The sequence below is a fragment of the Somniosus microcephalus genome, chromosome 3 (assembly GCF_052327205.1).
Source record: "Somniosus microcephalus isolate GS21.2 chromosome 3, FLI_Smic_1.0, whole genome shotgun sequence".
Taxonomy (NCBI): Eukaryota; Metazoa; Chordata; class Chondrichthyes; order Squaliformes; family Somniosidae; genus Somniosus; species Somniosus microcephalus.
Genome location: NC_140989.1, coordinates 333,580,503 through 333,652,591, shown reverse-complemented (window position 1 = coordinate 333,652,591; position 72,089 = coordinate 333,580,503). Strand labels below are relative to the sequence as shown.

General features: G+C 44.4%; 1 protein-coding gene across 2 annotated transcripts; it reads left to right on the top strand.

The window, feature by feature from the left end:
- The first annotated feature begins 25,061 nt into the window (after positions 1–25,061).
- Positions 25,062–71,433, top strand: pif1 (PIF1 5'-to-3' DNA helicase homolog (S. cerevisiae)). Of its 2 annotated transcripts, XM_085983184.1 has the most exons (13): positions 25,062–25,432; positions 27,179–27,752; positions 37,500–37,629; positions 38,462–38,587; positions 40,419–40,572; positions 41,115–41,229; positions 45,510–45,616; positions 50,192–50,331; positions 55,336–55,442; positions 55,824–55,911; positions 64,506–64,651; positions 67,021–67,212; positions 70,457–71,432. In XM_085983184.1, the coding sequence occupies exons 2-13, from the start codon at positions 27,186–27,188 to the stop codon at positions 70,499–70,501; spliced, it is 1,917 nt and encodes a 638-aa protein (XP_085839310.1). In that variant the 5' UTR covers positions 25,062–25,432; positions 27,179–27,185; the 3' UTR covers positions 70,502–71,432. The 2 variants fall into 2 exon arrangements, with proteins under 2 accessions (XP_085839310.1, XP_085839311.1); XM_085983185.1 differs by lacking the exons at positions 55,336–55,442; positions 55,824–55,911 and having other exon boundaries at positions 70,457–71,433.
- The last annotated feature ends 656 nt before the right edge of the window (positions 71,434–72,089 follow it).

Here is a 72,089-nt window from a genome sequence, read left to right as displayed (position 1 = left end):
TTTCCTGCACTCTGTTGAACACCGTTTTAAATGTTTCCCATTGCTGTTCTACATTGTCGTTTGCCAATATTGTTGCCCATTTCAGCCCCTCAAAAATCAGCTTTTCTGCAATCTATTAACTTGGTTTTCATCATACTTATGTCCTTCTCAATTATCATCTTAAAGTATATTATATTATGGTCACTATTGCCTATATATTCCCCTACTTTTACTTCTCTTATATGCTCTGGTTCATTCCCCATTACTAGGTCCAATAGCGAATCCTCCCTTGTTGGGCTTTTTACATATTGGGTTAGAAAGGAGTCCTATACACATTGTAGGAAATCCATTCCCTTATCTCCTTTACCCATCTCTTCTGTCCAATTAATATCGGGGTAGTTGAAATCCCCCATGATTATTATTCTATGTTTTTTTAATTATTTCCCTAATTTGCCTGCATATTTCTTCCCCCACCTCCCTTCCACTATTAGGTGGTCCGTAGACTATGGCTATTAGTGTGATTGATCCTTTATTACCTTTTATCTCTATCCACATGGATTCTATTTTTGTCTTGCTTTTTTTTTGTACTGCCGTTGTTATCCCTAATAAGTACAGCTACTCCACCTCCCCTTTTTCCCCTCCATATCTTTTCTAAATATGTTATACCCTGCAATATTTAATTCCTAGTCCTAATTTATCTGTAGCCATGTCTCAATAATTCCTACTATGTCTGGTTCCTCTCAACGCATGATTGCCTCCAGCTCCCCTGTTTTATTACGGACACTGTGTGCATTGCTGTGCAGAGAGTGAGTTTAACTCATTTTTAATAAGATTTCCTCTCACTTTATGTTTAACCATCTTTTTAGACTCCTGTTCCATAACTCTATTTATATCCTTGCCATCAATGTCCTCCCTTACTTTATTCTTTCCCACGCTCTCTTTTCCTGTTTTGTTTATATTTAATGTAGGCAAGGCACTCAGTGCAAACAATGAGTCAGCTTTGTCTCAGTGGTAGCACTCTCACCCATGAGCTATATGGTTGTGAGTTCAAGTTGCACTCAAGAGACTTGAGCATGTAACCTAGGCTGGCACTTCAGCACAGTATTGTGGGAGTGCTGCACTGTCGGAAGTGCTGTCTTTCAGATGAGACATTAATAAGTCTTTCCTCTCAGGTTGACGTAAATGATCCCAGGGCACTATTTGAAGAAGAGCAGGGGAGTTATCCCCGGTCAATATTTATCCATCAACCAACATCACTAAAACAGATTATCTCATTGCTGTTTGTGGAACCTTGCTGTGGGTAAATTGGCTGCCGCGTTTCCCTATTTTACAACAGTAACTTCAAAAGTACCTTAAATAACAACAGAAAATGCTGGAAATACTCAGCAGGCCAGGCAGCATCTGTGGAGAGAGAAACAGAGTTAATGTTTCAGGTCTGGGACCCTTCATCAGAACTGGGAAAAGCTGGAGATGTAACAGATATTAAGCAGGTGCAGAGACAGGGGGTGGGGGGAGGTTAGGAGGGGAGGAAGAAATAGAAAGAACATCCTGTACTTTTGTAAAAGGCAGGAAAGATAAAATGTTGCAAATGGGAATGGCAAAAATCATACTGCATGAAAAATGAGGGCAGGGATAATTATCTGAAATTGTTGAACTCGATGTTGAGTCCGGCAGGCTGTAAAGTGCCCAATCGAAAGAGGAGGTACTGTTCCTCGAGCTTCATTGGAACAATGCAATAGCCCGAGACCAAACGCAGATTGGGCGACCGCTTTGCGGAACACCTCCGTTCAGTCCGTAAGGCTGACCCTGAGCTTCCGGTCGCCTGTCACTTTAATTCACCGCTTCACTCCCACTCTGATCTCTCTGTCCTCGGGCTATTGCACTGTTCCAATGAAGCTCAACGTAAGCTCGAGGAACAGCACCTCATCTTTCGATTGGGCACTTTGCAGTCTGCCAGACTCAACATTGAGTTCAACAATTTCAGATAATTATCCCTGCCCCCACTTTTCATGCAGTATGATTTTTGCCATTCCCATTTGCAACATTTTATCTTTCCTGCCTCTTACAAAAGTACAGGGTGTTCTTTCTATTCCTTCCCCCCCCCCCCCGCCCCCCTGTCTCTGCACCTGCTTAATATCTGTTACATCTCCAGCTTTTTCCAGTTCTGATGAAGGGTCCCAGACCTGAAACGTTAACTCTGTTTCTCTCTCCACGGATGCTGCCTGGCCTGCTGAGTATTTCCAGCATTTTCTGTTGTTATTTCAGATTTCCAGCATCCGCAGTATTTTGCAATTATATTCAAAAGTACCTTGTTGGCTGTAAAGTGCTTTGGGATGTCCTGAAGTTGTGAAAGGTGCAATATAAATGCAAATTCTTTCTTTTCTTTCTTAAAGGCATTCAGGGTGAAAACTACAAAAAAAGGCAGGTCCATGAGGAGTCCCATCTAGACTTTCAAGCTTGCAAGTGATCTTATTCAAGATAAGATAGAAGGAAACTTGTTTTTGTATTCATGTGTGTTACAATCCAGGCTTATCCCAACACCCTTTATTCATACACTCAACGATAAGGCAATTTCCACAGCAAGTCAACACCTCCAAGGAACATAAGAGCATAAGAAATAGGAGCAGGAGTCGGCCATTTGGCCCTTCAAACCTACTCCACCATTCAATAAGATCATGGCTGCTCTTCTACCTCACCTCCACATTCCTGCACTATCCCCATATCCCTTGATTCCCTTAATATTCAAAAGTCTATCGCTCTCTGTCTTGAATATGCAGAACAACTGATCCTCCACAGCCCTCTGGGGTAGAGAATTCCAAAGATTCACCACCCTCCGAGTGAAGAAATTCCTCCTCATCTCAGTTCTAAATGGCCAACCCCTTATTCTGAGACTGTGACCCCTGGTTCTAGATGCCACAGCCAGGAGAAGCATCCTCCCTGCATCTACCCTGTCAAGCCCTGTAAGAACTGCATACAGTTTTGGTGTCCATACTTAAGAAAAGACATACTTGCTCTCGAGTCAGTACAAAGAAGGTTCGCTCGGTTAATCCCGGGGATGAGGGGATGGACATATGAGGAGAGGTTGAGTAGATTGGGACTCTACTCAATGGAGTTCAGAAGAATGAGAGGCGATCTTATTGAAACATATAAGATTGTGAAGGGGTTGGATCGGGTGGATGCGGGGAGGATGTTCCCGATGATGGGTGAAACTAGAACTAGGGGGCATAGTCTTAGAATAAGGGTCTGCTCTTTCAAAACTGAGATGGGGAGGAACTACTTCACTCAGAGGGTGGTAGGTCCATGGAATATGCTGCCCCAAAAAGCTGTAGAAGCTACATCATTACATAAATTTAAAACAGAAATAGACAGTTTCCTAGAAGTAAAGGGAATAAAGGGTTATGGGGAGCGGGCAGGAATTTGGACATGAGTCTAGGTTCGGATCGGTCATGGCCCTGTGGGTAGCGGAGCGGGCCCAGGGGCCGTGTAGCCTGATCCTGCTCCTATTTCATGTGTCTAATTCTGTTAGATTCAGGAGATGGTTCTGTGATAGTAGATTGGCGGTTAGGATCAGATCAGCCATGATCTTATTGAATGGCGGAGCAGGCTCGAGGGGCCGATTGGCCTACTCCTGCTCCTATTTCTTATGTTCTTATTGTGTATGTTTCAATGAGATCACCTCGCATTCTTCTAAACTCTAGAGAATATAGGCCCAGTTCTACTTAATCTCTCCTCATGGGACAGGGAACCAGTCTGATGAACCTTTGTTGCACTCTCTCTATGGCAAGTATATCCTTCCTTGGGTAAGGAGACCAAAACTGTCCACAATATTCCAAGTGTGGTCTCACCAGGGCCCTATATAATTGCAGTAAGACGTCTTTACACTTATATACTACGTGGGAGGGAAGGCAAACCGCAAGCTGGGGCCAGTTACAAGCAGCATTGCAGGAGGTATATAGCTATGCCGGAGAAGATGAAGCAGCAGGGCACTATTTTTTAATTAAAATTTAGTGGGCTGCTATTTTATATCTATTAATTAAAATTAAAAATACATTTACAAAGGGCAGCCATTTTGCAGCGGTAGTGCCCAGAGATCCCAGGAGCAGGTGAAGAGGTGGCTAATGTCAGCATGAGTGGGAGCAGGCAGGAACCCGTATTAATTTAATATTTTAGAGGGGAGGCAGAAAACTGGGAGGCAGCAAGAGCCTACATGGAAAAGGATGTAAATTTAAATATATGGGGGGAGAAATTCGGCATCGCCCCGTTTGGGGCGCAATTATCGGCCGGGCGCAAAGTTTAGCGCCTGCTGCTAATTATCGCCTCCAACTGCAAACTTGGCTTCTATCGCCCCTGGAGGTGATTGGAGCGCTAAATCAGGCGCTTCACACCTCTCTTAAGGCGCTAATGCCGAGGAGCGAGGCGGTACCTCAGAGCGCAGGCGAAGCTCATGTGATGTCAGTCAGCAATGGAACACAGACACACTGGCGCCGGCCAGTTCTTAAAGGGGAGGGCCGATCTTGCTCTCCATCCACACCTTGCTCATTGCAGCCTTGAATCTCGGCCTGGAGAGACCTGTACATCAAATCTGCTGGAAAGAACAATGGAGAGGCCCAGGGAAAGAGCTCAGAGTGCAGCCCCCACAGTCTCTTCTAAATTGATGCAAGGAAGATCACATCAAAATGAACCTGCAAAGTGCTGCTCAGTACCCAAAACTCCTCAACACAGCTTTGAATAGCTCCAGAAGTCTCTCCCTCTCACTCAGAATGCGTGGTGCAAAAATGTCGCCAAAAAAAAGGCAGGAACCAGTCGCCTTTAAATAGCGCTCTCCCAGTCCCTTCCTGACTGCAAAATGCTCTCCTCAACCTGTCGTTGCTAGCGGCAGGCGGTAAGGCAGGGGGCGCCATGCAATATCCGGCCTGGAGTGCATTGCGCACTCGACTGACGTCACGATCTGCAGGCGCAGGAGATTGTGGTGGTAGTGATTAGTGCCACCACAAAATGTCTGGTCAATTTCGTGAGCGTCGCAAACTTCGCCGCACCCGGGCACTAGTTGCTTTGCGCCCCATTAACGCCCTCTTAAGGCGCTAGCGGGATGCACAATCCAACCAAATTTTTCCCCCAAGTGTATAAAATTTAAAAATAAGTTAGTTGGAAGAATAAGGAGGCGACATACTCCATGGAAAGTAAGTGTCTAAATGGCGTAGAAGAGCAGAGGGATCTGGGGGGACAGATACAAATTATTAACAGCGTGATAAGTGATAATTACTGCCAAATCACCTCTCTGGCCCTGAGAATTAAATTTTACAAGTGTGGAGTCTCATTCCTTCCGAAGTTAATTAGTGTTGGAGATTTTTTTTAATTTAAAAATTAACATAACATTTTTGTTGTTTTACTTTTTCTGTCTGTCTCTTTTATCTCTCTTTCTTAATCCCATCTTTATTTTGCTTTCTGTACATGGTTTAAATCTAATTTACATTTCCTGCTTTATACCACCTGGTTTAACCTTTGCATGTCTCAGTGAGGATTCTTTAATCTGATTGGTTGAAGAGCCTCGCTGTTTCTTGACCTACTCACAGACGCCATAGATCCCCCTTACAGGGGGCTGGATCAGATGCCGGATCAGAGGAAATCTCCATTGAGAAGCTCATGGAAAGTCTATGGGTAGCTGTCAGCGAGGTGAACGGTGAGCGCACAGCAAAATCCGGGCCAATGCAATACTATGAAAGTTACCTGAAGAAAAATCAAGTCTGAAAATTTTCAAAAACAGCACAGAGCCACTCAGTGGCCAAATCATGCAACTGCAAATCCTGCTTCATTGACATAGGGCTTTTCCATTATATACACAGGAATTAATAATGGGAAAAGTCTGAACAAAAATGCAACAAAAAACATTGCAGGAAGTGTGCACAGTTTGAACAAAAATGCAACAAAAAACGTTGCAGGAAATGTGCACAGGCATGAGGTTTTTAATAAGATATATTGCATGGAGCAGCACTTCCTGTAAATGTCATACTTACTTCTTGTACCACTTTTTCTATCATGCAACAGGAGGGGAATGTACAGGACCAGAAAAAAGTCACTGGTGTCCTCCTAACTGGCCCTTAGGAAAGGGAATATCTTATCTACAATACCTCTCACAACCCTCTTATTTTTTTTCCTTCAGGTAATTATCCAATTCTCCCTTGAAATGACTGATACAATCAGGCCTCACTGCCTCCCTGACTGAGGCCAAACATTTACCACCTGCTTTGTAAAGTAGTTCAATCTAAACTGTTTTTTCACTCTCTTCTACGTTTGAGGCTATACCTCTTCTTGTAATATGAGTATTTTAAACATACTGGCATTTATCTATTTATACCCTTTAGGATCTTGAAATCTTCAATAAGGCCACACTTTTCCCCAATCACACTTTATTGACAGCCTCTATATTGCTATAGCTGTATCATCTAACTCGCCATAAGCAATGCCATGTGTGATTACAGTTTTGGAAATGTTTTAGTTTTATGATAGATTGTGGATCTGTCAGTGTTGCTCATGGGAAGTTAGGCAAAATTTTTGAGAGGATTATATGTTGTGACAGAGAATGCATTATATTGATGGTACCTTTTAGGTGTTGGGAATAAAGGAAATGTGAGTTAAAATAAATTAAATTGTACAGAAAAATTATGTAGAAGTTGATCCCGACTGGGAAGGAAAAAATAAGGACAACATTTTTTTTCTTAGGTTAGGTTTTATGACCTCTTACTGATGAGCACCAAATTAACTAAAAAGTAGTTTTTTATTTTAAATTGTGTCGTCATTGTTTTTTTAATATTCATCTGGGGAAGGCCAGCATTTATTGCCCATTCCTTAGTTGTCCTTGAAAAGGTGGTGGTGAGCCTTTTTCTTGAACTGCTGCAGTTCGCAAGGTGAAGGTACTCCCACAGTATTGCTAGGTAGGGACTTCCAGGATTTTGACCCAGCAGCGATGAAGAAATGTGATATATGTCCAAGTTGGGATGGCGTGTGACTTGGAGGTGATAGTGTTCCCATATTTATCCCTCAACCAACATAAAAACAGATAATCTGGTCATTATCACATTGCTGTTTGTGGGAACTTGCCGAGTGCAAATTGACTGCTGCGTTTCCCACATTACAACAGTGACTCCACTTCAAAAAAAGTATTTCATTGAGAGTAAAGCGCTTTGAGACGTTCGGTGGTCGTGAAAGGCACTATATAAATGCAAGTCTTTCTTTCTTTCTTTCATGCACCCGCTCCTCTTATCTTCCTAGGTGGGGGGGAGGTCACAGGTTTGGGAGGTGCTGTTATAGAGGCCTTGGTGAGTTACTGCAGGGCATGCTGTAGATAGTACACACTGCAACCATGGTGCGCCGGAAGTAGAAGGAGTTTATGTGTAAGGTTGTGGATGGGCTGACAATCAAGCAGATTGCTTTGCGGTGGATGGTGTCAAGCTTCTTGAGTGATGTTGCAGCTGTACCCATACAGGCAAGTGTTAGCAGAGTTATGTGCTCGCTGACCTACATGGACTCCCAGTCCAACAATGCCTTAATTTTAAAATTCTCATCCTTGTTTACAAATCCCTCAATGGCCTCGGCCGTCCCTACCTCGAACATCCTCCACTGCTACAACACTCTGAGACCACTGCGTTTTTCAAATTCTGGCCTCTTGCGCGTCCCAAATTTTAATTGCTCCATTAGTGGCCGTGACTTCAGCTGCCTAGGTCCCAAGCACTGGAATTCCCTCCCTAAACCTTTCTGCATCTCTACCTCCTTTATGACGTTCCTTAAAACATACCTTATCTGTCCCAATAGCTCCTTATGTGGCTTGAAGTCAAATTTTGTTTGATCACGCTCCTGTGAAGTGCCCTGGGATGTTTTTCTGTGTTAAAGGCCCTATATAAATGCAAGTTATTGTTATGTGGTAGACTGGGTTCCTAGATCTGCAAACTCCGCTTCAGAGGCACCTTATTGAACACCAGGGAACATTCCATTTGCATCACCACAAATTGTATGCCTGAAGTGCAAACTACAGCAATGTTATTGTCCCAAGCTTGTCGTACTTTTCAAGTTATGATCCTGTAACGTCTTTAGCATCAGCCATGGCTCAGTTGGTAAAACTCTCACCTGTGAGTCAGTAAAGGTTGTGGATTCAAGTCCCACTCCAGAGACTTGAGAACCAAAATCGCAGCTGACACTCCAGCGCAGTACTGAGGGAGGGCTGCACTGTTCGAGGTGCCGGCTTTCGGATGAAATGACCAGAGCGGACCTGCGTGGGGAACACTGAGCAGCGGCGACTTCAAAACCGGCAGCGAGCAGTGAACGAGGCCCGACCAGAGTGGACCAGCGTGGGGAACACTGAGCAGCGGCAACTTCAAAACCGGCAGCGAGTAGTGAACGAGGCCCGACCAGAGCGGACCTGCGTGGGGAACACTGAGCAGCGGCGACTTCAAAACTAGCAGCGAGCAGTGAACGAGGCCCGACCAGAGCGGACCTGCGTGGGGAACACTGAGCAGCGGCGACTTCAAAACCGGCAGCGAGCAGTGAACGAGGCCCGACCAATTCAACAGCAGGGGAGAGAGGTAAAAAGTAATCAAAGTGTGACATCACCAGGAAGCAGGTAAGTGATTGGTTGATGAGTATTTTCTTTCTAAATTTTTCTAAACTTAAATTTTGTGGTTTCTAAGGTCTCTGTTGTGTAGCGGGGACTACTATTAAGCAAGGGCCTTTGAGTATATCATTTAATTGAAGTGAAATTGGTGAGATTCATTTAATTTTAATTAATTAATTAAAGGGTAAGTCATGGCAGGACAGCCCAGCCCCGTAGTGTGCTCCTCCTGCTCTATGTGGGAAATCAGGGACGCTTCCTGCGTCCCTGACGACCATGTGTGCGGGAAGGGTGTCCAGTTGCAGCTACTGACAGACCACATTGCGGCACTGGAGCTGCGGATGGATTCATTTTGGAGCATTCGCGATGCTGAGGACGTCGTGAATATCACATTTAGCGAGTTGGTCACACCGCAGGTAAACGGTGTACAGGCAGGAAGGGAATGGGTGACCAGCAGGCAGAGTAAGAGGCACAGGCAGGTAGTGCAGGAATCCCCTGTGGCCATCCCCCTCTCAAACAGATATACCACTTTAAATACTGTTGGGGGTGGATGACTCATCATGGGAAGGCAGCAGCAGCCAACTTCCTGGCACCATGGGTGGCTCTGCTGCACAGGCTGGGAGGAAAAAGAGTGGAAGAGCTATAGTGATAGGGGACTCAATTGTAAGGGGAATAGATAGGCGTTTTTGCAGCCGTAATCGAGACTCCAGGATGGTGTGTTGCCTCCCTGGTGCAAGGGTCAAGGACGTCTCGAAGCGGCTGCAGAACATTTTGGAGGGGGAGGGCGAACAGCCAGTTGTCGTGGTGCACATAGGCACCAACGATATAGGTAAAAAACGGGATGAGGTCCTAAAAGCAGAATATAGGGAGTTAGGAGGTAAATTAAAAAATAGGACCTCAAAAGGTTGTAATCTTAGGATTGCTACCAGTGCCACGTGCTAGTCAGAGTAGAAATAGGAGGATATTTCAAATGAATACGTGGCTAGAGGAATGGTGCAAGGGGGAGGGATTCAAATTCCTTGGACATTGGAACCGGTTCTGGGGGAGGTGGGACCAGTACAAATGGGACAGTTTGCACCTGGGCAGGGCCAGGACCGATGTCCTAGGGGGAGTGTTTGCTAGTGCTGTTGGGGAGGGTTTAAACTAAAGTGGCAGGGGGTTGGGAACCTGAGCAGGGAGACAGAGGAAAGGGAAACAAGGAAAAAAGCAAAAGACAGGAAGGAGAAAAACAAAATTAGAAGGCAAAGAACTCAACGGTTTAAATCAAACATGGTCACAATAAATAATAATTCATATAGGTCTGAGAGCGTTAAAAAAACAAGCCTGAAGGCTTTGTGTCTTAATGCAAGGAGCATTCGGAACAAGGTGGATGAATTAGCTGCGCAAATAGAGGTAAAAGAATATGATTTGATTGGGATTACAGAAACATGGCTCCAGGGTGGCCAAGGCTGGGAACTCAACATCCAGGGGTATTCAATATTTAGGAAGGATAGGCAAAAAAGAAAGGGAGGTGGGGTAGCATTGCTGGTTAAAGAGGGGATTAACACAATTGAAAGGAAGGATATTAACTCTGATGATGCGGAATCTGTATGGGTAGAACTGAGGAATATCAAGGGGCAGAAAACGTTAGTGGGAGTGGTATATAGACCTCCAAACAGTAATACCGAGGTTGGTGATGGCATTAAAAGGGAAATTAGAGAAGCATGCAGTAAGGGCACAGCAGTCATCATGGGTGACTTTAATTTACATATAGATTGGGCTAACCAAATTAGTAAAAAATACTGTGGAGGAGGAATTCCTAGAATGTTTACGGGATGGTTTTCTGGAACAATATGTCGAGGAACCAACCAGAGATCAGGCCATCTTAGACTGGGTATTATGTAATGAGAGAGGATTAATTAGCAATCTTGTTGTACGAGGCCCCTTGGGTCAGAGCGATCATAATATGATAGAATTATTCATTAGGATGGAGAGTGAAGTAGTTGACTCGGAGACTAGGGTCCTGAATTTAAATAAAGGAAACTACGATGGTATGAGGCGGAATTGGGTAGGATTGATTGGGGAATGTCACTCAAAGGGTTGACGGTGGATAGGCAATGGCAAACATTCAAAGACCGCGTGGATGAACTACAGAAGTTGTTCATCCCAGTTTGGGATGAGAATAAAACAAAAAGGGTGACTCAACCGTGGCTAACAAGGGAAATTAGGGATAGCATAAGATCCAAGGAGAGGGCATATAAATTGGCCAGAAAAAGCAGTAACCCTGAGGATTGGGAGCAGTTTAGGATTCAACAAAGGAGGACAAAGGGATTAATTAAGAAGGGGAAAATAGAATATGAAAGTAAGCTTGCAGGGAACATAAAAACTGACTAAGAGCTTTTATAGATATGTGAAGAGAAAAAGATTAGTGAAATCAAGTGTAGGTCCCTTGCAGTCAGAAGCAGGGGAAGTTATAATGGGGAACAAAGAAATGGCAGACCAATTAAATGCATATTTTGGTTCTGTCTTCACAAAGGAGGACACAAATAAGCTCCCAGAGATGTTAGAGAACATAGGTGTAGTGGCGCTTCGTAATTTCCAAACATGCAGCCACTGAGCTTTGAGGCTTTTAACAACGAGTAGACGCGTGTCGAAATAAAACGTTCCAAAACGTAACTTTGTCTTTAAACTGTTTACTGTAACACCTTACAAACAGAATTACAAAGCAAAACACGTTTAAACGAACACGGTCAAAAACTGTATTGCTCCAGCCCTCAAAAGCCTTTACCTTCTCTCCAGCCTCGTGCAGCTTGAGCTGTAAAATGGCTGGATACCATGTGACAATCTTAAGGACTGTACCATTGTAGCAAGAATAAAGGGGGTATCTCAGACTATACTACTGGAACAAGAAAATAGGGGGTTTCTCAATACAATAAGTCAGTCAGGTAAATTAACTGTATTATACTATTTAACCAATATTTTAAAGTATTTTCTTTCTTAAACTTTCATGACTCTTACATTCCGGCCCCTAATTGACTAGGCACATGAAGCATATCAATTACTCAAACATTCTTAAGAGTCATAAACTAATGAGTTCAACATATTTACAATATAAATGTCCACTTTTTTCGTTCAGGAACCTTTCACGCTGCTTCTTGTAGCAGGCAGAGCTTTGTGATTGGTCTTTCCAGGGTACTGGTCTTGGTTTGCAAACAAACGCGACGAACAATGCCTCTGGAGTCTGGCATGGTCTTAATTATTTTTCCCATCAACCAAGAATTTCTAGGGGCTGAATCATCCACGATTAAGACGATGTCTCCGACAATGAAGTTCCTCTTTATTTTGGACCATTTTTGACACTCCTGTAGCAGAGGTAAGTATTCTCTTGTCCATCTGGTCCAGAAAAGGTCTGACATATACTGAACTTGCCTCCACTTCCGACGGGCATACAGATCTTCCTTTTTGAAGACTCCCGGGGGCATGACTGGCTGTGTTTTCAACAACAACAGGTGGTTCGGAGTCAGGGCTTCGAGGTCATTGGGATCATCTGATGTCTTAGTTATCGGTCGGTCATTAATGATGGCTTCAACCTCACACAGAACGGTTTGAAGTCCCTCGTCGTCAAGCACTTGCAGCTTCAGTACAGAACTGAGTAGTTTTCTTACGGTGCGTATCTGTCTTTCCCAGACACCTCCATGGTGGGATGCAGCCGGTGGATTGAAGATCCACTTAATTCCTGTTTGCATCATGGCTTCCTGTATTTTAAGCTGATTCCAACCTTCAATAGCTTCCCGTAGTTCTCTCTCCGCTCCGACAAAATTAGTGCCATTATCAGAACCCATAATGGACACCTGTCCTCTTCTACAGACAAAGCGCCGCAGGGCGTTAATACAGGAATCAGTGTCAAGCGTGTGTGCCACCTCAATATGAACTGCTCTGATGGTCAAACAAGTGAAAAGCACACCATATCTCTTGACAAGGCTCCGTCCTCGCTTTACCTCGAAGGGCCCGAAATAGTCCACCCCTACGTTTGTAAATGGGGGCTTGTCTTGTAACAAACGGTCTTCAGGCAGGTCTGCCATTTTCTGCTCCCCAGCTCTAGCGTGTAACCGTCTGCAAACAATGCATTCAGAGAGTATTTTTCTTATTACAGAATTAACTCCTGGAATCCAGTATCTTTGTCTTAGCTTCGCAAGCACGTGATTCCTCCCACTGTGTCCAATACTCTGATGTATATGCTGAAGAATGAGAGTAGCAACCCGGAGGTCCTTAGAAAGGATAGCAGGATGCTTGGCCTCCTCTGGCATAGCAGATTTGTTTAGTCGCCCTCCCACCCTCAGTACTCCATCTTGCAGTGTAGGGTCCAGCTTGTAGATATGACTACCTTTCTTGATTGGAGTATTTCGCTGTAAAGCTTCGATTTCTTCTGGATATCTTTGTCTTTGACTGAAGTGAACTATCTCCATCTCAGCCTTGGCCAAATCCTCCACGGTCAATGAATTCTTACCCAATGTGGTCTTGTGCTGGTGCATATATTGCTGTAGAAGCATTCTCTGCTTATCAGGGTTACTTTCAGACTGAGGGATAGTGGCTCGATACTCTTTTCTCTTACCGCTCAGGTGTAGCAGCAACTCTTTCAACCTTAGAAACCATGCAACTGCTTTCCTCAACTGGTGCCATCCTGAGAAATGGTTAACAAGCTTGTTCACTGTGTCAAAGTTCTCTTTCGTAGTTATGAGATTTACTGCGACTGATCTCTTGACTTCGACGTCGTCTTCAGCAATCTGACTTGGCATATCTGGTCTTTCTGGCCATGATCTCTCTGTTTCCAGCAGATAACTTGGGCCTTGTATCCAAGTTTCACTCCTCATGAAGTTTTCAGCCTTCAATCCCCGTGAGGCTTGATCTGCTGGGTTTAATGAGGTGTTTACATACCTCCATTGAGATGGTTGTGTAGCTTCTCTAATGGATGAGATTCTGTTTGCTACCAAGGTCTTGAAGCGTATCTTCTCATTCTCTATATACTTCAGCACCGTCGTGCTATCCGTCCAGAAGACAGATTCTTCTAATGGGAGCTGTAACTCTTTCCGCATCACCTGGTCAACTTTAACTGCAACAACCACTGCCGTCAACTCCAGTCTCGGGATGGTGACCTGCTTCAGCGGAGCCACCCTGGATTTCCCCATGAGGAAGGCACAATGTTTCTGGCCCTGTTGATTTGTCAGCAAGAGGTAAGTAGCCGTGCCATAGCTGTCCTCACTGGCGTCCGAGAAATGATGTAGTTGAGCCGTCTTTGTAACTCCAAAACTCACAGGCTTGATGCATCTACTGACGTTGAAGCTAGAAAGTTGTTGCAAATCTGTCAACCATCTGAGCCATCTCTGAGCTTGACCTTCTGGGATATCTTCATCCCATCCTCTCTTGTCTCTACACAGCTCTCGTAGGATCAGCTTCACCGGCAGAATGAGTGGTGCCAGGAATCCAAGAGGGTCGTAGATGGAACTGACCATGGAGAGAATCCCTCGTCTTGTGGATGGTCTTTCGTTCACCATTATTCTGAAGTTGAACGTGTCTGACTCAATGCACCATTGTACACCAAGAGCTCTCTCAATAGGAAGGACATCGTGGCTCAGGTCCAGATCTTTGATTTCAGTGGCTCTTTCCTTTTCTGGGATAGAAGCTAGAACTGCTCTGCTGTTGCTTATCCACTTAGTCAGATGGAATCCTCCATTCGAACACAGAGTTCTAAGGTCTCTTGACAGTGCGATGGCATCGTCTTCTGTTGACACGGACTTCAGACAGTCATCGACATAAAAGTTTCTGAAGATTGTCTCCACAGCCTCTGATGGTGCTTTGCCTTTGCCATCTTCTGCAGTTTTTCTGACAGCGTAGCTTGCACAGCTGGGAGATGATGTGGCTCCGAACAAGTGTACAGCCATTCTACATTCCATCATCGCTTGACTAACGTCGCCATCTGGCCACCAAAGGAAACGCAGAAGATCAGCATCTTCATCAGGGATTCTGACTTGGTAGAACATTGATTCTATGTCTGCCATCATGGCAACGAGCTCTTGTCTAAACCTAGTCAAGACGCCAATGAGGGTATTAGTAAGATCAGGACCTTGAAGCAGCTGGTCATTCAGTGAAGTTCCTCTGAATGAGGCGGTGCAGTCAAACACTACATGGATCTTTTTCATCTTTGGGTGATACACACCATGATGAGGAATGTACCAGACCCTTCCATCGTCTCTGTTCAATTGTTCCTCGGGCACTTTTACAGCATAGCCTTTCGCTATGATGTTTCTCATGAAGCCTTTGTAGTCTTCGTGAAAGTCGGGGTTCTTGTTCAGCTTTCTCTTTAGACTGATGGCGCGCTGCTCTGCTATGCAGCGATTATTCGGCATCTTCGCGGTCTGTCTTCTCAGTGGCAAACCAATGTGATAGTGGCCATCAATGAACTGTGTAGACCTTGTCATCAAATCCATGAACTGATGGTCTTCTTGTGACATCTCTGTCTTTTCCTCACAGCTGCGTCCTGAAAAGTTTGCGTTGAACTGCTGTATCAACAGCTCTTCAATGCTTGCGATAGAGATAGAATTAACAGTTACATTTTGTCGTTGCTCCTTGTTCGACTTGTTGCCATCATCTCTCCTTACCGGTCCATTGACTACTCATCCAAGGGCTGTCCTGACTGCGTAGGGTCTGTCATCCTTGCTGTTTATCACCTGCCATGGCTCCATAGTTTTGTAGGCATTGGTTCCAATTAATAGGCCAATTTCTGCTTCAATATATGGGAGACGCACCTTTTCCAGGTAAGGCCATCTCTCCACATCCTTCTGCAGGGCTAAGTTTCCTATTTTAACAGGAATCTCCCTCTGTGTGAAAACATTAGGCAGGTCTATGGAGTCCTTCTCTTCAAGTCCACACACTTCTAGGTCTGACAGGATATAACTTTGCATTGACTTCTCATGACCCATGGTGCGTAATAGGATTTCTGTTCTTCTGCCTCTAACGTTCAGCTGTCGCATGAGTGATTCTGTGCAGAACATTGCTGAACTACCTGGATCCATGAAGGCGTAAGTCTCCACAAACTTCTCACTCCTCTTAGACTTGATCTTTACAGGTACGATGGCAAGAATACAATCACTGTCACCGGCCCCAGTGAATCCACAAGTCTCTGGTTCTAGTGACACCAGAGCACTTGAAACAACCTTCTCATCGGTATTGTTTTCTTCACTCTTCTTAGAGACTTGTTCTTCTTTGTGGATATGCAGCAGACTGGGATGTTTCCGAGTGCACTCTCTGCATGTTGTTCTTTGCTTACAGTTTCTACTCAGGTGCCCCTGAGAGAGACATCCAAAACATAGGCCATTATACTTCAGAAATTCGATTCTGTCCTTATGTGGCTGTGCTTTGATGTCACTGCAGAAATCCAATGTATGATTCTTCTGGCAGAATAAACATGGCTTCTGAAAGGCATTAGCAGGCGTCACTGTGCTGCTCTTTTTGGGAGATGAGTTCTGAGACCTTTCTTCCCCAGCCTGAGTGACGATAGTTGCAAAGCTGCTTCCCCTGGAACCACCTTTCCTGAGAGTCTTTGATTCAACAGGCTTGGCTTTCACTCTTCCATCAGTAGTCGGGCTGACATCCTGGATGTTTCCAAACAATGGGTCCCTAGCAATTTTAGCCTGTTTGTCTATGAAATTCACTAAGTCTGCAAACCTGGCTCTACTTTTCCGTCTCTCCATTATCTCAAAGGCTGTTCTTCTCCATTGTTCTCTCATCCTGTAAGGAAGCTTAGAGATGATGATTCTCATAGTCGTAGGATTGTCCATCTCTTCCATGAATTCAACATCCTCCATGGTGTTGCGACATCCTATGAGAAAAAGAACATATGTGTTCAATGCCTCCCCGTCCTCCGATCTGATCTGTGGCCACTTGGTAGCCTTTTCAATATATGCAGTGGCTATCTTCAGCTCGTTATCATAGTGCTCCTGCAGCAACTTCCTGGCTTCTATGTATCCCCGGTCCGGTCTCATGTGTTCACAGCTTCTGACCAGGTCTTGTGGTTTACCACTGGTGTACTGTCCCAGGTAGTATAACTTATCACTGCTGCTCTCTGTTTTGGAGTCAATGGCTTGTTCGAAGGATCTGATGAAGGGCTTATACTTGAGTGGGTCGCCTTGGAACACTGGTATGTCTCTTTGAGGGAGTCGAAACAGATTCTGTTGTTTTACAAGCATCTCTGTAATTTCGTTCTGACGTTGCATCACTCGGTATAGGCTTCTACCTGTGTCTTCAGGCCTCTGGTGGTCATCAGCAGGGTCTAGTCTAGACCGTCTGACGTCTGGGGTAGCATCACGTGCTCCTGTTAGTGGAGAGGCCACTCTTCCATGCTGTAATGCCAGGAGATGGCCTTCGGACTCTCTTTTAACTCTTGAAGGTGCCCTGGATCCAACTCTGTGTGACAACATTGACTGGCAGTATTCGTTCATGCCATCCTGTGAGCCTTCATAATCTTCATACACACTCAACCTGGCATCTGAGACCGCAATAGCTGTTTTTATCTCCAGCTGTTCTTTCTTTGCCTGCACTTGGGCCTGTTGGGCCTGCAGTTGGGCCTGTTGGGCCTGCAGTTGGGCCTGTTCCCGTTCAAGAGCTTGCTTCTCCACTAAAGATGCTGCACGCGCCATCAACGCTGCCTGTTCAACCTCCTCTCTCATGCGTTGTGACGAGCGTGTGGTAGAAGCGACTGACCTGTGTCCAGAAACAGAGCTACCTTCTTTTCGATTTTTGCTCAGTCTGGCTGAAGTCTCTGAAATGCTATCATCTGGTCTGACTTCATCGTCATCTTTCTCTTTCTCTGCTGTATCAGCATCTTGACGAATCTTTAACATCCACTGTTCTGTGGCCTTGACATAGTCCTTAACGCTGGATGATTTAAGATCAAACCAGTTGTGCTGATCAGCGTTTCCCTCTTCTTCAGACAGAAGTGCTAATACATCTTCATTGAGTACATTAAATTCTTCATGCAGCTTGGAGAAATCATAATGCATTATGTCTTCAGCTTTCTTAATATTAGCATTATCTTCCATGAGACAATCAATTATCTTCATTTTTCCAGTTATCTGAGCTAATTTAGCCCTCCTTGCACCTATTCTTCTATGTAACTTCTCTTCTATTGCCTTTGGGGTGAGCTTTACTTCCCTCTTTTGGCCAACAATCCTTCTGGCTGGGGGAAGCTCCTCACGGCTCCGTAAGGCCTCGGCCATTTTACCCGCAGCTCTTATTTAGCTTCTCAATAGAATGAACAAGGCAAGTAACAGTCACTGTACCTTCGCTTTCTTATATTGTCGTCTGGCTCCATGACCATTCATGTATACGTTCGCCGACAATTCCGTCCTTTCCTTCTTAGGGAGCTAGTTTTTGACTAATGTAGTGGCGCTTCGTAATTTCCAAACATGCAGCCACTGAGCTTTGAGGCTTTTAACAATGAGTAGACGCGTGTCGAAATAAAACGTTCCAAAACGTAACTTTGTCTTTAAACTGTTTACTGTAACACCTTACAAACAGAATTACAAAGCAAAACACGTTTAAACGAACACGGTCAAAAACTGTATTGCTCCAGCCCTCAAAAGCCTTTACCTTCTCTCCAGCCTCGTGCAGCTTGAGCTGTAAAGTGGCTGGATACCATGTGACAATCTTAAGGACTGTACCATTGTAGCAAGAATAAAGGGGGTATCTCAGACTATACTACTGGAACAAGAAAATAGGGGGTTTCTCAATACAATAAGTCAGTCAGGTAAATTAACTGTATTATACTATTTAACCAATATTTTAAAGTATTTTCTTTCTTAAACTTTCATGACTCTTACAATAGGGTCTGATGAGAGGGAGGAACTGAAAGAAATCAGTATTTGTAGGGAAATGGTGTTAGGGAAATTGACGGGATTGAAGGCCGATAAATCCCCAGGGCCTGATAATCTACATCCTAGGGTACTTAAGGAGGTGGCCCTAGAAATAGTAGATGCATTGCTGATCATCTTCCAAAATTCACTGGAATCTGGAACTGTACCCATGGATTGGAGGGTAGCTAATGTTACCTCACTATTCAGAAAGGGTGGTAGAGAGAAAATGGGGAATTACAGACCGGTAAGCCTGACATCGGTAGTGGGGAAAATGCTAGAGTCCATTATAAAGGATGTAATAGCTGAGCACTTGGAAAACAGTGACAGGATCGGACAAAGTCAACATGGATTTACAAAAGGTAAATCGTGCTTGACTAATCTACTGGAATTTTTTGAGGATGTAACTGGGAAAATAGATAAGGGAGAACCAGTAGATGTGGTGTATTTGGACTTTCAAAAGGCTTTCGATAAGGTCCCGCATAAGAGATTAGCGTGTAAAGTTAAGGCACATGGGATTCGGGGCAAGGTATTGACTTGGATAGAGAACTGGTTGGCGGACAGAAAGCAGAGAGAGTAGGAATTAACGGGTCTTTTTCCGAGTGGCAAGCAGTGACTAGTGGGGTACCGCAGGGATCGGTCCTTGGACCCCAGCTATTCACAATATACATTAATGATCTAGATAAGGGAACTAGATGTAATATCTCCAAGTCTGCAGACGACACAAAGCTGGGTGGGCGTGTGTGCTGCAAGGAGGATACCGAGAAAGTCCAGGATGATTTGGACAGGTTGGGTGATTGGGCAGAAGTGTGGCAGATGCAATATAACGTGGATAAATGCGAGGTTATCCACTTTGGTGTCAAAAACAGAAAGGCAGACTATTATCTGAATGGCAATAGATTGGGAGAAGGGGAAGTGCAACGAGACCTGGGTGTCCTTGTGCACCAGTCGCTGAAGGTAAGCATGCAGATGCAGCAGGCGGTGAAGAAGGCAAATGGTACGTTGGCCTTCATAGCGAAAGGGTTTGAGTACAGGAGCAAGGATGTCCTGCTGCAGTTGTACAGTGCCTTGGTGAGAGCACACCTTGAGTACTGTGTGCAGTTTTGGTCGCCTTATCTGAGGGAGGATGTTCTTGCCATGGAAGGAGTTCAGCGAAGATTCACAAGGCTGATTTCTGGGATGGCAGGAATGACATATGAGGAGAGATTGGGTCGATTGGGCTTATACTTGCTGGAGTTTAGAAGAATGAGAGGGGATCTCATCGAAACTTATAAAATTCTGACAGGTCTGGACAAACTAGATGCAGGTAGAATGTTCCCGATGGTCGGAGAGTCCAGAACCAGGGGTCATAGTCTAAGGATAAGGGGTAAGCCATTTAGGACAGAGATGAGGAAGAATTTCTTCACCCAGAGAGTGGTGAACCTGTGGAATTCTCTACCACAGAAGGCGGTTGAGGCCAAGTCTTTAAATATATTCAAGAAGGAGTTAGATATATTTCTTAGAGCTAAAGGTATCAAGGGATATGGGGAGAAGGCAGGTACGGGGTACTGAGTTTGGACGATCAGCCATGATCTCATCGAATGGCGGAGCAGGCTCGAGGGGCCGAATGGCCTGCTCCTATCTTCTATGTTTCTATGTTAAACTGAGGCCCTGTCTGCTCTCGCCAGTGGATGTAAAAGATCTCACGGCACTTTTTTGAAAAAAAGCTGGTGAGTTATCCCCAGTGTCCTGACCAATATTTATCCCTCAATGAACATCACTAAAGAAAAACATTATCTGGTCATTATCACATTGACTATGCAGCAAGCTCCCACAAGCAGCAGAGAGTCATAACAGCACAAAGGAGGCCATTCGGCCCATCGAGTCAGTGCCAGCTCTCTGTAGAGTAATCTGTCAGTCCCATTCCCCTGTTCTATCCCCGTAGCCCTACAAGTTTATTTCCCTCAAGTGCCTATCCAGTCTCCCCTTGAAAACATTGAGTGTCTCCACTTCCACCACTTCCGTCAGCAGCGAATTCCAGGTCATCACCACTTGCTGTGTAAAAAGTTTTTCCTTACATCCCCCGCCCCCTGTATCTTTTGCCCAAAACCTTAAATCTGTGTCCCCTAGTCCTTGTACCATCAACTAGTGGGAACAACCTTTCCCCATCCGTCATAATCTTGTACATCTCTATCAAATCAACCCTCAACCTCCTTTGCTCTAATGAAAACAAATCCAGCTTCTCCAACCTGTCTTTGTAGCTAAGATCCCCCATCCCCAGAACCATTCTGGTAAATCTCCTCTGCACCCTCTCAAGGGCCTTCACGTTCTTCCTAAAGTGTGGTGACCAGAACTGGAAGCAATATTCCAGTTGTGGCCTAACCAGCACTTTATAAAGGTTCAGCATAACTTCTCTACTTTTGTACTCAATACCTCTATTTATTAAGCCCAAAATCCCATATGCTTTGTTAACCACTCTCAATTTCCCCTGCCACCTTTAAAACTGTGCCATTAAGTGTATATTGCCTCTCCCTGTTCCTTCTGCCAAAACGTATCACCTCACACATCTCTATTAAATTCCATCTGCCACTTGTCTGCCCATTCTGCTAGCCTTTCTATGTCCTGTTGCAGTCGATTGATATCATCATCACTGTTTGCCACACCCCAAGTTTGGTGTAATTGGCAAATTTAGAAATTCTACTCTATTCCAATATCCAGATCAATTACATATATCAAAAAAAGCAGTGGCCCCAGCACTGACCCTTAGGGAACACCACTGTCTACCATCCTCCAATCTGAAAAACAGCCATTTACCACAACTCGCTGTTTTCTGTCCTTAAGCCAATTCCCTATCCAAGCTGCCACTGATCCACCTATTCCATGAGCCTCAATTTTGTTAACCAGCCTTCTATGTGGTACTTTGTCAAACGCCTTCCAAAAATCCATGTAGACAACATCCATTGCATTCCCTTCATCAATCCTCTCTGTTACTTTATCAAAAAATTCAATTAGATTAGTCAAACGCGATCTGCCTTTTACAAATCCGTGTTGGCTCTCCTTAATTAGCTTAAACCTCTCTAAGTGCCTGTTAATTTTTTCCTTGATTATTTTTTTTTCCTTGATTATTGTTTCTAAAACTTTACCCACCACTGATGTTAAACTGACTGGCCTGTAGTTACTAGGATTGTCCTTACACCCTTTCTTGAACAATGGTGTCACATTTACCATTTTCCAAACCTCAGGAGCCTCCCCCGCATCTAGGGAAGATTGGAAAATTATGGCAAGCCCTTCCGCTATCTCCTCCCCCAATTCCATTAGCAACCTGGGATGCAAGCCATCTGGACCAGGTGACTTGTCCACTCTAAGCATACCCAGCCTTTCGAGTACATCCTGTCTAATTTTCACCCCTTCCATCGCTTCTACCTTTTCCACTTCTACCAATATTTTGTCAGCATCCACCTCCTTAGTAAATATCGATACAAAGTACTCATTGAATATTCTAGCCCTGCCCTGCGCCTCTAAGCATATATCACCTTCTTTGTCGCTAATAGGCCCCACCCCGCCTCTTACTACCCACTTACTGTTTACATGCCGGTAGAAGATTTTTGGGTTCCCTTTTATGTTAACCGCCATTCTACTCTCATATTCTCTCTTTGCCAATCTTATTTTCATCTTCACTTCCCCTCTCAACTTATTGTATTTGGTCTGGTTCTCCCTTGAAGAATTCACCTGACATGCATCATACACCCTCTTTTTTTGTTTCATCATCTTCTCTATCTACCTCGTCATCCAAGGAGCCCTTGCTTTGGTTCCCTTACCCTTCCCTCTTGTTGGAATGTACCTAGCCTGTACTTGAAACATCTCCTCCTTAAAGATCACCCATTGTTCCGTTACAGGTTTTCCTGTCAGACTTTGGTTCGATTTTACCCTGGCTAGATCCTTTCGCATCCCATTGAAGTTAGCCCTATTCCAGTTTAGAAGTTCCACTCTAGATTGTTCCTCTCCATTGCTAATCTAAATTTTATGATACGATGATCACTCCTACCCAAGTGTTCTCCCACAGACACTTGATCAACCTAGCCCACCTCATTCCCCAGCACCAGATCCAGCAATATCTCCTTCCTAGTTGGGCCAAGAACATATTGGTCAAGTAAATTCTCCTGAACACATTTCAGACATTCCTCCCCCTTCTTTCCCTTTACCCTAGCAGTATCCGAATCTATATTTGGGTAATTAAAGTCCCCCAGTATCACCACTCTATAGCTCTTGCATATTTCTGCGATTTCCCAGCAGATTTGCTCCTGTACCTCCCTCTCACTATTTGGAGGCCTATAGAATATCACCAAGAGCGTGATCATACCCTTTTTGCTCCTCAACTCTAACCAAATGGATTCTGTCCTTGTCCCCTCAAGAACAGCCTCCCTTTTTTCCTTCCCTATCTTTTCTGAACACCTTGATTAAGTGCCCAGTCCTCACCGTTTTTAAGCCACTTTTCCGTTATTGCCACACAGCTAATTGTGCTTTTAGCTCACCAACCCTATTAACCACACTTTGTGCATTTACGTACATGCATTCTAAACCCATTTTTGAATTTTTTGTAGTCTTTCTTAGTCTGCTCCTATCTAATATGGTACTACTACCGCCTCTAGTACTATCCAACACACTCACTCTTTTATGCACCTTATTCCTCTTTGCTACTCCTATATGCTGGTGCCCATCCCCCTGCCAAGTTAGTTTAAACCCTCCCCAACAGCACTAACAAACCTCCCTGCGAGAATATTGGTCCCGGCTCTTTTAAGGTGTAACCCGTCCGGCTTGTTCAGATCCCACTTTCCCCAGAAACGGTCCCAATGCCTCAGGAATCTAAAGCCCTCCCTCCTGCACCATCTCTCCAGCCACACATTCATCTGTTCTATCCTCCTATTGCTGTACTCACTAGCACGTGGCACCAGGAATAATCCGGAGATTACTACCTTTGAGGTTCTGCTTTTTAATCTCACTCCTAGCTCCCTAAACTCTGCCTGCAGGATCTCCTCTCTTTCTGCCTATGTCATTGGTACCAATATGGACAAGAACCTCTGGCTGTTCACCCTCTCCCCCCTCAGAGTGTCCTACAGCCACTCAGTGACATCCTTGACCCTGGCACCAGGGAGGCAACATACCATCCTGGAGTGACATCTACGGCCACAGAAACGCCTGTCTGCTCCCCTATCGAATCCCCTACCGCTATTGCTCTTCCACTCTTTTCCCTCCCCCCCTGTGCAGCTGAGCCACCAGTGGTGACGTGGACTTGACTCTGGCTGCACTCCCCAGAAGAACCATCGCCTCCACCAGTACTCAGAACAGAATACTGGTTGGAGAGCGCGATGCACTCTGGGGACTCCTGCACTACCTGCTTGGTCCTCCTCGTCTGTCTGGCGGTCACCCATTCCCTCTCTGCCTGCATACTCTTAAGCTGCAGGATAACCACCTCTAGAAACATGCGATGCACTGTAGTGACTCCAGCCGTCACTCAAGCTCTGAAACCTGGAGCTCGAGTTGCTGCAGCTGGCAGCACTTCCCGCACATGTGGTCATCCAGGCTATGCGAAGCATCCAGGACTTCCCACATAGCACAGGGTGTGCACTCCATGGGACTGAGCTGCCCTACCATGCCTCTATTTAATAGACTAAGAACTAACCCAGCAGAAACAAGCTTAAAACTTAACAAAAAACACTCACCAGCTACTCACCAATCAGCTCCTTCCCTTGTGTCAATGTCACTTGTTTTTTACTCTGACGTCACTTTTTCAAAAACTGCCTCTGTTGAGTTGCTGCCGCTCCTTTTAACTGCTCCACTCTCGCTGTGCCCCCTCCAAGTCCGCTCCTTCCAGTCTCAGGCTCCTGGTGCTCGGGACTGCTGCTTTTAACTGCTCCGCTCTCGCTGTGCTCCCTCCAGGTGCGCTCCTCTCAGTCTCACATTTCCTACCTTACAACAGTGACTACACTTCAAAAGTACTTCATTGGCTGTAAAGCGCTTTAGGATGTCCTGAGGCCGTGAAAGGCGCTATATAAATGCAAGTTTTTAGCAACAGCCATGACTAATGGCAGAACAACGTCATCTAGTGATTAATTGTCTTGTTTACAAACCTATTAAAATTAAAAAATTGATTGCGAACTTTAGTGGTTTTTAAATTAAGTCTTTAAATCCTAATGCAACCGCTCCTTATCCTCTGTCCTGGGGACTGTAAGAAGTTCATCCTGCACACAAATTCGCTCCTATAAAACTTTCGGAGGGCTCTGCATCTTCCCCCCCTAAAAATCTGCAAATAATGGAAATCTGAAATAAAAAGATAATTAACCTGAAAAAATGTCAGCCCCAAGCCTTAACCTGCCTTTTCTCCTTAAGGCTTGTAACTGCCCTGATGTGTATTTCCAGCTCCCTTCCTATCTGCACGTGTATTTCACTCTTTGCCCCGCAATGTTGCTGCCGAACGCCCCGCAATGACGTCACAATGGAGCGTACGACCTCTAACCCTTACCTTCGCGATGCACACGAATGTGATTGGCTAACAATTTAAAGCACCCTACTCTGATTGGTCTAATTCGCGCCGGCAAATTTGAAAGTTGCAGCGGATGCGGAGAGGGACAGAGTGAATAAACCTGAGAAATCCTGCATTTCACTGGGAGGAAACATCAGCTGCTGCCACTTTCGGTCCTTGGGATCTGCTGTGTGATTCGTAGAGCCATACGAGGGCAGAACAGTAAACGTACACGAGTCTGTGTGGAGGGAAGAAGGGGACAAGTAGCCAGCCTGAGGTCTGATTCAGGGAAGCAAATCTACAGACCGAGAGGGTGATTCTAACCAGCCTGTGGATTGATCCACAGAATCAGAACAACGCATGATTCAGAAACGTGAAACCGATTACATCTACAGTGAATTGTGATACCCTGTAACTGAAATCTGCGGCAGGACCGAGTTACATTCTGTGATTGACCCAGATAATCAAGTAAGTAATGTAAGGGGTTTGGTGTAACGCAGGGATGTTACAGATAATTCTGTATGCAGAAAAACTCGAATTAGGAGTGACTTTCTGATGGTAAGATTTGCAGTTATGCTGCATATACTGGTCTGAGACTGTTATCTGTCTGACCATTGCAGTTGAATACACCAGAGTTACACTGTTTATTTTACTTGTCCCATTACCACTACCTTTTTGCTTGCACCATCATCCCTTTTGTCATTCAATCTCTCCTGCCTTCCACCCTATCACAGACCTTCCCTTCTGTTCTTTCCTCCCATACCCCCTTTCCCTGCCTCTGTACTTGCTTAAAGCCTACTACATCTCTAACTTTTGCCAGTTCTGATGAAAGGTCAACAACCTGAAACATGAACTCTATTTCACTCTCCACAGATGCTGCCTGACCTGCTGAGTATTTCCAGCATATTCTGTTTTTATTATAGAAACATAGAAGATAGGAGCAGGAGTAGGCCATTCGGCCCCTTGAGCCTGCTCTGCCATTCAATGCGATCATGGCTGATCATCCAAGTTCAGTACCCGGTCCCTGCTTTCTCCCCATACCCCTTGATCCCTTTAGCCTTAAGAAATATATCCAACTCCTTCTTGAATATATTTAATGAATTGGCCTCTACTGCCTTCTGTGGTAGAGAATTCCACAGGTTCACCACTCTCTGGGTGAAGAAATTCCTCCTCATTTCTGTCCTAAATGGCCTACCCCTTAGACTGTGACCCTGGTTCTGGACTCCCTGACCATCAGGAACATCCTTCCTGCATCTAGTCTTCTTATTGAAGAGTTACTTTATTATTGAGCTCTGTTGCATTCTTTTAGTGAAAAGAAAGCCGGTTCTAAGTCTCTGCATATGCAAATAACAGATGACAGTATGGTGACACCAGTACACATACATATTATGGGAACGTGTGCAAATCATACATTGGGAAATTGCTTGAATGAGCAGATAGCAGTAAATTCCATTTTAGAACAAAGAACTGGTCTCTCAGGGAAACTAACTGTAAAACTGACAGAAGCAGAAAATGCTGGAAACACACAGCAGGCCAGTCAGCAATCGTATGAGAACAGACCAGTTTGAATTTTGGGTGCCAACCTTCAGAACAAGAGCCTTCAGATGAAGGGTTTGCATTCAATGTAAACGTGTCTGTTTGTCTCAATGGAATTCTGACTTTCTACTACTTTTTTGGAGTTTCTTTTCTGCAGCTTTTACTCTGGAAAAGCAGACTTTTGAGTGTCTCCCATTTCAGTGAAATTTCATTTCACTGCTACTGTATTGACTACAATGGGTATGGATAAAGTGGAACTTCAGGAACTGGGAGGTATAGTCAAAACATTCTCCTTTTAACCTTTGGGATTGGTTTTGAAGCCAGGTCGCTAGGATTAGGGGAGTTCTCTACACAGATCAAAACCAGTGTCTTCCATCTATCTCTGTGCTCAGTTAAGTTTGTGCTTCTTGGTTGTGTGTGTGTACAAAGTGTCCAGTGCAGTTGAAACCAGCCTGGTAATCATAAGAAGCAGAATAGAGTATCTTCTTGGTGTTGAGTGTCTATGATTATCTCTGCTGAATGCAGCAATTTTCACTGGTGTAACTGAACCCAACTTTGCTATTTTCTCCATTACATGAAACTCAGTTAGAAATACTTACAACACCTGATACAATAGTACAACTAGTAACTAATAGTTTTATTTGAAATTGCTACGACAACTTCTGTTTTCATTTGCAGGAGTAGAATGTTCTGTGCCTCTTCAGGTGCTGAGGTCCAATGCAGTGTTACAATTGAATACCTCAACCAGGCTGGCCAGGCCACCAAGCGCAAAAGTATTCGTAATGCCATCATCACCCTTGGGCGCAATGAATTTCGAGACATTCTTCTCCAAGTACATGATGGGAAGCTGTTGCAAAACTTTGTCCTACGTGAAATCCAACTTTTCACACGGTTTATTCGAGATGGGAAGAGTTCCATCAAACTGCTTACTGATAATATTCAGATTCTAGTTTCCAATTGTCCACCAGATAAACTGAAAGTACTCTTTAAAACACTTTCCATCAAATACGCTGCAGATAAGAAGATCAGCAAACCGGTCAGTGACCGAACGCGGCTGCTCTCCACACTCCCACGGACCTTTGATACAATCAGTCCTGTGCAGGTACAGGATGTGAAAAGAGCCAACGAGCTTCAATCGCAAGAAAATGTGCAGTCACCAATTTCTACTAAAGGACTGAAGAATCAAATAGGTAACGTTGGCCCAAGCAGGCAGATAAAACGACCACGGACCATCTCATCAGAAAACTGCTTGGTATGTAATCTTATCCCAAGCTGGTTTACTTAACGATAGTAAAATACTGTGGATGCTGGAAATCCGAAATAACAACAGAAAATGCTGGAAAAACTCAGCAGGCCAGGCAACATCCGTGGAGAGAGAAATAGTCAATGTTTTGGGTCAAAACCCTTCTACAGAACTGAGAGAAAAGGCAGGAAATGAAACAAAAGGCAGTTTTGGGGCTGGGAAATGGGGGAGGGGATGAAAGAAGAGACATTAAGAGATATTCAAGGTGAGACGAGATAGTAATAGGACAGGTAAAGAAATGGACAATGGCTCTAGATGAAGTGTGAAATGCACTGGCAGAGTGAGAGACAGCTGCCATGTGGGAGAGAGAAAAAAACAAGGAAAAGTCGCAAACCAAAAGTGTGGATAAAAAATATAAAAATATAATAGGGGCCGAGGTTATGATCTGAAGTTGTTGAACTCGATATTGAGTCCGGAAGGCGTAAAGTGCCTAATCGGAAGATGAGGTGCTGTGGAACAATGCAAGAGGCCGCAGACGGTGAGGTCTGAGTAGGAATGGGGCGGTGAATTGAAATGACAGGCGACCGGAAGCTCGGGGTCACCCTTACGGACTGAATGGAGGTGTTCCGCAAAGCGGTCACCCAATCTGCGTTTGGTCTCCCCAATGTAGAGGAGACCACATCGTGAGCAGCGAATACAGTATACTAGATTGCAAGAAGTACAAGTAAATCGCTGTTTCACCTGGAAAGGGTGTTTGGGGCCCTGGACAGTGGGAAGAGTGGAGGTATATGGGCAGGTGTTGCATCTCCTGCGCTTGAAGGGGAAGGGGTGCTGGGGGTGATAGAGGAGTGGACTAGGGTGTCTCGGAGGGAGCGGTCCCTACGGAATGCTGAAAGGGGAGGGGAAGATGCGTTTGGTGGTTGGATCACGTTGGAGGTGGCGGAGAATGATCCGTTGAATGTGGAGGCTGGTGGGGTGAAAGGTGAGGACAGGGGGAGCCCTATCGTGGTTCCGGGAGGGAGGGGCAGAGGTGAGAGCAGAAGTGCGGGAGATAGAACGGACCCAGTCGAGGGCCGTGTCAACCACGGTAGAGGGGAATCCTCGGTTGAGGAAAAAGGAAGACATGTTGGAAGCACTAGTGTGGCAGGTGGCATCGTCGGAGCAGATGCGACAGAGATGGAGAAACTGGGAGAATGGAATAGAGTCCTTGTGGGAGGAAGTGTAGCCCAGGTAGCTGTGGGAGTCAGTGGGCTTGTAGTGAATGTTGGTCAATAACCTATCCCCAGAGATGGAGACAGAGAAGTCGAGGAAGGGAAGGTAAGAGTCGGAGATGGACCATGTGAGGGAAGGGTGGAAATTGGAGGCAAAGTGAATGAAATTGTCTAGTTCAGGGTGAGAGTAGGAAACGGCACCGATGCAGTCGTCAATGTACCGGAAAAAGAGGTGAGGGAGGGGATCCGAGTAGGACTGGAACAAAGCGTCTTCCACATATACCACAAAAAGGCAGGCGTAGCTAGGACCCATGTGGGTACCCATAGCAACACCTTTAATTTGGAGGAAATGAGTGGAGTCAAAGGAGAAGTTGTTCAATGTGAGAACAAGTTCAGCCAGGCGGAGGGTGGTGGTGGATGGGGACTGGTTGGGCCTCTGCTGTTGTTGTTTGGCGAACCAACCTCTACCTAGCGGAAGCTGAATGCCAACTCTCTGACACCTCCACCTGGACCATGACCCCACTACTGAATATCAAACCACCATTTCCATGTCTGCCACTGACCTCATCTCCTCTGGAGATCTTCCCCCCACGGCCACCAACCTCGTAGTCCCCCAACCCCGCACAGCCTGCTTCTACCTCCTTCCCAAGATCCACAAACAGGACTGCCCTGGTAGACCCATCGTTTCAGCCTGCTTTTGCCCCACGGAACGTATCTCTTCCTATCTCGACTCTATCTTTGCTCACCTTGTCCAGTCTCTTCCCACCTACATCCGCGACTCTTCTGACGCCCCTTTAACAGTTTCCAGTTTCCTGGCCCCAGCCACCTCCTTTTCACCATGGACGTACAATCCCTCTACACCTCCATTCCCCACCAGGATGGCCTGAGGGCGCTCCATTTCTTCTTTGAACAGAGGCCCAACCAGTCCCCATCCACCACCACCATCTCCTCCGCCTGGCTGAACTTGATCTCACGTTGAACAACTTCTCCTTTGATTCCACTCATTTCCTCCAAATTAAAGGTGTTGCTATGGGTACCCGCATGGGTCCTAGCTATGCCTGCCTTTTTGTGGGCTATGTGGAACATTTTGTTCCAGTCCTACTCGGGTCCCCTCCCTCACCTCTTTTTCCAGTACATTGATGACTGTATCGGTGCCGTTTCCTGCTCTTGCCCTGAACTAGACAATTTCATTCACTTTGCCTCCAATTTCCACCCTTTCCCTCGCCTTCACGTGGTCCATCTCCGACTCTTCCCTTCCCTTCCTCGACTTCTCCGTCTCCATCTCTGGGGATAGGTTATTGACCAACATTCACTACAAGCCCACTGACTCCCATAGCTACCTGGACTACATTTCCTCCCACCCGCCTCCTGTAAGGACTCTATTCCATTCTCCCAGTTTCTCCATCTCCGCCCCATCTGCTCTGACGATGCCACCTTCCACACCAGTGCTTCCGACATGTCTTCCTTTTTCCTCAACCGAGGATTTCCCTCTACCGTGGTTGACGCGGCCCTCGACCGGGTCCGTTCTATCTCCCGCACTTCAGCCCTCACCCCTGCCCCTCCCTCCCAGAACCACGATAGAGTTCCTCTTGTCCTCACCTTTCACCCCACCAGCCTCCACATTCAACGGATCATCCTCCGCCATTTCCGCCACCTCCAACGTGATCCCACCACCAAACGCATCTTCCCCTCCCCTTTCAGCATTCCGTAGGGACCGCTCCCTCCGAGACACCCTAGTCCACTCCTCTATCACCCCTTCGCCAGGCACCTTCCCGTGCAAGCACAGGAGATGCAACACCTGCCCGTATACCTCCCCCCTTCCCACTGTCCAGGGCCCCAAACACCCCTTCCAGGTGAAACAGCGATTTACTTGTACTTTTTGCAATCTAATTTACTGTATTCGCTGCTCACGATGTGGTCGCCTCTACATTGGGGAGACCAAACGCAGATTGGGTGACCGCTTTGCGGAACACCTCTGTTCAGTCCGTAAGGGTGACCCCAAGCTTCCGGCCGCCTGCCAGTTTAATTCACCGTTCCACTCCCACTCTGACCTCACCGTCTGCGGCCTCTCGCACTGTTCCACGGAAGCTCACCGTAAACTCGAGGTACAGCACCTCATCTTCCGATTAGGCACTTTACGCCTTCCGGACTCAATATCGAGTTCAACAACTTCAGATCATAACCTCGGCCCCTATTATATTTTTATATTTTTTATCCACACTTTTGGTTTGTGACTTTTCCTTTTCTCTCTCTCACACGGCGGCTGTCTCTCACTCTGCCAGCGCAGTTCACACTTCATCTAGAGCCATTGTCTGTTTCTTTACCTGTCCTATTACTATCTCGTTTCACTTTGAATATCTCTTAATGTCTCTTCTTTCATCCCCTCCCCCATTTCCCAGCCCCTAAACTGCCTTTTGTTTCATTTCCTGCCTTTTCTCTCAGTTCTGTAGAAAGGTTTTGACCCGAAACGTTGACTCTATTTCTCTCTCCACGGATGTTGCCTGGCCTGCTGAGGTTTTCCAGCATTTTCATTTCTGGTTTACTTAATGTTGATTTCAACGCTAGGTGATCTATCAAAATGCCAATAGGAAAACCAAGGGTTACCAGTCAACCTCCTTTCTCCTCTGGTTCACGACAACACGTTTCGAGTAAGCACGAGACTTCGTAGTGGAGTATACGGAACACATCTTTGATACACTGTGACGGTTACATAGGATATATGGCACAGAAACAGGCCATTCGCCCCAACCAGTCCATGCCGGTGTTTATGCTCCATTCGATCCTCCTCTGACTTTCCTCATCTAAATCCATCAGCAATACCCTCTATTCCGCTTTCCCTCATATGCTTGTCTAGCCTCCCTTTAAATGCATCTATACTATTCACTTCAACCACTCCTTGTGGTAGCGAGTTCCATATTCTCACCACTCTTTGGGTAAAGACGTTTCTTCTGAATTCCCTATTGGATTTCTTGGTGACTATCTTATATTGATAGCCTCTAGTTATGCTCTTCCCCATAAGTGGAAACATTCTCTCTCTATCCACTCTATCAAAGCCTTTCATAATTTTAAAGACCATTATTAGGCCACCCCTCAGCCTTTTTTCAAGAGAAAAGAGACCCAGCCTGTTCATCCTTTCCTGATATGTATACCCTCGCATTTCTGGTATCATCCTTTTAAATCTTCTCTGCACCCTCTCCAGTGTCTCTGTATCCTTTTTATAATATGGCGACCAGAACTGTATGCAGTACTCTTAAGTGTGGACTAACCAAGGTTTGATACAGGTTTAGCATAACTTCCCTACTCTTCAATTCTATACCTCTAGAAATAAACCCAAGTGCTTGGTTTGCTTTTTTTTGGCCTTGCTAACCTGTGTCACAACTTTTAGTGATTTGTATATTTGTACTCCGACATCCCTTTGTTCCTCTACCCCACCCAGACTCGCACCCTCCAAGTAATAAGTGACCTCCCTATTCTTCCTACCAAAATATAATACCTCACATTTATCTGTGTTGAACTTCATTTGCCAATTATATGCCCATTCTGTAAGTTTATTAATGTCCTCCTATAATTTGTTGCAGTCCTCCTCAGTATTGACTATTTCCCCGCCCCCCCCCCCCAATTTGGTGTCATCTTCAAATTTAGAAATTGTGTTTCAGATTCCAAAGTCTAAATCGTTAATGTAAATTGTGAACAACAGTGGTCCCAGCACTGATCCTTGTGGAACACCATTACCCACCTTCTGCCACTGTGAATAGCTACCCTTTACCCCTACTCTCTGCTTTCTGTCTTGAAGCCAGCTAGCTATCCATTCTGCTACTTGTACCCTGACTCTGCATTGTCTGACCTTGTTCATCAGTCTATTATGGGGAACCTTATCAAAGGCGTTTTGAAAATCCAGATAAATAACATCTACTGCATTACCATTGTCTATTCTCTCTGTTACCTCTTCAAAAAAATTCAATGAGATTGGTCAAGCAAGACTTTCCCTTTTGAAATATGTGTAGTAATGCATCTGCTATCTCTTCTCTAGATTCTTTTAAAATGTGTGGATGCAATCCATCTGGACCAGGGGTTTCCTCTTTGAGTTTGATTAGTTTATTTAATATATCCCCTCTTTTTATTTTAAATGCACTTATCTCATCATTAATGTCATCATCCGAAGTCATGCCCACCTGTTCTATCTCCCTGGTAAATACGGAAACAAAATAATTATTTAATATTTCTGCCATCTCTCTATCGTTACCTGTGGTATTATCCTGTCTATCCCTTAATGGCCCTATTCCCATCCCAACCACTGTTGTGCCTGTAAAATATTTTACTATTTTGTTTTATGTTCCTTGATAATTTTAATTTCATAGTTCCTCTTTGCCTTCCTAATTTTTAAAAAATTTCTCTGCTAATCTCTTCATATTCTCCCTTATCATGCACTCCCCTGCTGTCCATCTACTTAATGTATGCCTCTTTCTTTGCCCTCAATTGTTCCCTTATGGCTTTATTCATCCATGGAGTCTCATTAGTGTTTAGTTTGTTCTTTCCTTTTAGTGGAATATATCGTTCCTGCACTCTGTTGAACAGTTATAAATGTTTCCCATTGCTGTTCTACATCGTTGTTTGCCATTTTGTTGCCCATTTGTTTTCCCAAGTTCTATTCTCAGCCCCATAAAATCAGCTTTTCTGCAATCTATTAACCTGGTTTTCATCATACTTGTGTCCTTCTCAATTATCATCTTAAAATGTATTATATTATGGTCACTAATGCCTAGATGTTCCCCTACTTTTACTTCTCTTATCTGCTCATTACTAGATCCAATAGCGAATCCTCCCTTGTTGGGCTTTTTACATATTGGGTTAGAAAGGAGTCCTGTACACATTGTAGAAACTCCATTCCCTTATCCCCTTTACATACCTCTTCTGTCCAATTAATATCAGGGTAGTTGAAATCCCCCATGATGATTATTCTATGTTTTTTACTCATTTCCCTAATTTGTCTGCATATTCCTTCCTCCACCTCCCTTCCTCTATTAGGTGGTCCATAGACTACGCCTATTAGTGTGATTGATCCTTTATTATCTTTTATCTTGATCCATATGGATTCTATTTTTGTCTTGCTGATAGCTGCACACTTTTTTCTACTGCCATTATGTTATCCCTAATAAGTACAGCTACTCCACCTCCCCTTTTTCCCTCCCTATCTTTTCTAAATATGTTATACCCTGCAATGTTTAACTCCCAGTCCTGATTTTTCTGTAGCCATGTCTCAGTAATCCCTATTATGTCTGGTTCCTCGCAATGCATGATTGCCTCCAGCTCCCCTGTTTTATTACAGACACTGTGCATTGCTGTACAGACAGTTTAACTCATATTTTTAATAGGATTTCCTCTCACTTAATGTTTAACCATCTTTTTAGACTCCTGTTCTATAACTCTCTTTATTTCCTTGCCATCAATTTCCTCCCTTACTTTATTCATTCCTGTGCACTCTTCTTGTTTTATTTATATTTAGGCTGGTTACGTTTCTTATAGATCTCCCCCCCCCCCCCCCCCCCATCTTACTAGTTAAAGCCTTTGCCACCTCCCTATTTACCCTTTCCGCCGAGTCTTTAACTGTATACAGAGAGTGACTTTTTCGATTTCTGTATCTTTCGAGTACACTCTGAATATCTGTTGAAAACCACTCTCCTTTTCTACACCATATTTTGACTATATCAAAGGAAAATGTCATAGATAAGACTATGACTTATCTATTCCCAACCCTTTTGAAAACAGACTATTCATGTAAACAGTTTGCAGCCAGTTACTTCAGAACTATTTCCCCTACACAAGACTTCCTGATGTAACATTTGCTAACATCTTTGAAGTAAAAGCTTGACCAATTGCTACCTGTTGAAAGAATCTCTGTGCAATCTTTGATTCCAAATGATTCGACATTGACCCAAATTGGTGGCAGGGGTTAAAAGTTTATTCAGCACAAGCCATGATCAACACAATTACTGTATCCTAAGCAGCAGCTTACAAGGTATAATTAAGAGTCATACTGCCCCATTTATGCCTTGGGTAAAAGTCGCAGTCAGAGTTATCTGCCATGCCTCCTGGCCCATTTAGCCTCTGAGTGTCCCCTAGAATTGCTTGAATCCTCCTCTGTTAATTTCTACACTTCAACCCTGCTGGCATCCAGTTCTTTCAATTCAAATCTATGGAACTTCCCTCAGATTTATCATTCAACTTCCCTTTCTTCCCTGATAGGTCCTCTCTCTTCTCTCCTGAAGTCACACCGTCCCCTGCCTTTTGTTACTTTCCACTGAAAAACACCTATTTCAAGAGATGTTATTGTGGTAAATGGCCCCTTCTTATCTGTCTAGTGAACCTCCCTTATCATTCTGGTTTCTATGGTTGCATAGATTCTAGCCACAGCTCTGCCTTGTTTTTCCCAAGTTATTAAACTCCAGCCTTTTCAAGGTCTGTGACTTCATGCCTTTTTACTGTGTCTTGTTCAGCTGTAGTCTACTCGAATGTCAAGCTGATGAGTGTTTTTCCCATCAGTCTTTTCCCTAAGCTGGTTATGATTGGTTACTTTGCTTTGTGAGCTAATTATGTGTTTATATAAAGTAAAGTATTAATAAATTAGTAACTGCATGCATATATATGTATAAAGAAAATAAATGTTAATAGACAAATTAATAAGTAAATTGACTATAATCTTACACTGTAGCTAATGGATCCCTCCTACCCATGTTTATTACCCTAAAACTAAACATTAACCACTTATGGGTGACATCATTACTAACATTTATTCCCTTGCACAAGCACTTTACATCTCCAAAAACACGCAATGCATTCCTTTTACGACGCTTCAAAGGCATCCTGTTTATATCGGAAAGCCTGTTAATCCAAAATACAAAGAAGTTCGACTGTTAAACTTTTAACTTTCACGATGTCCAACAGTTGGTTTGGAGGGTGATGTGGTCTGGCAGCTTTGGTGTACCAATGCACTGTTATGGACCAGTTGTGCCCATATTTTCCCAGCTGGACTGTCAAGAAAGGCATTAAGCAGGCAAGAGATGTTTCTTTCACTGAGAGACGTAGGGTAATCTTCCCCTGCTGCCTTTGTGTATCTGTCCCCCTGGAGATCATGAATAGAGCAGCATTGACAAAGGCCTGTAAGCAGTTTGTCTACCTACCTTCCCGGCCAAGGAGACTGCATGGAGATGGGGGCAACAGCTTTAAAAAGTTTTACTGTGGTGTTGATTGTATAATTATGTGTCTAAATGGGAATAAGCCTAATTCTAATTATACAGCAAAAAAAAATTCCATGCGGGTGGCTATAAAATGTCTTTTGTTCTAGTGTGCAGTTGGTGAGCATTTCTTTCCTTTTACCTTGGGTCCTAGGTTTGACTTCCGCTCAGAAGAATAGGGTGCTAGACTAGTCTATTCTCTTTGTTAGCTGTGAGGGTCTAGCGTGAAATGAGTTTGAACCAGTCCCAATTTCTGCCTATTATTTGACACGGTAAAACCCTTTTATGTGTCACACTTATTGTAGGTTAAAAATCCTTTGCCCTTATGGCACACTCTTGCAGCCATTCTGATGGAAGTGTGCTGGAATGGCCAGGATACAAATCTCTGGGTTCTGACCTTGTCAGGGAGCTCCCTGTGGCCTTTGTTGGAAGACGGAGCCTCTTACTGTCTCTAAGCAAGGCCATTGACACAGAAGAGGCAAGCGTGGGGGCCCATGGCAAGGTTTCCCTACGTTGGCAGTTTCCATTTCCCTGGCCCAGGATCAGGGTGGGCAGGTTGGGTGTCCAGTATGCCCAGTAAGAGGCCCATCTTGGGGGTGCAAGCTGAAGAATGTGGCCTCGAAGATAGGAACAGGAGTAGACAATTCAGCCCCCTCAAGCCTGTTCTGGTATTCTATTAGATCATGGCTGATTTGTACCTCCACTCCATTTACTCACCATTGCTCCATATCCCTTGATAACTTTACCTAACAAAAATCTATCGATCCCAGTCTTAAAAGCTTGAATTGACCCAGCGTCCACAGCCTTTTGGGGGAGAGAATTTCAGTTTTTTAAAGTATATCGGCCTCCTTACAAATGGGCCCAAGTGGCACTTTGCTCAACTTTCCGATTTAGGGTCAGCAACTCCCGACTACAGACCCAGCTGACTATGCCATAGTCCACAGCCTCGCTAGGAAGGCAGGTGCCTGAGCTGCGCCTGCACCTGTGGGTGCCCACTGATGGCATCTTGTATTTAGGTGGCTCCCTCTGACCCAGCATACTGCAGTGGTATCAGTGACAGAGGTCACTGGCAGGTGAGATCCCGATGTAATTCCCAGGATCGCTGGCCCACTGGTTCTCTGGGACTGTATCAGTAAGTTTTTACAATAGATGACCAAGTAGTAAAGCTTTGCTTGTACTGGTGTCTAAGTTCCAATTGTGGTTCAGAGGTCATTTACAAAGCTGTATGAAAATGCTCCAGCGCTAGAGTTTATGATAATTGAAGTTAAATTATTAGCCTCTTAGAAACATGTTTGTGTATTGTCCTGATGCAGGTTACTGAGCTGAAACCTGCCAAAAGGCCCACCTTGTCAATGCCAGTGGGAAGGAAGCTTTCGAAGGAACAGTCACATGTCCTTGGCATGATCCTCAAAGGAAAGAATATCTTCTTCACCGGAAGTGCTGGTAATTCAGTAGCCATAGTTAGGCTTAGAGAGGTAAATTGTGGTGACGTTTCCTATAGAAAAATAGTATGGTCTGTGGCCCAAATTATAAATTATTTAGTGTGACATGGTTCAAAGTATTATACAATGGCAAAGCAGAATGTGTGTTTGGATCTATGATGAGTCCAAGTAAGGGACAGGCAGAGGTTTAACTTCTTATAAAGCAGACTGGATTATCCTGGAAATGGCAGAAACCCAGCACAACCAGGCACTACCATCTTCTGGTGGGTTTAGCCAGAGTTATGACCAGAGTCCAGTGGAACCTTCTGTTCTCTCTTTTTATTCCCACTTCTTACCCCTGCATTTTTACTCCAGGCCAGAGTAGCTTTATTCTTCATGATTCTGTCAAATGAAGTCTGTGTGGACTGCGAGGCTTAGTTGGTTAGTATGTTGTTAATTTACCTCTGGAATCCAGGCCAGACTAATCCTTTCTCTGTTGGCTCTGAGGAGTGTAAGCAAAATTAGTTATCGGTAAAACCGTGTTTTGTGATTACATATTTATAATACAAAACATTCCATAGGTAAGCATTGCCTGGAGCTAAATGGACAAGTGTTGCTCAGAGAAGGGGAAGGCTAGCATGGGAAGCAGAAATGTCACACACAAGGTTGATTTTCTGAGATTGAATCTAAGGCACGTTGTTATGACAGAGCTGCACCCTGTTTCAAAGCTATGATGTTGACTATGAGGTAAAAGTTGTAAAATGTTCACTTTCCGACACTGATTCTTTTCACCATAAATGTACAAATTTGTACTTTCCTAACCATCCACTTGTGTTTTTTAATTTTAATTCAAGGAACTGGGAAATCCTTTTTGCTGAAGAGGATTGTGGGAGCATTGCCACCAAAGAGTACCTATACCACTGCTAGTACCGGAGTGGCTGCCTGTCACATTGGAGGGACAACCCTTCATGCATTTGCTGGTCAGTTGTGTGCCACCGTACAATTCTCTATAGTGAACTGGCATAAGCCTAGGAATGAGAAAAAGGTTATTTGGTGATATTTCCACCACCGGACTGCCAAGAGGGTCCAAATCAAACTGCACTTCACAAAAAAAAAAAGCACACAGTGGAGTGGGGAACGTTCCCGCCACAAAGCCTCTCAACAAGTTGAAGTTCACTAATCCCATGAACCTCATGATAAATTGTTTGCGAGTCCAAAACCATTCAGTGTGTGTTTTCAACTGACCATGTACAATATAATGAATTCTCTCTGAACTGTAGAGGTTTAGAACACAGGAGGAGGCTATTCACCCCATCGTGTCTCTGCTGGCTTGTGCTAGAACATTCCAAAACTAACCCTGCTCTCTTCCCATCACCCTGTATCTTCCTATGCTTTAAATACTTATCCACTTTTCCCTTTAAAAGAAAACCTTCTGGGAGTGATTAGCAACACCAGAGAAAATTCAAACGAGAAGTGTAATATTTCTCTCTGGCATCCCAAGGTAATATAATAAAAACTCCAGGGTGTTAGCTATGGCTGTCCACATTGTTAACCAGCCATTGCATTCCATAAATGGTTAGACAAAGTTCATCAAGGCCATCTGAGAAAACCAGAGGGGTGAGAGAGAAAAAAAGGTGCACACCCTATTGATCTTTTATCAATTTAGATGGTGGCTAATCAACCAAACTGGAACAAGTAAATCCACCAGAAAATGACACAAATACACACTGCTCAGTCTGCCTCTGTTTGTGTATACACGTGTCTTGCCCCTCAAAGTTATATAAACTACTGTATTATTGGACCAATTTATCATTGACACCTTTTTGAGTAGAGGGTGTAGTTCACAGCTCCTCTGTAGGCCCAGCTGGCTAAAAATTCCAATTTCTTTATTGACCTACAGGTAAAGCTTCGAGCTGTTCCTTTTATAAGAGGAAGGGCTCTTTTGAGGAGCAAGTTGAGAAAATGTTTAACTTTTTAATGAAAGAAACACCAGGATAACAGAAAAGCCTCCCAATTATGGCTCATGGTGAAGTTTTATCAGTCCTTCAAATGAGCAGACACTAGGTCAAAAAAGTTTTTTTTGAGGTAACGGGATAACCAAAACACCTCAACTTAACAGACACAGACAAAAAAATACCAAAGGACCAGGATGGAGTTGCCTCACTGCCAAAATCCAATGATGAAAGGTCATCGACCTAAAACGTTAACTCTGTTTCTCTTTCCACTGATGCTGCCTGACCGGCTGAGTAGTTCCAGCATTTTCTGTTTTTATTTCCTACTACAGGAAACTTTGTGATATCCGGCACCGACGGGACCGGCGTGTTGCCGATCTATCAAAACTGCCGGACATATAAAGTTAATGTTGAAGCATACGGAGGTTTTCATCTCCGTATCTGACAACAAACACTGTTGCTTAGCAACAGCTTCTAAAGAGTCGGCTGCAGCTGCAAGCGTCTCTAGCTGAAGCTGTTGCTATAGCTACAGACCTTGCAGTGGCTGACTGGGGGAAAAAAAAAAGAACGAGATCTAAAAAAAACTTACAGAAAACGGCTCCTGATTTTTGCCGTTAGATCGAGTATTCCGGACATACAACCTCTGGATAAACCAAAGTTTCCTGTATCACTAACTTGCCAAATGCTGTCTAAGGTAATAGCAGGGGTTAGAATTGGACACTGCAAATGATTAAAACATTGCCACGAATGAAGGAAACTGTTTTAAGGGATTGATGAGATTGAGGTAGTGGAAGGACTGAAGTGAATACTCCTCTCCCCCAAAAATGTGTTACAAATTTTGGATTTATTTTGTCATTAGGAATCGGTTCAGGAAAAGCTCCCTTGCAACAGTGTGTAGAGCTGGCTCAGAGATCTGGGATCCTAAGACACTGGCAAAGCTGCAGACACCTTATCATAGATGAAATCTCCATGATAGAAGGAGAATTCTTTGACAAACTCGAAGCTGTGGCCAGGTATGTCATATGAGCTGCAAGACCACTGTAGTACAGTCTCTTCCTTTTCTATCTCTCTTATACATCCTTGTCTTTATAATAGGATGGTGTATTGTAATGTTATCACGACTTCACCTATTGTTGCTGCACCCGGTCAGTGGTTGAGAGGACATGCTCCCCCCAGTTGACAATTAGAGATCCCCAGAGTAACTGGCTGTCGAATGTTGCCACCTTCCTTCTAAGGAAGCATCCAGTCTGTGCGCCGTGCTTTCACACAATAATAACACATAGAGATCTATTTTGTAAGTCCATTGGACCGAAGCTGCTAATGTTCCACATTGTACTTTGTGCTGTTTTACTGGTTATTCATCCCTGCATGCAACTTATTAAATGTGCAACCTGCTTGGCTTCTGAGTACCATTCCCTAAATGATGCATTTCTGATAATCCCTGTACTCTCGAACGTGCTAATGCTGCAGTGGTTTCTGATAGTATAACCACTGTTGCCAAGGTAAGAATACTTGGGTTTCTCAGCTTGCTTTCTGTTCATTTTACATGTTGCAGGATTGTTCGAAAATGCAATGAGCCATTTGGTGGAATCCAGCTGATAGTTTGTGGAGATTTCCTGCAGCTTCCTCCTGTGGCCCGGACCAAGGAAAAATACAAATTTTGCTTCCAGGTGACCTAATTTAGAAACTTTTTTTTGAAAAACAGTATTTTCAAGGAAAAAAAATATTTCCTCCACCATATTTCCCAAGCAGTGCTGAGTACAATGAAACATGGCTAGGACCGGGCATCTATCACTGTACCAGCTCCTGACGCAAAACGAATGAAGATGCAAGAGCCGTGATTGGGTTTTCTTGCATAGCCCATGCCCAACAGGTGACAATTACAAGTTGTCAACATGTAGTGAAGGTCAATCTGTATTTTCATTGTAAATATATGGCATTGAGAATGGTAGGTGTTACTATTTTTGAGTATGTTAAAGTGTCGAAATGGTCAGCGATTCAGCATCAACTCTCAACAGGACTTCAGCTACTCCTTTAACCACTGATGATGTTTTGAGGACTTTTGTTGCTGTTTGATTGTGTTTGTGTTCAAAAGATTCAGTAGCTGTGCACCAGGTCTTTGGGAGGGAGAAGTGAAACAGCCAACTTGAACGAGGTGTAGAGTGTAGGGGGGTATTGTCTGGTATGACTAGATTTGGGAACTGTTTTTTATTAGGATTGTGGATGATATTGGATCATAATGTAAGGGCGTTCACCTACTGGGTTATTTAGAGCTGCAGACTCTAAAATAATCCATCGTGAGATGTAAGCGGTTTTTGATCCTAGCCCAATTGCTAGACGAACGGTTCGAATCGCCCCCACCTTACGAAAGTTCTATACCCGGGAATTATTATTCCGAGTGTAAATGAAATAAGTCACGGACAGGAATGCTTCGGTGAAAAATCAAACTTATATTTATTTGGTCTAACATACACTGGCTAAATCATGCACTACTAAACGAAATCACAATCCCTGTGGAGAATAAAATCCAGATTACAATCAACATACATACAGTACAAAACTGGGGACTATAGAAAGTCCTACAAGAGAGGGGGCGGTACTGGACCTAATTCTAGGGAATGTAGCCGGGCAAGTGGTGGAAGTGTCAGTAGGAGAGCATTTTGGCGACAGTGACCATAATTCGGTGAGATTTAAGGTGGTCATGGAAAAAGACAAAGACGGCCCGGAAATAAGGGTTCTAAATTGGGGGAAGGCCGATTTTAATATGATAAGGCAGGATCTGGCCAAAGTGGACTGGGAGCAGCTACTTCTAGGAAAATCCACATCAAAATAGTGGGAGACTTTCAGAAGGGAAATAGAGAGAGTACAACGCCAACATGTTCCTGTAAAGGTCAAGGGTGGGACCAACAAGCAAAGGGAACCTTGGATGACAAGGGATATACAAAAATGCATTAGGAAAAAAAGGGGGGCTTTTGACAGTTACAAAAGACTAAAGGCGGAGGAAGCCCTAGAGGAGTATAAAAAGTGCAGGGGCATACTTAAAAAAGAAATTAGGAGGGCGAGGAGGGGCCATGAAATAACACTGGCGAGCAAAATAAAAGAAAATCCTAAGATGTTTTATAAGTATATTAAGGGCAAGAGGATAACCAGGGAAAGGGTAGGGCCCATTAGGGACCAAAGTGGCAATCTGTGTGTAGAGCCAGATGATGTAGGCGGGGTTTTAAATGAATTTTTTGCATCTGTGTTCACTATGGAGAAAGACGATGTAGACATAGAAATCGGGCAAGGGGACTGTGACATACTTGAACATATTAGCATCGAGAGGGAGGAGGTACTAGCGGTTTTAGCAGGCCAAAAAGTGGATAAATCCCCAGGCCCGGACGAGATGTATCCCAGGCTGTTGTGTGAGGCAAAGGAGGAGATTGCAGGGGCTCTGACACAAATTTTCAGAACCTCTCTGGCCACAGGGGATGTACCAGAGGACTGGAGAACAGCTAACGTAGTACCATTATACAAGAAGGGTAGTGGGGATAAACCAGGGAATTACAGGCCAGTGAGCCTAACATCTGTGGTAGGGAAATTATTGGAAAAAATTCTGAGGGACAAAATTAGTCTCCACTTGGAGAGGCAAGGATTAATCGGGGATAGTCAGCATGGCTTTGTCGAGGGTAAATCATGTCTGACAAATCTGATTGAATTTTTCGAGGGGGTGACTAGGTGTGTGGATGAGGGAAATGCTGTGGATGTGGTTTACATGGACTTCAGCAAAGCTTTTGACAAAGTCCCGCATAGGAGACTGGTCAAGAAGGTAAGAGCCCATGGGATCCAGGGTGCCTTGGCGCGTTGGATCCTAAACTGGCTGAGTGGCAGGAGGCAGAGGGTGATGGTCGAAGGTTGCTTTTGTGACTGGAAGCCTGTGTCCAGTGGGGTACCTCAGGGATCGGTGCTGGGTCCCTTGCTGTTTGTGATCTACATAAATGATTTGGATGAGAATGTAAAAGGTATGATCAGTAAGTTTGCGGATGACACGAAAATTGGTGGGGTGGTAAATTGCGAGGAGGAAAGCCTCAGGCTACAGGACGATATAAACGGGTTGGTCAGATGGGCGGAAAAGTGGCAAATGGAATTTAACCCTGAAAAGTGCGAGGTGATGCATTTTGGACGGGCAAATAAGGCAAGGGAATACACAATGAGTGGTAGGACCCTAGGAAGTACAGAAGGTCAGAGGGACCTTGGTGTACATGTACATAGATCCCTGAAGGCAGCGGAACAGGTAGATAAGGTGGTTAAAAAGGCATATGGGATACTTGCCTTCATTAGCCAAGGCATAGAATATAAGAGCAGGGAGGTTATGATGGAGCTGTACAAAACGCTGGTGAGGCCACAGCTGGAGTACTGTGTGCAGTTCTGGTCGCCTCACTATAGGAAGGATGTGATTGCTTTGGAGAGGGTGCAGAGAAGATTCACCAGGATGTTACCTGGGGTGGAGCGCCTCAGCTATGAAGAAAGACTAAACAGGCTGGGGTTGTTTTCCTTGGAGCAAAAGGCTGAGGGGGGACCTGATTGAGGTGTACAAAATGATGAGGGGCATAGATAGGGTAGATAAAGAGGAACTTTTCCCCTTAGGGGGGTCAATAACAAGGGGGCATAGATTCAGGGTAAGGGGCAGGAGATTTAGAGGGGATTTGAGGAGGAACTTTTTCACCCAGAGGGTGGTTGGAATCTGGAACTCACTGCCTGAAAGGGTGGTAGAGGCAGGAACCCTCACAACATTCAAGAAGCATTTGGATGAACACTTGAAATGCCATTGCATACAAGGCTATGGACCAAATGCTGGAAAATGGGATTAGACTGGACAGGGATTGATGGACGGCGCAGACACGATGGGCCGAAGGGCCTCTTTCTGTGCTGTATAACTCTGACTATAACAAGCAGTAATTCCCTTGTTGCTATGGTGGACTCTAATTCCACCCCTACCAACGAATTACCCAGTCACATAAACCCCTTTCGCCTGGCTGGACCAAATGAAGCTCGCACCCTCAGAATAGCCCAAAAGCTTCACTTCTGAGAGACTATGCTTACCCCCCACACGTGGTCGGTTTCGATCTGCTCGTCGGCTTCTCTGGTACTTCTTGTTAGTTCGATCTTGGAGCAGGGAGCGAGAGAGAAAGAATGGTGGAAAAGAATCTATTTTTATAGTAGTCCCTATCTTTTCCCACCAATCTTTAAACTCCATTCTCTTAGCACTCCGGTGCTTAATCAGTGATGAGTCATCCTCGGACCCATGCGTATTGGATTAATGGCCCTAAGTCTGGGACGTATCTTTCGGTCTTTGTGTTGGGGAAAAAAACTGGCTCCCTTTTGGCTGGCTGAGGCCAGTGGATTCATTGTTCTGCTTCTCTTCTGAGATGGAGGTGAGACGTGCTTTTGCATATTAGTGGTTTTTCTAATCAAGTTCAATGGCCCCCTTCCTTTTTCCAGGACTGTCGGGCGAACCCCTACATTCTGGATGATTGACAGTTCTTTTGTCACAGCCAACTGTCATGTGGTTCTCTGGAGTTTTAACAAACCAGTCTTTCACGTATCTGCACAGGGCGATCCCATAACCGGGAAAATACCCTCAGAAAAATCCCATAAAGTCCACAAAATATTCCCGCCTGAGTCCATTCTTCAGAGACTTTGCGATCTCTTCACTTCCATTATATTAAGAGAACAGACAGTGGAAGATGGGGGGAGTTGATGGACTGCAGAGGATACGCCATGAGGGGAAGGAGAAAAAGTGCAACAAAGGAAAACAAACACTGAGAATCCATAATTGTCCACGCCATTGTGCATTATTTATTTCATAAGTGGGGAAGAATTTACAGGAGGTAATACTCTGGTCTGTTCCATTTCAGGAGTCTCTGTTCAATTGTTCAGTAAAATGAATGTACTTTGCACTTTATTTAAGGCTAAGAGTTGGCAGAAGTGTATCCACGTGAACATGGAACTAACAGAAGTACGAAGACAAACCGATAAAACCTTCATTGCAATGTTGCAGGCTATTCGGCTTGGGAGGCAAGTATTACATTACATAATATTTACAGCACCGAATATCTTACAAATAAAACACCTTCTACCTTCCATTTTCAGAGATGCAGTTAGTGACTCTAGTTATTGCAGAGTGTGTGTATGTGTGAGAGAAATTGGATATTCCATTAAGATGGATGAACCTTCTGAAGTTTGACAAAAGGAAAATCTGTCCAAAGCACAGCAGGTATAGCCACTGAAGCAGATCATATTAATGGATTTGAGAGGCAATTGAATGTGTTTCTGGCGGGATTGAGGGGTGTCGTAAGTGCGATTGATCTTCAACAGTTGATGAACTTTTGGGCCTAATGGCCTTTTCCCATTCCTAAAAGTTCTTGTATGTTCTTACTAAAGGTTTTCTAAGTGCCCAATAAAAGTTCACAATGATTTAAATATTTGCAATTTTGTTAGTGATAACGTCACTGACTGAACCAAAAAAGGACCTGACCCTTCTCCCATCCCATGTGTTGCAAACAACCGGACATGATTTATTTTCTGTTTAAGGAGCGGCATAGTGGGATAAATTATATATGCCAGTGAGTTACACGCCCTCTATATTGAGAAGTAGTTGCGTCAGCCTTGGCGCTGTGGGTAGCACTCTCTACTCAGTGCCAGAGGTTGTGGGTTCAAGACCAAGTCCGGAGACTTAAGCACATCATCTAGACCGATACTCCAGTGCAGCACTACACTGTCTGAGGTGCATCTTTTGGATGAGACATTAAACCAAGGCCGCATCTGCCCGCCCTTGTGGTAAAGGGGCCTTTAGGGACAAGTGACCATAATGTGATTGAATTTTATATTAAGTTTGAGAGTGATGTAGTCCAATCTGAAACGAAGGTCTTCAATCTAAACAGAGGAAACTATAAGGGTATGAGTGACAAGTTGGCCATGGTAGATTGGGAGACTACACTAAAAGGTATGCAGGTAGACATACAATGGCTAACATTCAAGGAAATAATGCATAATTTGCAACAAACATATATTCCTCTAAGGCATAAAAACCCAAAAGGAAAAGTGATCCAATCATGGCTAACAAAAGAAATTAAAGCTAGTATTAAGGCAAAGGAGGAAGCTTATAAAGTTGCCAGAAAAAGCAGTCAGCCTATGGATTGGGATCTTTTTAGAAATCAGCAAAGGGGGACCAAGAAATTGATTAAAGAAAGGGAAAATGGAATATGAGCACAAACTAGCGAAAAATATAAAAACGGATTGTAAATTTTCTCTAGGTATGTGAAAAGGAAAAGACTGGCGAAGGTAAATTTAGGTCCTTTACAGTCAGAGACGGGAGAATTTATAATGGGGAATAAGGAAATGGCAGAGAAATGAAATAAATACTTGTTTCTGACTTCACGGAGGAAGACACAAAAAACCTCCCAGAAATATGAGAAAACCAAGGGTGTGGCGAGAATGAGGAACTTAAAGAAATTATTATTAGTAAAAAAAAAAAGTACTAGCAAAATTAATGGGACTAAAAGTCGATAAATCCCAAGGACCGGATGACCTACATCCTAGGGTTTTGAAAGAGGTGGCCATTGGGAGAGTGGACGCATTGGTTGTCATCTTCCAAAATTCTATAGATTCTGGAACGGTTCCGGCAGATTGGAGGCTAGCAAATGTAACCCCACTATTTTAAGAAAGGAGGGAGAGAGAAAACAGGGAACTAAAGACCTGTTAGCCTCACATCAGTAGTTGGGAAAATGCTGGAATCTATTATAAAGGATGCAATAACTGGGCACTTAGAAACTAATAAGATTGGGCAGAGTCAACATGGATTTATGAAAGGGAAACCCTGTTTGACAAACCTATTCGAGTTCTTTGAGGATGTAACTAGTGAAGTAGACAAAGGGGAACCGGTAGATGTGGTGTATTTGGATTTTCAGAAGGCCTTCGATAAGGTCCCACACAAGAGGTTGGCGAACAAAATTAGGGCACATGGAATTTGGGGGTAATATACTAGCATAGATTGAGAATTGGTTAACAGACAGAAAACAAAGAGTAGGGATAAATGGGTCTTTTTCAAGATGGCAGGCTGTGACTAGTGGGGTACTGCAAGGATTGGTGCTTGGGCCCCAGCTATTCAATCTATATCAATGATTTGGATGAGGGGACTAAATGTAACATTTCCAAATTTGCTGATGACACAAAGCTAGGTGGCAGTGGCAGTTGTGAAGAGGATGTGAAGAGGCTTCAAGGGGATCTCGACAGGCTCAGTGAGTGGGCGAGAACATGGCAGATGGAATATAATGTGGATAAATGTGAAGTTATCCACTTTGGTAGAAAAAACAGAAAGGCAGAGTATTTCCTAAATGGTGAAAGATTGGGGAATGCAGATGCTCAAAGGGACCTGGGAGTCCTTGTACATGAGTCACAAAGTGAATGTGCAGGTGCAGCAAGCCTTTAGGAAGGCAAATGGTATGCTGGCCTTCATTACAAGAGGATTTGAGTACAGGAGTAAAGAAGTCTTACTCCAATTATATAGGGCCTTGGTGAGATCACACCTGGAGTACTGTGTACAATTTTGGTCTCCTTACCTAAGGAAGGATATACTTGCCATAGAGGGAGTGCAACGAAGGTTCACGAGATTGATTTCTGGGATGGCGGGACTGTCATATGAGAAGAGATTGAGTAAACTAGGCCTGTATTCTCTTGAATTCAGAAGAATGGGAGGGGATCTCATTAAAGCATACAAAATTATTACAGGGCTTGATAGGGTGGATGCTGGGAGAATGTTTCCCTTGGCTGGGGAGTCTAGAACCAGGGGCCACAGCCTCCGGATAAGGGGTAGGCCATTCAGGACTGAGATGAGAAGAAATTTCTTCAGAGGGTGGTGAATCTTTGGAATTCTCTACCCCTGAGGGCTGTGGAGGTTCAGTCATTGGGTATATTCAAAACAGAAGTCGATAGATTTCTGACTAGTAAGGGCATCAAGGGACATGGCGATAGGGTCGGTGAATGGAGTTGAGGCAGAAGATCAGCCATGATCTCATTGAATGGCGGAGCAGGCTCGAAGGGCCAAATGGCCTATACCTGCTCCTATTTCTTATGTTCAGGTGGATGTAAAAGATCCCATGGCATTATTCAAAGAAGAGGAGGGGAGCACCTGGTGTCCTAGCCAATATTTAACCCTCACTAAAACATCACTAGATTGTTATCATTATCTCATTGCTATTTGTGGGACTTTGCTGTGCAAAAATTGGCTGCCACATTTCCCTACATTACGTGACTACATTTCAAAAGGCGGTAAAGTGCTTTGAGACGACCTAAGGTCGTTAAAGATATGCTATTAATTTCTTTCTGAATATGATTTTGATTAAAATTAATGGAGGTTCTGTTTTGAAGACCATATTCTCTTGACTTTATTTTTTTAAAAGAAACAATGGTGTTGAGGTAATGACCACATCGAATAGTCTTTATAGAACCTCAAAGGTGGACGGATTGCCAGACTTGGTTTGCATCTGAGCATCCTGACGGAAGCTTAGGAAGAAATGGTGGAGGCTCTGAATATAATTTCCCAAAACTGAATGGAAAATTGTGCCAAGAGGACATGTGGCTGGCAAATGTGATGTATGTGTTTCTCAAATCCGCGCATGATTCCAAACTGTAGAGCAAGTTATATTTGTAGCTATGAATATATTTACAATGACTCTAAATGACAGCATTAAAGCTATAAAAGTCAATCTTCACATTGATGTGGCTCCCCTCCTGAGCTGCAGTATGAGAAACGAATGAATAGCTGCAAGGAGCACACCCGTAAATTAATTCTTTTGAAGAAATTAAAAAAGGATAAAGCAATGCAGTGGATGTGGTTTGTATGGATTTCCAAAAAGCATTCTGTAGGGTATCACATAGGAGACTTGTGGAATTGAGGGGAACATGGCCACAATCGATAGAGAGATGATTGGATGGAAGCAAGCAAAGGGATGGGGTAAAATGACTGGACAGATGTGGAGAATGGTGTTTCACAGAGGTCTGTGTTGGAGCTTCTCTTATTTACTATGTACGTAAATGATCTGGATTTGGGAGTTGAAGGAACAATATTGAAAATTGCCAATGCCACCAAATTGGCTGGCATTCCAAATTGTGACCAGGATTGTGAAAGATTGCAGGAGAACATCGATAGGCGGATGTGGAGAGAAAAAACACTGCTGTGGACTTGATGAGCTAAATGGACAGTATCTCTGCTGCAACATTCTATGATTTTGGTGATTTTAGCTTAGCAATAACTAGTTGCCTCGCAGCCCCTACTATCTTCACCATTTCTTTTGTTTTGTAACTCTGGACCCATTCGTACTTCATAAGCGGGGCACCTGACTGGAATATCTCAATGACTGGCACTCCACTGCACTGGGCCCCTGGGGCATTTTGTGTTTGCGGCGTGCACTATACATTTAGATAGGAAGGGGTGGCTGGTGAAACACTGACCGGATCAATCCGGCCACTGACAAAGACCCATTCTGTTGCCTGCTCTGAAAGCAGCATCAATGGTGGAGGTCTGACTATTCTGCAGATGTATTTTGGAAATTACTTGAGGCTGTTCTGAAAACCAATCTCTCTTGTAATCAGATGCCCAGAGGAGGTTGCGGTCCAGTTGATCAACACAGCCTACCAGAAGATAGATCGAGATGGAATCCTAGCAACGCGGCTTTGCACGCACAAAGACGATGTGGAATTGACCAATGAGCGAAGGCTCCAGCAGTTACCAGGTAACGGATGAAGATCCTGTGTAGAGTTCTGTGACTGATCCAGCCAAAGCCTATCCTGTACTGCTGACAGATTTATTCAACACTTGGTTTATTGCAAACTCCAAATATGCCAATTTCCATCCAGATTATCTGACCCATCAGGTTTTTAATCATGCCGCATTATTTGTAATTCTACAGCAGCTGTTTAGTAAAAAAAGGCACACTTTGGGGATCTCATTGGATATAATCATTGCACAATAATGGGCCATCTAATTTGTTGAGTCTATTCAGTGTTTTTCTGTTGAGTCCTGATATGTTTTCTCTTTACACTTGGGTTTGTAATTTTTTTAAATTGAATAGTTCTATATTTGTGTTCTGGGAATTGCATGTAGTGAAGATGCAAGAACTGCTCTGATGTCCTGATGATGTAGCTGCTTGTTGCTCTGTGGGCGAGCAGTTGTCATGACCTTGAGTAGTTCAACCTCTGCACGGTGATGTCTGACTGTTAGTAGGTTTGTGAGGTTGCTTGTTTCTATGGTCAGATTAAAATAGTTGCTGTAAAAATCTGATTCAGCAGGTAATACTTGTTTTATGACTTCAAAATCTTACTCTGAGGTTATAGTGATCCCCTGATGGAACTCGGCTACTTTCAACGTGCAGCCTTCCATTTTGTTTTCCTTCGCACAGGTGAGGAATCTTAATCTTGGGTAGTAGAACACTTTCATTATCAGTAATAAACAGTCGCAGTTCTGGTGTAACATAAGTTAAATGCACAGTAAAGCTCCTTCCATGCTGTCTTAACCCCAGTCTTAGAAGAGCACTCCACTTCATCTTCCGAGGGAGATTTCAAATTTAGTGCTGAATTATGGGGAGCTTTCTGTTGTAGACTCCTTTTCTGTAGGAAGTGGGTTGAGTCCAGCTCAAATGTATTTCTCTCAGTCCCTAGGAGCCAGCTGAGAGAAAACGTCATCTTGTTGGTCTGGACTTGAATACAGCTCCCATTGGTGAAGGGACATTGTGCCAAGTAGCCCAAGTTTTCTGCAACAATTAAAAGTAAAGGGTACAGCAAAACTGGTTGAGTTTATCTTTGCAGCTGTAATGTTAGCAGAATACACGTTGAGGAACAATAAGAAATCTGTCAACTCCTTGCTATTATAATGTACAGGAGGAATCCTAGTTAAGATACTCAGTGAGGAGGTGAGCATTATTAGAACCGTCCTTTTAGATGGTTTTTAAGAAGTTTTTTGAAAAGAAGGCGGAGTTGAGTCTTCTGATGGTCCCAGTGGTGTTACTGATTTTGGTGGGGAAAATGTTTTACAGTCCCAAGATTTTCATTGGTCTTGTGTGAAGTCCTTAGCAGCCATTTTCTAGCTCCCCATTCTCTTTATTTTCATTTCCATCCTCTTCTCTCCACACACATTATTCCCTATTCTACAGATGTGAACGTGGTCCTGTGAGATACTACTGAATCTTGGACCATAGTGACCATTAGGAGTTGAGTTAGAATGTGGACATTCTTTTCCATTTATAAAAAAAAACCTGAGAATCTTTGCTGAAGGGTCCTAGGCAGATAGTACAGGAAACTATGACAGTTGGAAAGCATAAGAGGGAGGGGAGGTGATCAGTTAAATCAAGTAATTGTCAGGTAATGCCATGTTTGGGCTTTAAGTCACTGGAACCTTTGCCTCCCAAATCTTCCCTTCCTTCTACAATCCATGGATTTGGGAAAGAATGATGTACTTAGTCTTTATTTTGATGCAGTGAAGTTGTATATTTGGCAGTTAGGAACAGGAAAGAAAAGTTCAGAGGAGCAAGGACCATTGTATTGATGAGAGACAAAACGAAAGAATCGGATACCAAGCATCTAATAGGAATGGGTATTAGAACAGCCTCTTTCTGGTCGAAGCTCCACTTTCAAATCATGGATTATATAGCGTGTTGTTAAGGGCAAGTGTCTGGTGTGTTTTTTTTTTAATTGCAAGTCTACTCCCAATTTTCACTGTATTTGAAACATGGCTATTCAGCACACACACTTCGGCTGTGGAAAATGTCAGATTTTGTATGAATTCTGGTTCGCTGATGTCCATTTGATGTTGGCCAAGGTTTTTTTGCTGGATGTGGTTTTTAATAGCAAACTGGAAATCGGGGGTTAAATATTTTGCTCTAATATTCATGTTTTTATAAACGTGTTCCTGCTATGTACATCTCTTTCCTGTCAGGACAAGAAACTTGTTGGTTTTTCAAAACAATAAAATTAATGGGGCAATTTTATTCCGTGAGCAAGTTTGTATGAAAAGTAGTTTATTCTGAATATACAATTATTGGAAAAAATGTCTTCAATTTAAGTGACCAATCTTACTTTTTAGAAGTACCTCTCTTAATGCGGTTATAAGAACGCTAGTCTCTGCATTTTGAGGTGATGTATTGATTCTGCATCCATGTTTAATCACCAGATAGAGGTTTTTGTGCAGCTTCACTTCCAGGAGCAAACTTGGGTTCTTTACACCTGGGCAAGGCATGACCTGTTTAGTTTTGCTGGCTTGTTAATGAAACAGTGGGACTGGGGCAGGACTTTGTAGCAGTTCAATATTATCCTAGCAATACACCTTTTTTTTGTGTTCATCAACAACAACTTGCATTTATTTAGCACCTTTGACACAGTAAAAATCCCAAGGCGCTTCACATGAGCGTTCTAAAACAAAATTTGACACCGATCCACATAGAGATAGTAAAAGCTTGTTCAAGGAGGTAGGTTTTAAGGAGTGTCTTAAAGGAGAATAGAAAGGCAGAGAGGTTTAGGGAGGGAATTCCAGAGCTTGGGGCTAAGCAGCTGAAGGCACAGCCACCCATGGTGGAGCGATTTAAAATTGTGGATGTGCAAGAGCCCGGAACTGGAGGAACGCAGAGATCTCGGAGGGTTGTAGGACTGGAGAAGGTTACAGAGATGGGGAGGGGTGAGGCCATGAATTGATTTGAAAACGAGGACGAGAATTTTAGAATTGTGGCGTTGCCAATATAGGTTATTAGAGCTGAGCACCCAGTGACTGTGTCAAGCACAGATACAGACTAAAGGCCTTTCTACCTTGCCCCAACAATGTGCCTCAGTCCCAGCCACAAATGAGCACACCCTATTGCACCAGCATTGCTTACCTTTTTTCTATTTTGTCACACCAACCATCCTTAGGCCTTTATAAATGAGAGAGGAGGAGGGCAAAAATCAGCAGCAGCATTTGGGGTGGGATACAGAGATAGGAGAATCTGTAGCTGCAGAACTCCTACCAATGAAGAATGTTGGGTATAACTACAGTTCAAGTTATAATTACTTGCTTTCACATGTTCTAAGCTTTTATTCAGGATTGTTTGTGCAGTCGTCTTTGTGGGAGCTGTGGTTTTTTTTTGGAACTGTGGGTCCAGATTGCTATGTACGAAGCCTGTCTGAGTAGAATTCCCAATTAGAGGCAGTTTTATGCTGTAGAGCCTTGCCCATTATAAACTGAATTAAGTCTGCCCAAACTCGTAGGACCCTTGCAACCAGCAGACAGAAAAGATTTCATTCCATCAGTCTACACTGGATCTTAATGCCTGCTCCAGAGGTGAAAGCCCGGTGTCCAACCCGCTACACTATCCAGTTCCCTTCCTATCTATACTTTTACTTTACGATGCCGGGGCTGACATTTTGATCTGGAGTAGTTTGAGGAACCTTGGCTGTGCAGTTTCGTCCGTTGCTGCCTGACTCTCTTCCCAATGTATTGTGTACAGGAAATGATAGACTATACTGAGCGCGAGACACTGCCAAAGTATAGAGGCCACATAAAGCTGCAGGAATGAGAATGTGCTGCTTTATTGTATTTAAAAATATATTTTTTTAAACTTGTTTTTATTCACACTAAAAAATTTCTCCAGAAGGATGGGGACATTTTTTTGGCAGGGGGGGAGGAAAAGGTTTTGGGGGTATTTTATTCCCTTAAGCCTGGCAGAATTAAACACCTGAAAGCAAATTGCACCCAAACCTTTGGCAATGCTGAGCTAGGAGCTGAATGATTGTGGCTCCTCTTTTTTTTCCCTCTGCTATCTGTTCAGCTCTTTGACACTGAGATCAGAAACTAGCTGTGTGCGGCAATCGCAGCTATAAGGGCACGAGTCCTACCACTCTGTGCTACAACGTGCTGGAGCTCGGGTGCGTTCCATTGCCTTTAAGCACTCATTTCTTAACATTCAGATAAGTCACAATGGGCTACTCTTTGACTGCGATAAATGTAATGCCTTCAGTAGATGCATGGGAAAGGTCTACTCATGCCAAGAAGATGGATGCCGTTCTGAATGCAAGCTGCCGATTTATCACAGGTTGCTTAAAACCAACAAACACCAACAGCCTATATATCCTGGCGGGTATCGCTCCCCCTGATATAAGAAGAATGGTAGCCAGCGAGAAAGAGCGACTCCGTCAAACATCAGATGAGAGACACCCTCTGCATTGTCATACACCCACACCCAGCTGCCTAAAGTCAAGAAAGAGCTTCATGAACAGTGTTGTTCCATTACAATCAACCTCCTCTGAAGCCCGCATCGCCTTGTGGAAAGACCGGCTCGCCAGTCTTGAACAACCCCCAGCGATGGAAATTTTACTTGATGAAAGCCTTCCCCCAGGAGCTAATTGCAACTGGGCAACCTGGAAGTGCCTTAACAGTCTTGGGACTGGTGTAGGTTGCTCAAAGGTGTCGCTAAGCAAATGGGGATATTCAACCAACCCGACAACTTGTGAATGTGGAACTGAGGCACAGACTATGCAACATCTCCTGCAATGCCCATCGTTGGAGGAACCCTGCACTGTTGCAGATCTTGCCGAATTCAACAACAAGGCGCAAAAATGTGTCCAGTTCTGGCTGGGCTATGTATAGACTGTCCGTGGACATGATAAGAAGTAGATGCAGAACCCTTGTGCTGCAGAGGAGGGGCTAGGTGACTGAGTTGACTGTAGTTCCTGTGAAGTACTCGCCTGCTCATTTTTAATTTCTGTGTTTACAGGAGAGATGCACACGTATGAGGCTGTTGATAGTGATCCTATGTTCATACAAACATTAAATACACAATGTCCAGTAGGCCAGACACTGCAACTGAGGAAAGGGGCACAGGTTAGTATGCAATATCAAAGTCTACTGTTTCTGCACTAGCTCTAGTTAGCTCTGGTATTCTAATTTCTTGTCCCTTTTATTTACTTCCCTTTTGTCTTTTCTTCTGCCCCCCCCCCCCACCCCCCCAATGCCCTTACAGTGGGTAGCTGTTGATTTCTTCCCCCGTTAGACCCATAAATTTATATTTAATCTGGTTTGGTGTCCTGGCTCAATACAATGTTAGACTATATAGCCCAATGATAACCAGAGGAAAATTCTGGATGCCAGTGTCGAAATGGGGAGACCCTGTACGCTGAGGCAGTAACTAAGGAATATTTCACGTACAGGGACACCTCTGACCGTACCGTTCGCCATCTTGAATTGGTTTGCTCTGTTCTGCAGGTGATGCTGACTAAAAACCTGGATATACAGCGGGGGATGGTAAATGGTGCTCGAGGAGTTGTCGTAGGCTTTGAACCTGGAAACAAACGTAGGTGCTCCTGTACGGCCACCGAAGCTGAGTTATGAGGTGCATGAATGCGGTTAATTATTTCAAAAGTAGGAGAGGTGGGAAAATGTCTTTATTCTGACGGATTTCCATCTAGCAAAACAGAACAATAAGAAATTCTTGTAGTACTTTTGATAGCAAAGGGGCAGGCAGAAGAGAGGTGAGAATCTGTAAAAAATGAAAATGAGGCAGACCTGAGGATGAACATATAGTTAACCTACTAAGCAGATAACATAAGAATTAGGAGCTGGAGTAGGCCATACGGCCCCTCAAGCCTGCTCCGCCTAACCATCCTAGAGCCTTATAAATGAGCAACTACTGGAGAAAGCACAAGTAACAGGTTCTCTATAATTGGTGATAATCCAGGTAGGGTTAACAACATTGTAAATGAAGTCATAGATATGCTAAAAGGACACAAAACAAATAAACCTTCGGAGATGGATAGTGTTTCTCCTAGGGTATTAAGAAACCAGGGATGAGATTTGTGGAGTGCTGATAGTCATAAGGGAGTCGGTTAACACTGGGAAGGTGCCACTATACTGGAAACTAGCTGTTTTGGTAGACGGTTTCAAAAATGGTGACAAAACAGATCCAGGCAACTGCAGACTCCAGTACTGGATAAAATAATGGTGAGATGTGGATTGCCCTGCTGTGTGTTTCCAGTTATTTCTGCTTTTGTTTGATGACGAGTAGGTTGTCTACAACCATAATATAGTAAATAGCAGCCAACATCATTTTAGAGCAAGATTTTGCCTGATCAACCACCTTGATTTTTTGAGGAGGTGACATCCCAAGTAGACTGTGGAAAATCCTACAATATATGGCACCTAGACTTTCAAAGTCTTTGCTTGAATTGTGCATGAAAGCTGTTAGTTAAGCTTAAAGCAGTGAGGATTCAAAAATAATACTGGAGAGTGAATGAGAAATTGGTTGGGGTAAGAAGCAGTGGATACTAATTAGGTGTATCAGTATGGGAGAAGTGCTGAGTGGCGCCCCAGCGGTTGGTGGTTTGACTTCGACTGTTTCTAATTTGCATTAGCAACTTGCATTTAGAAGTTCAGTGCAACTTGGTTTAATTGAAGGATGATTCTAAACTGCACGGGAGTTGGGAGTGGGGGGATGCGGAGGCAATGGGCTGGATTTTGTCAATGAGGACATGATGGAGGCGGGACTCCCACTTTTTGGGTTGTAGTCCCATCTCCGTCGATTTGTGGTCAACCCACGCGATTTTCCCTTGATTGACTTTGTTGAGCCTGCCCAGCGGGCTCAGCAGGCCAATTAAGGGACACCTGGTTACAGGTGATGACGGATGAAATGTCAATCCCTGACAAGAGCTTTTGACACATGAAATATCAGCGTTTGACAGCTCTGTGAAGCTGTCAAACACTGACAATCTGACTTGAGTCCTTCTCCACAGACTCGGTTAGAAATCTCTCCAGAACAGAAAGCAGAATGCTGCAACTTTTGACAGCTCGCGGCCATTCTGTTTTCTGTGCCGGTGAGATGAGGAACTCCCGAGACCTGAAGGAAGGAAGCCTGCATTAGTAAGTAAAGCTTATTTAAACACTTTACACACACCAAACACACTTACCTCTGCACTCGTGCACCCATCACTCACCTGAACACCGGACATCTCGAACCCGCCAAGCCCTTCAGCCCGACGGCCCACCTCGCTAACTTGGCGTGGTTTGGAGCCGTCGGGCAGCCCACATTTCAGGGCTAAAAATAGGGATTAGGCCAAAAACTACCTGTTAATTGGCACTAATCCTCTTCCCGCCTCGGGAAGGCGGCTCCCAGCACAGGCCGGGTACCCGCCTCCTGGGAAACAGTCATGGAGGCGGGTTGGGGGCGGGAAGGGTTCGTGTCCCCCGATTCTGCAATTTTTTTCCCCCACTCCCGCCTCCACGGGGCTTGGAAATTCGAGTCCAATGAATCTGAGGAGGCAGCCAAGGAACTACAGAATGTCAAAATATGACAATAGAAAATGAAACTTATTATAGACAAAGGCACATAGAGGAGGAAAAAATTTATATCATAAGTAGTAGAATCATAGAATTGTATAGCACAGAAGGGGGCCATTCGGCCCATTGAGTCTGCGCCGGCTCTTTCGAAGAGTAATCCAGTTGGTTCCACTCCCCCACTTTTTTTCCATATTCCTGCAATTTTTTCTCCAGGTATTGATCCAATTCCCTTTTGAAACCTACTATTGAATCTGTTTCCACCAACCTATCGGGCAGTGCATTCCAAATCCGAACCAATCGTTGTGTAAAAAGGATTTTCCTCATGTCGCCTCTGGTTCTTTTGACAATCACTTTCAATCTGTCGGCCCTCTGGTTATTGACCCTTCAGCCATTGGAAACAGTTTCTCTTTAGTCCGTGAGTTATGTCAAGATAGCTAAGGGTCAAAGTGAGAGAGACCTGGAGTCGTCTACTCGACGCTTCTCCGTGCTGAACATGCCCAATTATTGTGTCGCAGCAATCAACAAAACAAATGGAATGCTGAACCGTATAGCCAAAATGTTAACCTGTAGGTGACAGGAAATTACACTTAACTGTACAGTGCTCTGGTCAAACCCTTCCTTGGGTACGGTGTTGAGTTCTGTTCACTGAGATACAAGGGAGGAGCCTTTTAGGCATGAGACAGGGATTGAGGGATGAGGAAAGAAAGTTGGGCCGCGATTTTGCCTACCTCCAGCGGATCTGGGGTCGGTGGCGGGGTGCGACCCCGCTGTTGGCTCCAGCCCACTCTGAAATTATTTTACGCTGATTGGGCCTATTAAGCCCGCCCAGCGCATTTCCTGGCCAATTGAAGGAAGCGGGTCTGTGACATCACTTGATGACATGTCATCAGCCGGTTTCCTTAAAGGGACCATGCGCAAATTGATTTTGACATTTGTGCTGTCAGTGTTCTACAGCATTGAGGTGCTACAAAAACTGACAAGCACAGCACAAAGGTGCACGGCTGCACCCAGGATCTCCCATGACTCCCTCCATATACTTATGGAGGGAGTCACAGCACGCAGGGAGATTCTCTTCCCTTCCAATGGGCGGAAGAGACCTTCCCAGGAGATCAATGCAGCCTGGTTGCACATTGCACAGGAGGGCACAAGCAGGATTGTCGTCAGGAGGACCAGGCTGCAGTGGTGCAAACCTTTCAATGATCTCAGCAGATCACGAAACGTTACTGCAAATCCACACTCTACCTCATCCTGCTGTGCCACTCATCACATCCCCATCACTCTGCCTTCCCTACCCTACTCCTGCACATCCTTACTCACACCAACTTACCTTGCACCTCCACCCATCCCTCTATCGACATTATCACTTCCCCATCTCACTAGCCACGCCTCGCACTCACCCTCATCCTAGTCCAATCATACCAACTAACAACACACAAGGCACTTGGGTGTTTTAGCCAATGTTCATGTGACGTTTCTGTTAATGTGCTGTCAAACATTGAAATCTTTATTTTCAACACTTTGCGTTCTTGGACAGATTTGGAAGTAGCTTAGTGAGTTACAATGAATGGTGAGACATAACGGTACCCCCCCCCCCCCCCCTGCAATGGTGATGTGTGTGAAAGAAATGGCTTGGGCATTGTAGGGATGCTTTATGGTGTTGGTGTGGGGTGGTGCCAACCTGGTGCATCATGTGGCAGCCAGGGTGTCCAGCATCAAGTGAAGTAAATCTGGCCATGGTGAGGTCATCCCTGGTGCCCCAGGCAGCAATGTGATCGGGTGTTGATGCTCTGTGTCTTGTGCAGCATCAGTTGATTGCGGAGAAGGTTGGTGGTGTTGGTGTGTGCCTGGTGCTGCTGGTGTTGGGGCTGATCGTGGTGGGATTCTGAGGACCGTGGGAAGATGGTTTCAATGGTGGTGATGCTGATGTCATAGATGGCAGGTGAAGTTGAGATGACAGAAGCAATCTGTCAGTGGTGAGAGAGGTTGTTACAAATTTGCTCCAAACATTTGCTAGCTGCATAAAGCTCAATCTTCTAACTTTGGAAAGTGAACAGCTATGAAATGGGAGCTTTTATAGAACATTTGTAGCTGTCAAGTTAAGAAATTATCCCACGCTGACGCAACTTCCGAGCTCGTTACTGACGTGATCCCCGAACAGCGGGGAAGCCGTGGGCGAACTCTTAAAATCTAAAGGTGAGCTTAAAATAGTTTTGAAGTGCCTCTTAATAAGCTCTTAATAATCTAAATTGCTTCCCCTGCTGCTTGGTGTCGGGTCTGTTCAGCGATGACTGACCCGACATCTGGGAAACTAGCGTGGAGGAGGGTTGACAGCGGGCTCCCTACCCGCTGTCGAAAAAAAAATTCCCACCCGACTCACCACCAAACGTGCCCGCTGAACCCCCGAAAAATTCCCCCCTTGATCTTTTCAGTCTTCAAATAACGTGACTGAGAAGGGAGTGCATTGAGGCGTACAAGATATTAGTGTAGAAAAAGTAGATCTGGGACATTACGTTACATTTAAACTGATAATTGGCACAGTGAAAGGCAAATTTAGGACTCCTGTAGGGTAGATCTTCACAAAGAGTCATTACATGTGGGATGGATCAGATTGAGTAGTAAAACACTGGAATCATGGAAGATACAACTGGATGCTGTGATGTGGGGAGAGGCGAAGAGAGATTTTTTTTCCTGAATGGATGAACTAAGATGGGCCAAATGTCCTTCCTTGTCCATAATGGCCTGGAATTTGTGTTCCTGATGACCACGAACTGGCGGTGTTCGCCTTTGAAACTGACCACAACTTCAGGATTTAGTACATGTGCAGCCTAACGCAGAAATCCTGAAGTTGCACTCCAGAGCCGGCAATCAGTGTAATGGTTAATCGTAGAAACTGATGATAAATTCGGCTCTTCTGCAGTAATTACGCTGTTAAATACCTCGCTAAAAGTTGGACCCTTTTGGATTAGGTGTAACTGGGGTTTTAACAGCGTATTGACTGCTAAACAAAGGTCATAGCCCTGAAAAACTCATTTTTAATTTTGCAGAGTGTCAAATTTATCCATCTTAATAAAAAAAAAAAATTTTTAAGAAACTTTATATTTAAAAAATTAATTTAAAAAAAGTTTGTTCATCTTTATTTCAGGCTTGCCTTTTCCCCATGTAAGAGCTCCGATCTTTGTTTGGCTCTCCAACAGTTTTAAAAAGTTCGAATCAAAGGAGCTTACCCACTTCCTGGTTCACTGTGTGAATTCTGTGTTTTTATTGGCGGCTTAGACAGCTTGTTGACGTCACAGCAGCTCTTCGCTGGGAATCCCCATTAACTTGCGTTGATTTCAATTACGCGTCAGGAAAGCCGAACTTCTCGCCACAGAGATCTTTGTGGGAAGCGTACTTTGGGGCCATGCGGCGAACGTCTTTGCTTCACCGCTGACCGCAAATTACGGGCCATTATGTTTCCAGGGAGTCGAGAAATTATTTGATATTGAAGATGCCCTTTGTTGTATTCAGTATTCACTTAGTGCTGACTTCTCTGGCATTGCAGCGGCTATTGGGAAGGGTTCAGATCAGAATTTGTCCCCAGGGCACGTGGGAAGTGGAATCGCCCAAGGCTCTTTTGCACACTTGCTTAATGTTCAGCTCTGGAGCAGCTGAGAATGGGAAGAAGGTTGCAGGAGAATAATGTGCAATCCAGGAAAACCTAAGGATCCGGGAGGGAGGAGAATAACATTTGATATTGAAAGAGGAGTTGTTTGTGAGAAATTAAGGAGGTAATTTTAACCCCCAAGTACTTTTGGGTCAGGTGAGAAGTTAAAATGTGAAAAATTTCAAATACGTCCCCAACCTGCATCAAACCCGCCCACTTCTGGTTTTAACAGACGCAGGACTGGGGAGCGGGCAATCTGCTCTGGGGTGGGGGGTCGAACGGTAAAAGCTTTTAAGGAGGTTGCGTGCCTCCACCATTATAGGCTTTTCATTTTTAACCTATTTCGGATGAGTTTCCTGGTCCTTGGGGAAACCCAGCAGGTTAAAGGAGGCAAGAAGGGCTGGATACATGAAGTAAGTGCTTTTACAGCACTGCTTGTGGGCCAGGAGCAGGAATGTTTCCTCCTAGCCCAACAAGCTTACCTGCTTCAAGCTCCATGATCGGTGACTCCTGCCCAATCACGATCAGAGACAGTTAATACTGAAGGGATAATTACAGTCCTAGCCCTTTTGGACTATCCCAGATCAGGCATATTCCCCAGACGTTCACCCTCAACTTACGTTAGAGATAGCTGAATTCCATAAGACACTTAAATGGGTCTAAAGGTTCAGGCTATCTCTCCCTAAAGGAAAGGAACGACTGAAGATGTTACCGTCCTCCAGATAGTACTTTTAATAAGTTGAACTAGACTGTAACCTTCCGGATATTATGAGGGTCCGGAATCTCCCCTCCCCCCCCCCCCCCCCCCCCCTGAATTCTGCAACTCCTTACAAAAGAGTGTACAGAATTCTGCAACTCCTTACAAAAGAGTGTACAGAATTCTGCAACTCCTTACAAAAGAGTGTACAGAATTCTGCTACTCCTTACAAAAGAGTGTACAGAATTTGGGTTCGCGAGTTTATACAGAATTACTCTGAGACAATTCTAAAAATATAGGCCTAGAAATTCGGTGGCGCCCCGTTTGGGGTGCCAGTCTCGCCTGGACGCCGGAAGTACTGCCCCGGAAGGAGTTGCGAGCGCCAGCCGGAAATTCAGTTTCAGCGCCCCAAACGGAAGCGGGGCGCTGCGGCACGGCGCACTGTGGTACTGCAGGCCTTCCTCCCCTTAAAGGGGAGGGGCCTGCTACAGCGCGATCAGAGATCGCGAGTGCCGGCAAAAGAGCCCGGCACCGAGGAGACGTGCCGGGCTCTTGGGACATAGCTGGCACAACGCGGGGGGGTGGGCTCAGGAGGCCAGGGACAGCGGCGCGAAGAGGTGCTGGCAGGCGGCCAGCAAAAAAAATGGGCGCTCCGCGCCTCTACTGCCACAAGTAGGCCCCCCTGAACCGGTCGCAAATTGCAACCGGCGTTACAGCGGGGGGCGCTACCAAATTTCCGCGAGCGGGGCGCTGCGCACACCAATGACTTCATCGGTGGCGGCGCAGCGCTAACGCCGCCATTAGTGCCCCTCTGAATTTTGCGGGAGACGTGGCCAGTGGCACTAAACCCACTAAGTGCCCTCTTTGGGCGCTAACTGGTGGTGCAGCCCACCGAATTTCTAAGCCATATAGTTTTATTTAAGAGCCGACATTTAGTTAACAGCTGTTGAATCAGTCGCAATATTAACAATTCAAAATACAGATAGCTTACTTTTCTTATTTCTCAGAGATTCTTATTCTCAAATCTTTACTTCGTTACATTTCTTATTACATTTCTTATTTCTAAATCCAGAACATCCACCAAAATCAATTACTTTGACTTCCCGAGACTCAGTTAAAGACTTAGAGATGCCTCTGAAGAGTTGAGAAATGCTTTGCCTGTTCAGCGAGTTCTGCCTTTCTGTTGAAAAGGTCTATGTTTTATACTCTTTTTGCATTGGTTTATTCTTTGATGTTCTCTGCTGATGTCAGCTAATTGTCTTTATTGATACCTCTGTTTGAATGCTTTCTATTATTGTCAATTCATAATTATTGCATGCATAATTATTTCTCTACCTTTTTAGGTGTTCCAAAAACTATCATAAAAACAATGACAGCAATGGTTTCTGTTTGATGTCATTCTTATCGAAGATTCTTCATTCAATTCTTAATATTGGCTTTACTGGTTTTTAGCAGACGTTGTGACTCTCCTTATTGCTCCAAGTTCAATACAAACACAATGTAATTGCTTGGTGTCATCTATTGAAGTCATATCTTCAAAGTGTCCTTGTTGGTATATTTACTATATGTATAAATTAAAGACACTTCAACTATGGTGGTTCATGCATTTCTAGCTATCTCAATTGGTTGCATATTTAATCGTGTTTCCTGTCATCCAAGTTTAACATAAAAACTATTTGACCAGCAGGTGTTTCTTTTACTTGATGTCATGTTTTCAAAGGCACATGCCTCTTTTAATATTTGTGTGTTTTACGTGTTAGTTCTTAACACCTTAAACTGGGCATTTTCATTGTGTTGGTTGCAAACCGTAGACCTTTCGGAAGCACCAATGGTTTGCTTCAATCTTTCTTTGTTTTAGTATATTTAACTAATTCCCATTTCAAAGCTTGTTTACAACTTTGTTATCAACTGATCTTTATCTCCGAAGCCTGTATTTCTGTTTACAGCTTGTGTCTCCGAGGCTTTAGATTTTTAAACCCAGTATATCATGTATTAATATCAGTATTCTGTTCATAGTCTGGTGTATTTTTCTGAAATAAGGCGTATTCCCTCACAATACTTGCAGGATGTCCGGGAAACCTGTACTTCCGGTCCAGGACTCCCTCCCCGCCTCTTCGTAAATATTGGGGCCTAAGTGAGTCTCCATATATTTTGGGTTTTGACTGTTGGTTCTGTGTGTATATCATGTGGCTTCCATAGAGTGGTTATATATTACACAGACCAATCTCAATAATTGAAATATATTTGCTATTGAGATTTATTTTTCCCCCCATAGCACTGCCCCAGGTGCGATTCTTGTGTGGTGTAACGGAGACGATAAAACCAGAACGTTGGATGGTTAAAGCTTTAGGTGGGACTTACTTGACAAGACAGCAGCTGCCTCTGAAGTTGGCCTGGGCCATCTCCATTCACAAGAGTCAGGTATGCAGCCTCCTTTTAAAAGTGCGTCTTGTGCAAGATGTTGTGCTTTTGTGGCAGAAAGATTATATTCTCCATTAAGATGTATTTTGGGATTTTTGAAAGACTGCAGTTATATTATCCCCTCATGACCGCTCTCAGAAATCTCTCCAAGCACTTCATAATTAGTTGTTTTAAAGTGCAGTGGGTGCTATGTAGGCAAATGCAACAGCATTTTGTGCAAAGGCAGTGTTGGTTGAATGAGGAATATTAGCCAGAACTTGGATACATTCTTGCTCTTTGAATACTGCCAACTGGGCCACCAGAATAGACAGACCAGTTTAATGTGTCACTGAAGGACAGCACCTCTGACCGTGCATTGTTGAGGGAATGCACTACTATCGTATCAGCATAGATTGTGTAGTCCAGTCTGGAGTGGGCCTTGAACTGATGGCCTTCTGGCTCCAGGGCAAGAGTGCTGGCAACTGAGGCATTTGAAGTTGTAATGCAAAATATTTTCAATTTAAACTAACTTGTATATGTAAATTTGAAAATTCAGATACATTTTTCCCTCATTACTGATGGATCACATCCTCCTCTGTGTTAAGCGGAGTATGGGATTGAAAAAGTTGCTGACAAATGCACACAAACCCTTGGTATTAACATCTTGGGCAATCGACCTACATGTTTGGCTGTGAAACTTCCTTAAAGTGGAAGTCCAAGAGGCCTTTTTTGTTCAAAGTATTTCCCCAGTAGCTATGTGGTTATTTTTTTTTTTTAATGCACAATTATAAAAATATTCATGTTTTGTTTTTAAAAAATTAAAAACTGGGAAAAATTGAGTTGATTTGCACCTCTCATTAGCTCCCCAAGGCACTAACAAGGGGCACAAATCCCCCAGCGCCCGGGCGCGGCACTGTTAATGCCTCCCGTGAAATTCAGCAGCAGGTAGCGCGCTGCGCTGCCGCCGATGACGTCATCGCTGTGCGCAGCGCCCCGGCCGCAAACTTCCCTTGTGCCCCCTGACCTATCTCCGTACGATACGTCCGACAGGATCAGGGGGCAATTTTGCGGCAGCACAAGTTAAAGGGGGCGGTGTTGGGCAGCTATTTCTATTTTGGCCGACTGCCAGCACCTGCCCCCTTTCACTTTTTTATGAGGGGTGCCGGCCGCGATCGCTCAGCCTGGCACTCCTCTTGAGTGCCGGGCTGTTTTCACAGCACCCCGCTCCCCGGTGATCCAGCAGGGCCCCGGTGCGTGCAGCGCTAGGCCCCTCCCCTTTGATCAGGGGCGGGAGGCCTGCAGTGACGCGGCGCTACTGCAAGTGCTCCACCTTCTGCTTGGGGCAGTACTACGGAATTTACAGCGGAGGGGTGCAAACTTTTTCGGGGCGCTGAAATTAGCACCCTGGCGACGTTAGCGCCACAAAAAGGGCGCCACCCAATTTTTCCCCCTTTGGATTTCCACACTGAAGTGAGACCCGATATTTCCTTCCCTCTAGGCAGCTCTGGCAGCATCATGAACTGTGAGGTGCTTCTTTAACCCTTATTAATGGTCCCATTAATTTTAACTGGGGTTGCAATTTCAGAACACAATGGGGGCTGATCTGGAGCTGTCTGAACTCATGGGCAACACAATGCGAGTCGTAAGCCAGTTCCTCGATTCTCTGTTTGTTTATTTTATTCTGGTGCTGTAATCCTCCTTCAGTGTTCCAAGGGTTAACGTACCTTTCTCCCCCCCCCCCCCCACACTGAATGCACAAGGAACAGAACGGGCACTTCATAGACTGACTGTAGCTGATATTTTCAGTCCACAGCTTCAAAGCCTCTCCGCCAAGCCTCACAGATACAGATTCCTGTAGGTGGGGCACTTCAGCTTTGCCAGTAAAGCTTGTGACTGGTGCATAAAGATTAATTAAGAGATGGCTTCGGGCACTGTGAGCTTTTGTTGGCGAGGGAGTCAGTTACTGGAAGAGATTACATTTGATGGACATTCTAGGCACTGCAGTTCTCTTGTCATATTTCCACTACCCAGAGGGAACGGTTTGTGCCAGGAATTGGCAAATGGAGAGAAAACAATTACACGCATGTCCCTTTAGTTTGTTTCCTACAAGGGCAGACAAACACATAATTCGTAATACAGATTTTTTTTTTTAAAAAGCAAGCTTTGAAATCCGAAATAAGTGTTGCAAAAACACAGTGGGGTAGATCTTGACTTTGTGCGATACTTTAAACGGGAGATGGGGAATCGGCAGCCCGTTGCACATCACTCCCGATTTTTAATTTTTTATTTACATTTGTGGGAGTACTGCTTGGTCAGGTGTGTGCGTACCTGGAGTAACTATATTGTGATTTATATATATATATTTTTTCTCCCCCCCCCCTCCGTCTCAGGGCATGTCATTAGACTGTGTGGAGATCTCGCTGGCACGAGTATTTGAAAGCGGTCAGGCATATGTGGCTCTCTCTCGTGCTCGAAGCCTGGAAGGTCTTCGAGTGATGGACTTTGACAGAAAAGTGGTCCATGCTAACGGTGATGTCCTCCGTTTTTACAGCAGATTGAAAAAGGAACGGGGCCTGATGCAGGTGAGCGGGATGGGTGGTGCGGGTGAGCGGGATGGGTGGTGCGGGTGAGCGGGATGGGTGGTGCGGGTGAGCGGGATGGGTGGTGCGGGTGAGCGGGATGGGTGGTGCGGGTGAGCGGGATGGGTGGTGCGGGTGAGCGGGATGGGTGGTGCGGGTGAGCGGGATGGGTGGTGCGGGTGAGCGGGATGGGTGGTGCGGGTGAGCGGGATGGGTGGTGCGGGTGAGCGGGATGGGTGGTGCGGGTGAGCGGGATGGGTGGTGCGGGATGGGCGGGTGAGCGGGATGGGTGGGGCGGGTGAGCGGGATGGGTGGGGCGGGATGGGTGGGGCGGGTGAGCGGGATGGGTGGGGCGGGTGGGTGGGGCGGGTGAGCGGGATGGGTGGGGCGGGTGAGCGGGATGGGTGGGGCGGGCGGGGCGGGATGGGTGGGGCGGGTGAGCGGGATGGGTGGGGCGGGTGAGCGGGATGGGTGGGGCGGGTGAGCGGGATGGGTGGGGCTTATGTCGGGCCTAAATTTCAGTCCTTTGAATTTGTCATTTTATTGCAGAAACCTGCAGCCTAGGTTCAGAGGAGAGAACAGCTCTAAATATTCACTAGGTCCATTTTGAGTATTTCGTTTTCAAGATATAACCTATTTTGTCACTGAAACTACTGCTCTGTGGAAACCCTGACCTTTTTTTTAATACTCAAAACGAATCAAATATTTTACATATCCTAAAACCATTTTAATTCTGAACCGGAAGCCAACAAGGGAGGAGGATAGCAATCCCGCATGGGAGGATGATAGCAATCCTGCATGGGAGGAGGATAGCAATCCCGCCTGGGAGGATGAGTCGGAGGCCCTGCAGATTTTAACTGCCAGGCCACATTTGAATGCCGCCAGTCAACTGCTTGGCCATTGTTTGGGCAGAAAGCATCAATTGGCCGGCAGGGGAGGCCAAAGATTGGGCGGCCCACATCGGTGCGATAGGAGCGGGAAATGGAGCTGCTCTATTTTAACTTCTCCCTGCTCCTTTCCTACCAATCGAGGAGATTAAAAATTCCCCTGCAGGAGCTATCTTCTGACCTGTTGCCAGAGCTTTTGCCAGTGTTGTTTGGCACCTTTCCAAATAGATTCGTCTGATGTATAGATAAATGCAGGAACAAAATGCATTCTATTGCTCGGTACTGCATTGCATTTGTGCATTACTTGGCTACCTCTTTACACACTATGAAAAGCAACTTGAAGGGATTGGCTGGTGTAGTTGGTTAGTACACTGTTCTTTCACCCCTGGGGCCTCGGTTTGACTCTACGCTAAAATAATAGGATCAAAAGTCTCTCATCTAATCTATCCTAGCTGGAAAATTATTATGTGAAAGGTGCTGTAATAGCCTTAGCACAGAACTGAGAGGGATCCAGGTCACAGGGCAAAACTCTTTTATTCAGCATAAATTGGCAGTATCACCCTTGCCACAAAGCTGGCTGATGTCGGAAATAGAAAAGCCTCTCTGGTGTATTGAGGTGGGCTTTTCTGTTTTGGGCATTAAGGTAGAGGCAGCATAAAACTGTGAAAGTCATGGTTTTCTGGAGAGGGGTCAGAAATAGTAACACACCACCCCCCCCCCCCCCCCCCAGGACCCCCTATCCTAACCTACCCAAAGGAAAACACTATAAATTATTTTATTAGTATACAGCAACAGAAATAACCTGCTAGGGAGTCAAAAAAATATATAGAATAGAGAATTCCCAAGACCTTATGCTCATGGCACACTAATGCCTGGCCCCAGTTGGACAGACATTTGATGATCTTACTGACCCACCATTATGGTCTTTGGATCATAGTTTGAAAACCTATAGCATCGAAATGCCCTTTATACCCTGTATCTATATCACACTACGACTGAGCTGACAGCTCTCTGTGCTGGGTGGCAAAATGTTCCCATCTCCAGCATTGATATCAATCAGTTCTGTGACATTTTTTGTAAATTCTTGTGCAATTAATTCCACAATACCCAACATTCTATTTTACCTGCGTTTGATTGGCAATTATTGTAGTGCAAAGGTCTTGTCAAATTACAGTCATTTATTTTGAGTTCTAATGTCGAGTGTGACTGAGTGCTTGTGATAGAGAATGCTTACAGCTTATGGCAATTAGTCCCGTACTAAAATCCTAGAAAGTGATGTCAAGAACCATCCAAGGACCTCCTATCTGTTTAAATGAGCAGCCTCTCCAGCATTTAAAAAAAAAAATCAGCTAAAACAATTGTGATTAATGTTAAATGCTTTTGTTTTGTTCCATGATTTTTTCTGTTAAGTGGGTGCTGATGATCTCTATCAGGACCTACTGTGGTTCAGTTGGTAACTCTCTGCTCTGAGTCAGAAGGTTGTGGTTTTCAGTCTCTCACCAGGAGTTTGAGTTGATATGTAGGTGGACACTCTCTAGTACAGTATTGAGGGGGTGCTGCATTGTTAGAAGTGTTGACCTTTTGGGATGTGATGTTAAACTTGGATCCTGTCTACATATTCAGGTGGTTCAGGTGAACATTTAAGATCCCATGGCACCATTCAAAGAGGAGCAGGAAGTTCAAGGTGTCCTACCCAACATTCTGACCTGGTTAAATTAACTGATTGCTGTTTGTGGGATGTTGCTGTGTGGAAATGCCTGTTGCATTTTCCTACATAAGTCACTGTACCGCCAGAGTATTCATTGTATGTGAAGCATTTAAGAGCGCTAGATGATGGGTGTTTTATCGTTGGTAGAGTCATGAGCTCGAGAATGAGTCTGTATCAACAGCAATGTTTCAGCTCTTGTGCATTTCAAGCCAGTGATCCTCATGATTCATCAACACAGCATTTTTTAAAATTGAAAACTTGAAATAAACAGAACATAATAGAATTTTATCACTGCACTTTTTGGCTGAATTTTAAAAGTAGGTTTGATAGTTGACTATTTTAAACAGGGAGTCTCACTATTGAACATGGTGTTAGTAACTTAGCGAAGTATATTAATGGTTTGAAACCTTGATTTGTTGCAAATGATATGTTGTGCCTTCAGCTGAGTGGGACTTTCTCTGGGATCTATAGTGATAGGAACGTAGCTTTTTTTTTTAGAAACTTTACCAGAACGTGCCAAAGTGTTCGTGCCACTCACTCCTTAGTTGTCACAATGTCTCTTGAATTATTTTTTCTCTTAACTGTTCCTTGCTTTGTTAATTGGGTGCTGATGAGCTTTGAACTTATTTATTCCCCTTCTCCTATGTTTCAGTCCTCACTGGATGGCTACATTGAAATGGGAGATCAGGAAAACTAGATTCCTGGAAGACCATAGTGTCCTTTTCAACGAAGATCCTCCTTCTACGTCGTCCTCCGAGAACCTCCATTTTTAATCTTGATTCATTGTACTGTAACTTGTGCGGATTTTAAATATGTATTTTAAACACTTGTCTTGTTTTTTTTCATATTTTAAACTAGCAATGAAATAAGACTAGATGGTATCTGAGAAGAAACCAGTGGTGTTGGAAATAGAAATGTCAGTGGCAATTTTCTAATCCCCAACAATGACATTTCTCTCCTTCACCATCACATAAATCAACCTCTGTTTAATAAAACAAAATGAATTAAACTGACTACATCCTTCCTAGTAATTTGAAATGTTTTTCTCTACCCTTGTATGTTGGCAATTAGCGCCTCACTCCAACTTGCTCCCCACATGCAAATAAAGATATACTTTTCTTTCTCCCTCCCTCTTTCTGTCAATTTTTTTCTCTCCCCAGCTCCTGAAGATGTTGACTTTTTGCTGGATTATTGTTCTATGGCTGCAGAGTAACTGCTGGTACCTCACCCAAGTTGTCACTCTTCATATATGAGCAATCGCCTGGCTGTACACCTGCGGCTGCACATTACTGCCCTTGAAATCAACAAAGATGGAAATGTAATGGGCTTTGTATCCCATGAATGGCTGCTCTGCCCCTTCAGGTATGTGAGAGCAATTGTACTGCTTCCCTGCAGCTACCTTTAATGAGCCTGTACTGACCAAGCCTGACTGTCTCGGCTACTTGCTGGCTGCAACAGCACAGCTACTGAGGGAGTTAAATAAATCTTAAATCGTTTTCTGCACTGTGGGGAAAGACTGAGCAGGGGCAAGAGAAGGAAGAGCTTTAGATGCCTGAAGTGAACACTACCCTGAAGAACAGCAGACTTGATCCTCTGCTCTGCCAATGCTGTTATTGGCAACTAAGAGGTTCCTAGGCCTCCAATTCCCCCCCCTTCAGGCTCACGCCCCCCCCCCCCCACTTCATGCTCACGCCCCCGCTTCATGCTCCCCTCCCCGGCCCCGCAATGGCCCAGCTGAGGTTAGAGATTTGATACGTAGTTGATCTTAAACTCTTTCCTCCCCACCCCCTCTCAAAACACTATTTTAAATCAACCATTTCCTTTTATATAAAACAAAACTAAAAAGAACTACTTCATGTCATGCTATGGATGACATAATATTACTGGAATTTACACCACATATGACAGGCCCATTGCTGAGTGGTAACACTCTTGCTGCTGAGTCAGAAGGCTGTGGGTTCAAACCCCACTGAAGAGACTTAAGCACATAATGTAAGATGACACTAAAGTGCAGTAGTGAGTGCTGCACTGTTGGAGGTGCCGTCTTTTACACAAGATGTTAAACCGAGGCCCCATGTGGATGTAAAAGATCACTTAGGACTCTAGGAAGAGCAGGATCATTCTCCTGGTATCATGGCCAACATTTATTGCTCAGTACAACAGCACTAAAACAGATGAATCAGTCATTTACCTCATTGCAGTTTGTGGTATCTTGCTATGTGAAAATTGGTTGCCATGTTTCCTTACATTACAACAGTGACCACGCATCAAAAGTAATTCATTGT

Bases quoted from the DNA above. Each gene is read 5' to 3' on its own strand.
- pif1 (XM_085983184.1), top strand. From the start codon at position 27,186: ATGTTCTGTGCCTCTTCAGGTGCTGAGGTCCAATGCAGTGTTACAATT. The intron at 41,230-45,509 runs GTGACCTAATTT...ACTTTATTTAAG, and splicing joins AATACAAATTTTGCTTCCAG to GCTAAGAGTTGGCAGAAGTG. The intron at 45,617-50,191 runs GCAAGTATTACA...TCTTGTAATCAG, and splicing joins CAGGCTATTCGGCTTGGGAG to ATGCCCAGAGGAGGTTGCGG.